At 37.5% G+C, this 60,948-nt stretch overlaps 1 long non-coding RNA gene across 1 annotated transcript; it reads right to left on the bottom strand.

The window, feature by feature from the left end:
* Positions 1–2,530: 2,530 nt before the first annotated feature.
* On the bottom strand, positions 2,531–8,395 carry LOC309847668. The gene is made up of 3 exons (XR_014302551.1): positions 7,915–8,395; positions 4,675–4,858; positions 2,531–3,840 (listed from the first exon to the last, which is right to left on the bottom strand). It is a non-coding gene; the product is annotated as an uncharacterized lncRNA (long non-coding RNA).
* Positions 8,396–60,948: the final 52,553 nt, after the last annotated feature.

The raw sequence follows: 60,948 nt of genomic DNA, 5'->3' as shown, positions 1-60,948 counted from the left end.
ACATGGCTGCCCAGTTGTTGCTGGTGGTAGGCGGGAAGCCTCGGTTCCTTTCTGCACGATCCCAGGCTGTTTGACGTCCTCACAACATGACCTCTGGCTTCTTTCAGAATGGGTGAGAATTTACTTTTTGTGACCACCACGTGGAAACCACACAGTGTCATTTCTGCAGTGAGAGCTGGCTGCACTTACTGTGGCAGGGAACACACAGTGGGGAGCGGATGCCAGATAGCAAAACTGGGGTTGGGGGGTGGGGTGGGGAGCCATCTTGGAGGCTGGCTATCCCCTGAGATATGTGAATAGAAGAATGTACAGAAATACATGCATGTATTCACGTGGAGAAAAAAGCCACTCCCAAACGCGCACACACACAAATGTGTCTAGAATAAAAGAATAATAAAATGAGAAATAGGTACTCTCAGACAAGTCTGAGAAGGAGAACATTACCAATAACTTTAACTTTCAAGCCTTTGTTCCCCACATCTCGTTCCTTTCGCCAAATGGGAAGGAATTGGGTTTGTGGTTATGTGACCTCTGCTTTCTTCACTGGAGGGGTAACATTCAAAATATTTAACAACCGGTGTGATGTGGGCATGGGCAGCTGAGATGAGGCCATGGTGCTCAGCACGGCTACGCCAGGGAGTACTGGCTAACACTGTGCTTGGTGGTGGTGTCTCTACCCAACATGTTTCATTTTGAATGTTTTTTTAGAGTTTGCCTTTTTTGTTTGCTGTTTTATTTCTGAGGTTCGTTCATGGGGAAACGTGTAGCATTTTCACTGCTGCGTAGTGTTCTACCGTGTGACCATACCTTATTGTATTTAGTCTCTCTCCTGACAATGGCCATTTTGTTCTTCCCAGTTCTGTTTTCTATCCTGCTGCTAAGACCCTGCTGGTATGAGATCACCTACACATTTCTTCTGATGCACTTGTGTAAGAATTGCTCTAGGTACGAGCTAGCAGAGCAGTTCCTGGGTCTCAGAATATATATGTGTTCAACTTTACAAGGTAATGTCAGACTGTTTTTCCAAGTGGATATAAGAATGTATATTCTGATTACCATTTGAAAGAATTCCCTTTGCTCGACACTTGGGTATCGTTAACTTCACAATTATTATTTTTTGATCTCATGGATGTTAAATGGTGAGTTAGGTTTCCTTGAATTTCTGTTTTCTTAATTAGTAATGAGGATATGAACCTTTTGTATTCTGGGTTTTGAATCATTGCTGTTTCTTTTTTGAGTGTCAATTCCAGTCTTCTGTCTACTTTTCTCTGGGGTTGATTCTCACCCCTCCCCCCACCCAACTTTAATTGTTTTATTGAGTCAGATAATTGATATGCAAATTCAGTGAACTTAGTGTTGTCCTTAAAGACAGCAAGGGCTGTTTTGGTCTGTCCTGCCGCTTTCTGGGCCTCCGGTAGGGTGCCTGTGTGCTTGCCATTGCCACGTTTCTGAGCCTCAAATTCTCTGCCCTGCACCCCCAGAGGCAGCAACATATAGTTCACCTTGGGCATGTCAGAGATCCCAGGGATTGAGGCCAGGGATTAGGCCCCATCTTGTCACCCTATATTTCACCTTCTCCATGCATTATGGGCACCCATGTAGTGTATGTTGCAGGAATGAGCAGAAATAGCTTTCTTCCGAGGAGACCCTGCCAAACTTGGCCACCTGCCTCACTGATCATGAGTGCGGCCTTGAGCCTCTTCCTGAGCAGTCACGTGGCCAGAAAACACCTTGTGTGGACAAGTGCGGGCTTGATGAGTTGGGTGAATGTAATTTTGCCTTAGAGCTCTTGGGATTTTCCGTCTCCAGACTTCATAAAAGGAGGACAAATGGATCACTGTGGAATAGGCTCCAGGGAGAGGGCCATAATGTCCCCTAGGAGGAATCTTGCATTCCATTTAGAACAAGGAAATCACAGCGAGAACTTCTCCAAGGGGATCCCCACCTACCCCCGTCTTCTCCTCTTTGTACTGATGGGTCCACAGCTCTCTGGCTGTTGGTAGGAGGCAATGCTGATGCTGGATGAGGTCGAAGGCAGCAGAGCAGAAGGAGGATGGAACAGTGGGCAGTTTTGCTTACTAACCCTGCACAGCTCTCTGGACTGATCAGTGTTTTCAGCAGAAAGTTTTCCTGCTGTCTCCAGTAGTTTCCATGTTTCAGCTCTTGTGAGGATCCACTTCCTCTCCAGGTGTGGGAGTCAAATCTCTTTTCACCAGATCCACAGCTTGCCTCAATCCTTTCCACCAGAGAGGATCTGCAGGCTCAAGAGTGTCTGGAGGAGCAGGTCCTTGCCAGATATGGGATGGATTTCAGAGCCAAGACAAAGGAAGTTCCTGTCTTCCATAAAAGAGATCCTTCAAGTGTACATGTAGGGTAGTGTCTATTTTTGACTTTTGTCACTTCTGAAGGTGGATAGCAATTTTATTGAAAAACATGGAGAATGGATTGGAACAAGGAAGGTGTTCCCTGAAGGAAATGTTAGGGTACGGAGTCGACCACCCATCAATTAGACAGAGAACACTCTCAATAATGCAAATCACACAGCGAGGTTTATTTCCAGCTAGCCGGGGTCTGAGTATCTGCCTGACGCAGTGGGTTTCTACAAGGACCGGGAGCACTCAAAGCCAAGGGTTTATATAGCATTTTTTTAGAACATCCAACTCAGTAATTTTCCGTACATACTTTTGGCTTGCGCCCCCTGGCGGTTTAGTAAGATAAGCTCTTTTCAACATCTGGTCCCCGTGGTGCAACCACTTGCTTAGCTGCCCTGGTGGTTTAAGCTGATTAGCTGCTGCTGGGGTGTTGTAGGGTGGGGTATTTTCTTGGAACTAAAGCAGGGTGAAGGTCCCTAGAACTAAAATAGGGGAAAGTTCAGCCCTTGGGCCTGAGATGGCTGCCCAAGCTAAGATGGCTGTATTTATGCTAACCCACTCTTTAGTAGTTCATAATGAACAACTTTTAGTTGTTCCCCCCTTTTAGTTCTTCATAATGAGGAATCTTGGTCATTTGTAGGGCAGTCGTGGGGGCCCTCAGGAGTGGGCAACTTTTCATATTGTTGTCTTAAGACCAGGAGTTGGATGGTATTAACATGGTCCTTTACAAAATTAATAAGTTTGTTTAGAATGCAGGGGCCAAAAGTTAAAATGAGTACAAGTAGAATAAATGGCCCAACTAAGGTAGAAACTAGGGTGGAGGGAGAGCCAGGGAAACTTAATTAAACCAAGCCTCAAAGCAGTTCTCCTGTGCCTCTTTGTCTTTTTCTCTTAGCTAATCCTTCTCTTACTTGGCCATGGATTCCTTTACTACTCCTGAATGGTCAGCGTAAAAACAGCATTCTTCTCCTAGTGCAGCACATAGTCCCCCAGTTTGTCCATCCGTTAGGATCCATGTCTGCTTCTAAGGTTGATGAGGGTTGGTTCCCATGTGGGTCTCTCTCCAGCTGTTGAACAGGGTCAGGATCAATTGCCATTTCATCATCGGGCTGGGCAGAAGATTTGGTATGCTCCTGAGGTCTAGAGATCCTCCGTTTCAGGGGATTATCAAGGTGCTGCCACGCGGCCCACTCTGTGGCTTGTCTCTGTTCTGGTGGGGTAGGCTGGCACACGTGAGAGTGGTGGACCCAAGGCCCAATGCCGTCAACCTACATTGAGAGGGGTGGGAGGGGTCAGGATCACGCTGTAGGGTCCCTTCCAGCCAGGCTCCAAGTTTCCACTTGGTGGCAGTGCATCCAAACTAAGTCCCCGGGTTGGTAAGGATGTGGTTCCAGCTCCGTCTCCATCTCCGTGTGGGCAGTTAGGATCCCTGTGTGGGCTAGACACACTGTAATGATGCCTGCAGTGACTGGAGTAGAGACTGATCAGTCATTGTTAAAGAGGAGGACCTGATACCCTGTCACTCCAGCGTTTGTCGTCCACCGGTCTGGTGGAGTCTGGAGAAGGCCCTTGAGAGCGTGAGTGGTGATCAAGATGAGATTTTGGCCCAAAGTCAATTTACTTGCATCCTTGACCAGGAAGGTCATGGCAGCAATTATGCAGAGGCAGGGGGGAACCCAGCCGCTACTCGATCTAGTTAATTGCTAATATAGGCTACTGGCCTTTGCCAAGGCCCCAGAGTCTAAGTCAAAACTCCTTTGGCCACCCCTGCCTTTTCATCCACATACAAGTTAAAGGGCTTGGTAACATCTGGGAAGGCCAATACTGGGGCTGACTGACTGGCAAAAGCAAGATCGTTTAAATGAGCTATCGTGCAACTTCTCTGAAGCTTACCTCAAGTTGTCTAGCTTAGGTAAACATTTTAAAACAGTCAAATTTAGAATTTAAAACCCATAAAGGTGTGTTATTAAAACATAATTTTTCCTCTCTAAAATAACCCTCATTTCCAGAGATAGCCAAATCAGGACTAATTCATTTGAAAAACAAGTCCAGTTTTAACAAGGTTGGCCTAATTGTTTACATAAGCTCAGCAAGAACAGTGAAAAATCATATAGTCTTTTAAAATCTGCTTTGTTGGAACTTCTTATAAGGAATCTCTAGGTTGAACTTTCAGTAGCCTTTCCAGGCCAGAAGCCAAGCCATGCAGTTGCCATCAGACAAGCCTGCAATACCTGTCGGCTCCTGAGGTTCTCAAAGTATCCTGAGGCTCTGCACCTACCAGGAAGTGATGTTCTTTACTCACCTGGTGAGGCTGCTGGGAACTCTGTAAGCGAGGTATCAGGCCAACAGTTCCAAGGGACTTTATGGCTCCAGGTTTTATAAAGCCAATCTTAGTTCCTTTAAGCTGTCTGGTCATATCTGAGTATTTTCAAATATGACATTCCAGTCAAAGCCTTGGTAAAATAACCCATGTTTCCAATAGTGTCCTGTTACAAGGAGAATAGATTCTTACTGAATTTATGAAAATGACTGATTGCCAAGGAAGAAAGAATACTTATTGAGACCTTTTGGTTTTAGAGGGTTCAAATAAGAGAGAAAAGGTGAACGCCTGGATTCATTTACAAATGAATACTTTTACAGCTCTGTAAATTACAGATAATTTAAGAAAAAGTTTGGAGAACCAGCAATGTTTAAAACAAGAGACATAACACTATAATCTTTTCATTTAATCCCATGTTGCTAAATTTGGTTTAGTCTGAATGTAGCCCTTACTTCTGTAATTTTTACCCATTTCAGTTCCCAGGATTTTAACATATCAAAGACCTGTATTTGTCTTGAAATTCTTCCCATGTGAATTTCCTTTAAGGCGCAATTTATCTTACAAGAGAATTAAAACGATTACAAATGACAAAAACTCTGAATAGATATGTGATATCTATATCAAGTGATGACCCTTATCAAAACATAAAGCTGTAATGTATAGAACCTCTGGAGTAGCTACAGCATTTACCCAAATGTAACCCAAGGTTTAGCATTGGTTTACCAGTACTCCCTGAGTAACTTAGCATATCAAGGAAGCCTTATGAGCCACGGAGATCTCATTTACAACTCTGGGCAGGCAAAGAGAAAACCATTTACATTTCAATTAACCAAAGAAAACTTTGCCCTTTTAAACAGAAAACCAGCTTATCTATACCCCTGCCTTTCCTTTTTTTTCTTAAGCGTGCAATCTTGAGAGTTTTCTGGGTTTCCCTCCCATCGTGAATGACGTCGCAAACAAAGGGAGGGGGATCCTTCAGATGCCCTCCTGCTCGGGTCCCTCGCGGGAGTGTCTTAGCTAAGGTCTGTCCATATAAACCCTGGACCAGCCTACTCCGTGGAGAAGATGACCATTCTGCCATATGACGCCCTGCGAGACTCAGGGTGCAGCCCACTCAGACTCCGTAGCCGAAGCGGTGGAGCCATACGCATTCACACAGCCAGGCACTCTTCAGATTCAAACAAGTTGGACATTTCCTCCCATCCGGTCTCCCCGTCCATTCTTTAGGAATGGATCTAGCTCAGACAGAGCCTCCAGGCCTGTTTTTCTTTCTTACTCAAACAGGATCAGGCATCGGGTATTTTTCTCTCCTTTTTACATATTTCCTACTTTTCTACAGAGTCGTTTCCCTTCTTTCCATCAGTCTTAATTACACTTAGCAGAATTTTGTACTCTTAGAAATACCTTAACCTCTACTGAAGATTAAATATAAACCTATTGTGAACTGTTACAACAGAATTCTTTAGAGGGCAAATTGATCAATCAGTTAAGCACAAAACAGGTTTACCAACAGATTTCAAAAGCACAAACATAGTTCTAGCAATTAGCATCTAGCATTTTATCCCATTTGGTTTAAAGTTTTGGGTTAGCAAAGATTTTGAAAGCTACTTTAACAATTACCCAATAAAACTTTGAGACAATTAAGCATCAGTTTAGTCCTCTCTTTGCTAACAGATTTCAACAGATTTTAACAAATAACACGAGGTTATTTGACCTGAAGTAAAAATTCTGAAGTTTCACATTTACTACTGTTAACTCAAAAGACACGTTTATCCTAATTAACAAACTTATTTCAAATACTGATTTACGTTCCACCTGGGCCCACTCCACTTTGAATGTAGGATCTGGAGTGGGGAGTGTTAGGTCCAGGGGCTGCTTATCTTGCTCCTCCTTGACAGTGAAGAGAGAAGGAGCCATGGTGCATGATCTAGAGGCTCGTCGTGCAGACTGCACGCATGTTGGTGCAGGAACATGAGAAGGGGGAGACAGAAGAAAGAAGGTGCTGCCAGGAGGCAGAGAAAGGATTCCCAGTTTTAGAGCTTCTCAACTCCCAACAGAGGAGCAGACGCTATGCTTTCCCACCAGCAAGGGGGAGGGGCTAGGCAGTCCATGTCAGGCCAGAGCAGGCAAGGAACTTGCCTGAAATAAAGGGAGTTTCAGCAGCTGCTTGGAAATATTCCTTAAAGTCTCTGTCTCAAGTTAGACCAACCCCAGCTGGCTCCAGTTATAGCCATTAACACAGGAAATGAATGAGGGAGAAGCCCCCACATCTATTAGGAGGAACATAGATAAAGTCAGAATCCCCTTTGCTAGGGATGACCCAGCAACCTGGGTATACTAGGCTTATTCTGCAAAAGGCCCTTAGATCGGGGTCCTGGTGTAGAGCAGTGAAGGTTTAGGTATGAGGAATGAAGGTATAGCTTTAAGTAGTAGAAGATGACAAGAAACAGTAAAGACTGAAATCCATCATGGTCTGTGCGACATTCCAACACATGTGGTCCTTATAGTCAACTTCTCTAGGAAACGGTCCCCAGTTGCGTTTTAATTCAGTCGGGTACTGGTTTCGGCTGGCTCCCAATGGAGGTCCTGCAGCCAGAAGTGGCTAGACCAGGGATGTGGAGGGGATCACATTAGATCAGTCAGGAGGAAACCTCACACGGGAGTCCTAAGATTGGCAACCGTCCTGGTGACTTAGGTGGCTGTCCGGTGCCCAAGAGAGCCAGCTTTACATAAGAACAGGAACATAGAGAGGGCATCAAGTTTCTGGGTCTTATTACCATTCTTGGCCCCCTAGAGACACTCATCAGTGGGGATTTTCTTGGTCCCCTAGGGATGAGCAACACAATAGGCAAAAAAGACAAAGACAACCAATGACAAAAAGAACACACTCACACAGCCTCAGTCCGCACTAAGACAAAGCCCCATACACTTAACAAACAGCGCAACAGACAAAATCCCCATGCATTTAACAAACAGCACAACTGACAATAAAAACAAGATGCCTGACCGCCTAGGGGACTCGAACCCCCTGGCTGCCTTGGGGGACCACGAACACCCTGGTGACCACCTAGGGGGACTCTCACTCCTCCTGAAACAGCGGGGGACTCTAACCTAAGCCAACAAACACACAAATTCGAACCGAGTTTTCTAATACCTGCTAGCCCATCAGCCACACCACATCCACAGGCTCCGTCCCACTCACACAACACTCAGGATCCTTACCTAGCCATCGAAATGGTGTCCATTTGGATGTCATTCTGGCACCCTTTCGTCGGGGACGTTTCCCGCGACTTCCAGTAATGGAGCCTCCAGGGTCACAACCCACTCCTTCCTTCCCGTGAGAATTCTCAATTGGGGCCGGGCAGAGACCTGTTTCAGTCTCTCTGGTGGAGGACTTGGTTTAGTCCTCCCCTCTTGGCGGTGGCCAAACCTCCTGCTGCGGCTTCTATGTAAACCTTGGTGTCGGGGGTCATCGGTCTCCCTGAGGAGGGGTCTTAAGATCTCGGTGGGACCTCCAAATGTTAGGGTATGGAGTCAACCACCCCTCAATTAGAGAACACTCTCGATAATGCAAATCACACAGGTTTATTTCCAGCTAGCTGGGGTCCCAGTATCTGTCTGATGCAGCGGGTTTCTACAAGGACCCTGAGCACTCAAAGCCAAGGGTTTATATAGCATTTTTTTAGAACATCCAACTCACAGTAATTTTCCATCACTTCAGAGACCATACATACTTTTGGCTTGCGCCCCCCTGGTGGTTTAGTAAGATAAGCTCTTTTCAACAGCTGGTCCCCGTGGTGCAACCGCCTAGCTGCCCTGGTGGTTTAAGCTGACTAACTGCTGCCGGGGTGCTGCAGGGTGGGGTGCTTTCTTGGAACTAATGCAGGGTGTGGGGGGGGGGTCCCTGGAACTAAAGTAAAGTAGGGGAAAGTTCAGCCCTTGGGCCTGAGATGGCTGCCCAAGCTAAGATGGCTGTACTTATGCTAACCCACTCTTACAGGAAACACATTTCTTCTGAGTGTGATCTGACATGATCAAGGAAATAGGTTATGGTTATGGTACACCTACTTAAGAGGACCTATAGTCTTTTTTTGCCCATTTTCCCCAGTTTTACTGAAGTGTGGTTACATGAAATAAATGGCACCTACCTTAAGTGTATAATTTTACGAGTTTTAACATACCACGATACCATTGCCACAATCAGAATAAGGAACATATTTGTGACCACCAAGGGTTTCTTCACATTTCTTTGTAATCCATTCTCGGTAACCACTAAACTGGTTTCTGTCACCATAGATTACTTTGTATTGTCCAGAATTTTCTATAAATGGGACTGTACAGTAGGACTCTGTTTTTGTCTTCCCGCTTTCACTCAGTGTAATTATTTCTAGGTTCATCCCCCATTGTATGTATCAATAGTTCATTTTTTTAAATCACCAAGTAGCACTCCATCCGATGAATATACCATCATTTACTGATTTCCTGGTAGTGGACATTTTGTGATTTTCCAGACTTTGGCAATTACAAATAAAGCTGCCATTCATGTCCTAGGCTTTATCTGGATACACACTGGTTTTTTCTTGGTTTAGTGCTTGGGAGTAGGGTAGATGGGTCATAGGGTAGATGTTATGCATAACCTTTTAAGAAACTGCCCAACTGTTTTCCAGACTGGTTGTGTCATTTGCTTTCCCACAAGCAGTATAAGAGAGTTAGTTACAACTGATCCAAATTTTTGCCATCGTTTAACGTACTCAGTCTTCTTAATTTTAGCCATTCTGGTGGGTATGCCATGGTATCTCATTGGAGTTTGTATTTCTTCAGTGACTAATGATGTTGAGAGTGTTCTCATGTGCTGTTACATTACTCATATATTTTCTTCGGGAAAGTGTCTGTTGAAATATTTTCGCAATTTAGAAAATTAAGCTATTTGTCTTTGTAAGATCTGTATTCTAGATACAAGTCCTTTTTTAGTTATTTGACAGATCAGAAGTAGGCAGAAAGGTAGGCAGAGAGAGGAGGAAACAACTGGTTCCCTGATGAGTAGGGAGCTGGATGTGGGGCTAGATCCCAGGACCCTGAGATCATGATCTGAGCTGAAGGCCGATGCTTAACCCACTGAGCCACCCAGACTCCCTGCATATATGTTTTTGGAAATATTTTCTCCCAGTCCTTGTCTTGTCTTTTTGTTTTCTTAACATTGTATTTTGAAGGTCAAAAGGTTGGAATTCTGATGAAGTCCATTTTATACATTTTCTTGTGTTCTAGTTCCTGCTTATAATGCTCTGCTTAAGAAATCTGTGTTAAGTACAGTAAACTAGGTATCTCTTTTCTGTTTTCTCCTGGAAGTTCTTACTTTTATATTTAGGTCTTTGATCTATTTTGAGTTGAATTTTGTGTGTGGTGTTAAGTGTAAGGGTCAAGATTCATTTAACTTATTTTTGTATATGGCTTTCCTGTCAGTCCAGTATTGGTAGAAAGATTGTTGTTTCTGCCATTGCCATGTCCCACATTTCTGTTTTTGGAGTCTTCATTATGTATGACTGATCTACATGTTTGTCTTCAAGCCAATAGGACTGTATCTTTTCACAGATTTCTGCTCTTTATTATTTTTTTCTTGATTATTTGGATTTAATTTGCTCTTATTTCTTCTGATGGATGCTTAGCCCATTGACTTGATATCCTTATTTTTTTCCCTAATAGAACTGTTTAGTGCTCTTCATTTCCCACTGAGCCCCGCTTTAGCTAAATTACAAAATTTTTTCACATGTTGCATTTTTGTTTTCATGCAGCTCAGAATACTTTAAAAATTTCCTTTTGATTTCTTCTTTGATCCATGTGTTATATACAGTATGTTTATTTTTTCTAGTATTTGGGGATTTTCCACATACCTTTCTTTTACAGATTTTCAAGTGAATTTCACTGTGGTTAGAAATCATTCTTTGCTTGATTTGATTTCTTCAAAATTGACACTATTACATGGCCCAAAATTTGATTCCTCTTGGTAAATCTTCCCTACACTCTTGAAAAAAAGACATTTCTTTTTCTATAGTCTCCATTATGTCTAATCGATCTTTGTTTATCTTCATGCCAATAATATGTTGCCTTTTCATTGATTTCCACTTTGTCTTTATTCCTGGTTTTCTTTTTATGTTTGGATATAATCTGCTCTTGATTCTTCTGATTTAGTTTCCTCTTATTTCTACAGTTGTTTGATGGATTGTTCTACAAATGTCAATTAGTTCAAGTTGTGGAGAGTGTTGTTTAAGTCTTTATATTTTTATTTTCTTCTCACTTGTTCTTTCAGTTACCAAGAATGGAATGATAAGTCTCCAACTTTAATAGTGGATTTGTATATTTTTGTCTCTTCAGTTTTATAAAGTTCTCGCTCCATGAATTTAGAGACGGTTATTGCATTTAGAATTACTATGTCCTTCTGATGAATGGATATAATTGTCATAATGAAACATAGCTCTTTATCCTTGGTAATATTCTCTGATACAAAATCTACTTGTCTGATAGTAATATAGCCATTCCAGCTTTCTTTTTATTAACATAAGCAGAGTAGTATATATTTTTTATCCTTTCACTTTTAACCTATTTATGTTTTATATTTAAATTGAGTTCCTTGTAAATAGCACATAGTTAGATCATGCTCCCCTCCCCCATTCTGACAATATGTGAATTTAATTGGGGTGTTGAGATCCATCTACATTTAATGTGACGAATGACTTGATTGTGTTTAAATCTTTTATACCTTGTTTTTGATTTTTTGTTTGTCCCATCTATTCATCATTTCCTTTCTCCTCATTTCTTGCCTTCTTTTGGTTTACCTGAGTAGTTTTTTTGTGATTCTGTTTTATTTCCAGTATTGTCTTAAAAATACCCTGTATAATGTTTGCTTTAGGGTTTAAAGTGTACATCTTTGAAATAGTCTATCTTCAAATAATATAAAAACAGTTATTATGTATGGAATATTTGAGCACCCCCCATTCATATGTTGAAGCCCTGATCCCCAGTGTAATGGGAGGTAACCAGGGTTAGATGATGACATTAGTGCCCTTACAAAAGAGGCACCAGGAGCTCTCTACATGCACACACAAGGACATGCACACACAAGTACACGCACCAAGGAAAGCCATATGAGCACATAGTGAGAGGTGGCCATCTGTAAGCCAGATAGAGAGCCTCACCAGAACTCAACTACTCTGGCACCCTGATATCAGACTTCCAGTCTCCAAAACTGTGAGAAAATAACATAATAGTTTTGTTTAAGCCACCTAGTATGAATATTTCGTTATGGCAGCCCAAGCAGATTAAGACAATGATCTTACAGTTGTATCTCTTCACTTCCCCTCTCCTAGTCTTTGTCCTAGTGTATACATTTTACTTTCAGGTATGTTGTTGTAAGCTCCACAATGCGTTATTATTTTTTTCCTTTGAACAGTCAATTATTTAAGGAAATTTAAAAACCTAAGAAATGACATCATATTTGCTCACATTTTTATAAGGTAGCGTGGTCTTCATTCTCTGTGTAGATTCAAGTTTCCATCTGGAAACTTTTGCCTTTATTCCCTTTTGCCTGAGGACTTCTTCCTATAATGTTTTAGTGACAGTAAGTTGTTTTAGTTTTTAAATGTATGAAAATATATTAATTTTGCCTTTGCTTTTGAAAGACTTTTTCCTTAGAGTGGAATTCTGTGTTAACAATTTTGTCCCTATCATATTTTAAGGATGTTGCTCTGCTACATTCTGGCTTACATAGTTTCTGTTGAGGAATCTTCTGCCATTCAAAATTTTATTCTCCTGTACACTTTTTGGTCTGGCTGCTTTTAGTATTTTCTCTTTACTGTTGATTTTAAACGATTTGATTGTGATATGCTGTGGTGCATGGGGAAGTGAGGGTTCATGGAGCTTGTTGGAACTAGGGGCTAATAGTTTTCATTAAATTTGGAATATTTATAGCCACTAGTTCCTAACGTACTGTTTTCTGTCCTAATTTCTGCTCTTATCTGGGGACTACAGTTATGTTCCTTAAATTTGATTTACAGTTAACTGGCCCCCTTTTTTATTTCTGTGTTCCATTTTGGGTAGTTTCTAGTTGTTGGCATATTTAGATTCACTAAACTTATTTTCTGTAGTGCTTTATCTGCTGTTATTTTCATCTAGTGTATATTTTTTGTTAAATTTTATTGAAATAATTGTTGATTCATATGCAGTTGTAGATTTTCCTACTTTTTGCCAAAGTTAACACTTTGCAAAATTGCAGTATAATATTACAACTGGGATATTGACATTGATGCAATCTACCAATATTATTTAGATCTCCCCAGTGTTAACTGATACTTGTATGTGTATCAATGTGTAATGTCTTTCAATAAAGCTTTAAAATTGTCCCCATAAAGTGATTGCATGTTTTTATTAGATTTATTTGTAATTACCTTACTCTTTTGGTTGTTAATATAAAACTATGTTTTCTAATTGTTTCTTTCACATAGTAATTTTTAATTGAGTTTTAATCTGCTCACTTACAGATAAAAGCTATTGTAATAATTACTTTGTAGACTTTTTGATATTATATGTAGATAATCTTCTCACTCAGAAATGATTTTGTTCCTTCATTTCTAGTTCATTGTAGATTTATTTCATTTTAATTTATTTTCCTGGCTTTATTATTTTGTCTAGGACTCCCAGTAAAGGGATGTGGTGATAGCAGGCATCCTTATGTTATCGCTAATCTTTAAAAACAACTTTATTGAGGCATATTTTACATACCATAATATTGACCTATTGTGAATTTGGTGACTTCCATACATCTATAAGATTGTGCTGATTTGTAGTTAATCCTTACTTTCACCCTCAGTCTTAGGCAATCACTGGTCTATTTCTCTCTATAAATAGAGAGATGCACAAAATCAATGGTTATAAGAGAAATTCAAATTAAGAGAAAATCACTATTCACCCATTAGATTGACAAAAGCTAAGGAACTGTGCAAATGCTAAGAATTGGTGGGAATATGTAGACAGAGGAGTCCTTGCAGGCTGCTAGACAGACTTTTGATTGATGTAGTAATTTTATTTTTTTTTAAGATTTTATTTATTTATTTGACAGAGATCACAAGTAGGCAGAGAGGCAGGAAGAGAGAGAGAGTGGGGGGAAGCAGGCTCCCTGCTGAGTAGAGAACCTGATGCGGGGCTCAATCCTGGGACCCCGAGATCATGACCTGAGCTGAAGGCAGAGGTTTAACCTACTGAGCCACCCAGGCACCCCTGATGTAATCATTTTAGAAAGCAATCTGCCAGTACTGGTGTCAAGTACTCATGTACTCTCTGACTTGATTCAACTGCTCCTGGTATTTATCCCAGGGTAATTTCTTCACAGATCTATAAGAAGTCATTCTTGAGAATGTTTATTGCAGCATTTTTGTGGGAGCAGGGAGTTGAAGGATACTTCAGTGTCTCTTCTAACAAAATGGACATGTCATGTGTGGTATTTGTATTAGACACAATTTAGAGATAAAAGTAATATAGGTGTATCTTAAAATATTATAACTTAGAGGAAAAAGAAGGAAAAAATGAGATGCAATGCAACAATACAATATAATACATTTTATGTAAATAAAGATATATGTCCTTATGATAACAAAGCCATTACAAAAAGAACAAACAAAAAGAATTTGATCAGAACCATCTGAGGGAGTGTGGCAATGGCATCACATTATGGTTTTGTTTGTACAAACAAAAAGAATAATGTGCTATTAATGAAGGAGTACAGCTGACTCAACCTGTTGAAGTACTTGAGATATGAAACAAAGCCCAGAAACCTAGCTTGTTAGTGAGTGTTATAGGGATAGCTGGGTCACTGACTCAGGTGGGCCAGGAGGGTGCAATCCAGAAAGTCTGAAGTGGCCTGTCCTCAGAAGGCTTCACCATAATTCTTTATGCCCTGGTCATGTGATCTGAAAACTTTCACCCTCCTCTCTTCATCTGTTCCTAATGCTTTTTAAAAAAATAATTTCTGCTTGTAGATGGTCTTCTCTGTCTTCCTTGAGAGTACTGAGGTGAGAAAATTCTGTTTGACTTACTAAAATGGTGTCTGCTACTGTGCTTTCTGACAATCTAATCCTGTTATTCACAATTGTCAAAGTAATGATTGTGCACTAGTGTCCTCTTTCTCAGTTTACTTTTTCATTGTTCTGATGCATATCCTCTAGTAGTCCTCTCAAAGAAAGGTACACGGAAAGTGAATTGAGATTCTACATAGCTGAATTAATTCATATTCTGGAGTTTATAATTCTAAGAAGTCACTTTCCAACAGAATTTTGAAAGCGGCATGGAGTTCTAGTTGCCTGTGTTGTTTTTGAGAAGTTGGATACCATTCTAGTTCCCTTGTGTGTGTGTTAAACCCTTTCTCTGAGATCATTTTAGACTTAAACATAGAACTTGCAATGATAATATAGTTTCAGTATATCCTCTACCCAGTTTTCCCCATCGTTAACACTTTCCATTACTGTGACACATTTTCCAAAAGGAAGAAGCTGATATTAGTCCTATTACCTCCAAGTTTTATTCAGATCTCATTTTTCTATTAATGTCCTTTTTCTGTTCTAGGATCCAATCCATGGTACCACATTTAGTTGTCTGGACTTTGGCAGTTGCTCACGACATTGAGAATCTTGAGGAGTATTGGCTGGGTATCCTGAACATGGTTCCCCAGTCTAGGTCTTTCTCATGATTAAAATGCTGTTGTGGATTTTTGGAAAGAATACAATGTTACATAGTAACAGAAGTACGTGCTGTTTATATGCCAGCACTGGATATATTAACCCTGACTTGGTTAAGGATTTATTTATCAAGTTTTTCTTGTCCATCAGATGGTGGACATTTGGGTTGTTTCTGGTTCTGGCTATTGTGAATAATGCTGCTATTTGTATACAAGTTGTCATGTAGAGAGATTTTTTTCCCTTGGGTCTACACTTAAGAATGGAACTGCTGAGTCATATAGTAGCTCTGGCATTTTTTTAAAAAAAGCTTTTATTTATTTGACAGAGAGAGACACAGCAAGACAGGGAACACAAGTAGAGGGAGTGGGAAAGGGAGAAGCAGGCATCTTGCCAGTTGAGCAGGAAGCCCAAGGCGGGGCTCCCTGAGCCAAAGGCAGACGCTTAATGACTGAGCCACCCAGGTGCCCCGTAACTCTGGCATTTTGAGGAATTGCCAAACCGTTTGCTGCAGTGCTGCTACCACTTTACATTCCCACCCTTTAATGTACAATTTTTCCGATTTCTCCACATTCTTGATAGCACTTGTGTTTTCCTCTATTATTTTGATCAGAACTATCTGAGTGGGTATGACAATGGTATCACATTATGGTTTTGATTTGTATTTCCCTGATTGCTAATGACCTTGAGCATCCCATTGTGTGCTTATTGACTAATTACCTTATTTGACCATATCCTCTTTGGGGAAATGAAATGTCTATTCAGATCTTTTGCCATTTTCAAACTGGGCTATTTGTCTTTTGGGGGGGGTTATTTGTCTTTTTGTTACCAAGTTGTATAAATTCTTTATGTATTCTGCACACAAGTACCTTATTAGACCTACATTGCTCCCCTTATTTTCTGGGTTATCTTTTCAGTTTCTTGAAGGTGTCCTTTTATGCACAATGGTTTTAAAGTTTTGATGAAATCCAATTTATCTTTTTTCTTCTGTCACTTGTGCTTTGGATGTTGTATCCAATAAGGCTTTGTTTAACCCAGTTTCACAAATCTTTCCTCCTGTGTTTTCTTTGGAGGCTTTTAAACTTTTGATTGTTACAGTTAGGTGGAATTTTTTTTTTTTTTTTTTTTGGTTATGTGTCCATTTTATGTTAATTTTCTGTGCATTGTGTGAAGTAGGGGCTCAAATAATTTTTTTAGTGTGTATGTGGGTACATAATTTTCTCAGTACAGTTTGTTGAAGTTTATTTCTTTTTCATTGGGTTTTCTAGATGTCTTTGTCAAAAATCAATTGACTATAAATATAAGACTTTATTTCTGGACTCTGGATTCCTTTCCATTGATTTATATGTTTTACCCTTATGCCAGTACCACACTGTCTTGGTTCCTATGGCTATGTAATTAGTGTTGAACTCAGAAGTGTGAATTTTTCAATTTTGTCCTTAATTTTCAAGATTGTTTTGTCTGTGTTGGGCCCTTTGAAGTTCTATGCAGATTTTAGAATCAGGTTGTCCAAAAAGTATGCTGGGATTTTGATGGGTTTTGAATCTATAAATTCACTTGGGAGAGATTGTCTTCCAAACAATATTCAGTCTTGCAATCTATTAATATAGATGTCTTTTCAGTTCTTTAGATCTTTTACTTATTCAGCAGTGTTTTATAGTTTTCAGTGTACTTATCTTATACTTCTTTTGTTAAATTCTGTCACAAATGTCATTGTTAGTAATTTTCTTGCTTTGTCTAGCTAGAACTTCAAGGACAATATTCAGTAGAAGTGGTAAGAATGGGCTTCTTAGACTTGTTTCTGATTTTAGGGGGAAGGCCCTCAGTCTTTCACTCCCAAATATGACATTAGTTGTGAATTTTTAGTTAATGTCTTTTATCAGGTTGAAGAAGTTCCTTTTTTGTCCTAGTTTGTTGACTGTTCTAATCATGAAAGGGTGTTTTGGATTTTTTTGAATGGCTTTTCTGTACCTAATGAGGTAATCAGGAGTTTTTTGCTTATGTTAATATGGTGTATGACATTGATTTTTGTGTATTGAACCAACTTTACATTACTAGGATAAGTACCACTTGTTCAGGGTGTATAATCTTTTTTATATGTGGCTGGATTTGGTTTGATAATAATATTTAGCTGAGTATTTTTATATCTGTATTCATAAGGAACATTTGTCTATAGTTTTTTTCTTTTATCTTTTTTTTAAGCTTTATTTACTTAATTTAGAGAGAGGGGAGAGGGGAAGATGGAGAGGGATGGAGAGTCCCAAGCACACTGCATGCTGAGCACAGAGCCTGACCAGTAGCTTGATCCCATGACCCTGAGATCATGACCTGAACTCAAATAAGGAGTTGGCCATCTAATCAACTGAATCACCCAGGCAACTTTTTAAAAATTTTATTTATTTATTTGACAGACAAGAGATCACAAGTAGGCAGAGAGGCAGGCTGAGAGAGAGGGGGAAGCAGGCTCCCTGCTGAGCAGAGAGCCCGATTCGGGGCTCGATCCCAGGACCCTGGGATCATGATCTGAGCCGAAGGTAGAGGCTTTAACCCACTGAGCCACCCAGGCGCCCCTCTTATGAAACTTATATCAGGTCTTTTTTCAGGATGATACTGGCATTATCTAGGTCATGCAATTTGTTAGCATTCACTTATAATCCTCTTTATTTCTGTAAGGACTATGGTAATGTCTCCTCTTTTGTTGTTGGGTTTAGTAACTTTTTTTTTTCTAACTTATTTGACAGAGATCACAAGTAGGCAGAGAGGCAGGCAGGGTGTGTGTAGGGGGGAAGCAGGCTCCCCTGCTGAGCAGAAAGCCCAATGCAGGGCTTGATCTCAGGACCCTGGGATTATGACTTGAGCTGAAGGCAGAGGTTTTAACCCACTGAGCCATCCCGGTGCCCAGGGTTTAGTAATTTGAGGGTTTTTTTTTCCCATTCATTCTAGCTAAAAATTTGTTAATTTGTTGATCATTTCAAAGAAACTACTTTAGATTCCATAGATTTTTCTCTGTTGTTTTTCTATTTTCCATTTCATTTATTTCTCCTCTAGTTTTTTAAAATATTTTCTTCCTTCTTTTTGCTTGGGTTTAGTTTGGCTTTTAGTTTCTTTTTCTACTTTCAAGGTGACAGATCAAGGTACTGATTTGGGTCCTTTCTTCTTTTTTACTATAGGCATTTACATTTATACATTTATATTTTACAATTTACATTTACAATTATACATTTACAATTTACAATTATACATTTACATTTATAATTTACAGTTATACCTTTTTCTCTGAGCCCTACTTTTATTGCCTCCCACAAGTTTTGGTATGTTCTGTTTTCCTTTCACTCATATCAAACAGTTTCTAATTTCTTTTGTAATTTTTTTGGACTCATTGGTTAGAGTGCTAAATTTCCACATATCTATGAAGTCCCCAATTTCCTTCTATCATTGATTTTTTATTTCATTATACTGTTGTCAGAGAATATACTCTGAATGATTTTGATTTTTAAAAAAATTTTTTTTTTGTGATTTTGATTTTTAAAGAATTTTGGAGATTTGTAGATAACCTGGCATATAGTTTATTCTTCAGAATGTTCCATGTGAACTTGAGAAAAATGCTTATTTTGCTGTTGATGGGTGGAATGCTTTGTAGATGTCTGTTAAGTTTGGTTGGTTGGTTGTGTTGTTCATGTCTTTTATTTCTTCTCTTTTTTTTTTTTTTTTTTTGTCAGAGAGAGAGAGGGAGAGAGAGCAAACACAGGCAGACAGAATGGCAGGCAGAGGCAGAGGGAGAAGCAGACTCCCTGTCGAGCAAGGAGCCCGATGTGGGACTTGATCCCAGGACGCTGGGATCATGACCTGAGCCAAAGGCAGCTGCTTAACCAACTGAGCCACCCAGGCGTCCCAGATGTCTTTTATTTCTTTACTAACCTTCTGACTAGTTGTTCTACCCATTACAGAAAGTGGAATATGGAAGTCTCCCAACTACTGTTGAATCATTAATTTCTCCCTCTATTCTGTCAGTTTTGCCTAAATATATATTTTGGGCTCTGCTGTTAGCTGCATATATGTTTATAATCATCATATCTTCCTAGTGAATTGACCCTTTATCATAAAACATTTTTCTTAGTTTTCTGGTAACTTTTTTTTTTTTACTTAGTCTATTTTTCCTTGATATTAATTTAGCCACTCTGTCCTTTGGTTGATATTTGCATAGTATATCTTTACCCATTCTTCTACTTTCCCCATGCCTTTTGATTCAAAGTGAATCTCTTATAGACAGTATATAGTTGGATAATTTAAAAAGATACCCATTCTACCAATCTCTACCTTTTAATTGGAGAGTTTAATACATTTATACTTAATGCAATAAGTACTAAAGTAGGATTTTTGTGACCATTTTGCTATTTACTTTCTATATTTTTTTCCCTCAGTTCTTCCACTATTGCCTTCTTTCGTATCAAATAGAAATTTCCCACTGTATCTTTTAAACTCATTTTAAAATTTCTTTTAAAATAATTTTTTTTTTTTGTAATTTTCTTATTGATTGACCTGGGAGGGTACCATTAGTTCTTAATTTATAACAATACAGTTTAGATTAATACCAACTGAATTTCAATAGTATGCAAAAACTGCTTTAATATAGCTCCATTCCTCCCTCTTTTATGCTATTATTGTCACAAATTACATTGTTAAACATAGTTTTTTCATTAACATAAATTTATAATTACTGGTTTTTGCAACTGTCTTTTTGAAATCAAACAAGAAGGAAAGGAGCTGCATTTAATAGTTACATTTATACTATTCTAAAATGTTATATTTACCTTTACTGGTGCTCTTTATTTCTTTGCATGATTTTTGTGTTGCTATCCAGTGTCTGTTTTTTTTTCAGTCTGAAGTATTTTCTTTAGTATTGTTGGACAGATTGCTAGTAATGAATAACTCTCCCAGGTTTTTGTTTATGGAAGAACGTTTTAATTTTATCTTCACTTTTGAATAAGAGCTTTGCTGGATATAGAATTCTTAGTTGGCAGTCTTTTTCTCAGCACTTAGAGATCCTCATGTTAATTGATTTTTAATTTGCTTCCATGGTAGTCAGAGAATGCATTTTGTATGACTTGGGTACTTTTAAAATTATGTAGACTTGTTTTATAGTCTTGAATATGGTCCATCTTAGCACATGTTCTGTATGCATTTGAATGAAAAGTTTATTCTGCTCTTGTTGGGTGGATTATCTTATAAAGTCAGTTAAGTCTTATGTTGGTACATAGTGTTATTCAACTCTTCTGTATATCTTTACTTACTTTTTGTCCCCTTGTTTTTTCAATTACTGAGGGTTGTTGAAAACTCTGACTATAATCATGGATTTACATATTTCACCTTATTTTTAAAAAGTTTTGCTGCTGCTATTTTGAAACTCTGTTATTAGTTACATAAACCTTTGGGATTTGTACATCTTCTCGAAGAATTGATTCATTATTATGAAGTGTTCTTCTTTATCCTTGATAGTACTGTTTCCTCTAAAATCTGTCCTGTCTGAAATTAGTATAACTACTTCACCTTTCTTATAGTCTGTAGGAGATTGACATATCTTTTTTCATTCTTTCATTTCAATTTAATTGTCTATAAATTCAAAGTGGTTCTTTCATAAGCCTCATGCACTTGTGTCTTGTTATGTTTAAATCCCACTTGACATCCTCTGCCTTTTCTTTTGTATAAACAGTTTACATTTCAGTATACTTTACATATTAAATTGTGAATATTATTATGATTAAATTTAAATCTATTGTCTTGCTATTTATATCATCTTGGTATTTGTGTCATCCACTTCCTTCTTTTAGACAAATTTTTATATTTATTTTATGATTCCATTTTATCTTTTCTCTTTGCATATTAGCTATAACATTGTTTTGTTATTTTAATGGTTGCTTTAGGATTTGTAGTATATATCCTTATCAAAATCTTTCAAACAATCTGTCATTCACATATAGTATAAGAATCTTACAATATTATAATTTTATTTTTCCACTCTCATGCTTTGTGCTATTGTCACATTTTACTTCTCTAGATATTATGAAACCTCATTATGCACTGTTTTTATTATTACTTTAATGAGTCAATCATTTTATTTTTTTTAATGAGTCAATTATTTTTAAGGAGATCTTAAAAAGAAGATAATAGTCTTTTCCATTTCTTATATTTACTATTCCTAGGGCTCTTAATTTCTCTGTATAGACTTGGATTTGTATCTGATATCATTTTAAAACCTGCAATATATTTTCAATTGGTATAGATTCTAGGTTGGCATTTTTTCCTTTAATGATATTTCTCCAATCTACTCTATTTATATTACTTGTCATGAGACACATATTTATTCTGATTTTTGTTTCTTTGTAATTTTTGTTCTGGCTCTTTTTAGATTTTTCCTTTGGTTATGAGCATGAATGAAATTATGATTTGCCTTGGTGTGCTTTTCTTCATTTTTCTGCTGTTTGGATATTTTTGAGATTATTAGATTTGTGGGTTTATAACTATCACAATATTTGGAATAATAACATCACTGCTGTTCAACTAGTTTTTCTGCTTTTCTTCCCCCCTTTGTGTTTCATTTTGCATTATTTCTACTGCCAGGCATTCAAGCTTATAAATCTTTCATTTGCAGTGTCAATTTTACTTTTAAACCATCCAGTATAATTTTCATCTCAGATATTGAAGTTTTCATCACTAACATTTTGATTTGACCTTTATTATATCTTCTGTATCTTAATATATTTGATTTCCCCTTTACTTCTTCATCTAATGGAATATAGTTGTCATAAATCTTTTAAAGATTTCTTGCCCATTTATCCTATATTCTGTTTCATTTCTGGGTCTGTTTCTATTGATTTCCTCCTCATGAACCACGATTTCCTGCTTATTTACATGTCTGATATATTTTGGTTGGGTGCCAGACATAGTGAAATTTATCTTGTTGATTGCTGGAAACTTTTTTTTTTGTGGCTTCAGCAAATGTTTTGTTATTTTCGCCCTATTTAAAAAAAAAATTAAGTTCAGTTAATTAACACATAATGTATTATTGGTTTCAGATGTAGAGGTCAGTGATTCATTAGTCTAATATAAGATCCAGTTCTCATTACATCACAAGTTCTCCTTGATGTCTATCACCTATGATTAAAAGTCTCTTATGGTTTGTCTTCCTCTCTGGTTTTATCTCTTTTATTTTTTCCTCTCTTCCTCTATGATACATTGTTTTTTTCTTAAATTCTACATATCAGTGAGATCATATAATAGTTGTGTTTCTCAGATTGACTTATTTCACTTAACACAATACCCTCTAGTTCTATCTGCGTCATTACAAATGGTAATATTTAATTTTTTTGATGGCTGAGTAGTATTCCATTATATATATACCACATCTTTTTTATCCATTCATCTGTCAACGGACATCTGGGCTCTTTCCATAGTTTGGTTATTGTGGACATTTCTGCTATAAACATTGGGGTGTAGGTGCCCCTTCAGATCACTGTATTTGTAGCTTTGTGGGTAAATACCCAGTAGTGCAATTGCTGGGTTGAAGGGTAGCTCTATTTTCAAGTTTTTGAGGAACCTCCATACTGTTTTCCAGAGTGGTTGTACCAGATTGCATTCCCACCAACAGGGTAAGAGGGTTTCCATTTCTCTGCATCCTCACCCACATCTGTCAAATCTTGACTTGTTAATTTTAGCCTTTCTGACTGGTTTGAAGTGGTTTCTTGTTATGGTTTTGATTTGCATTTCCCTGATGCCAAGTGATGTTGAACATTTTTTTCCTGTATTTATTGGTCATTTGTGTGTCTTCTTTGGAGAAATGTCTGTTCATATCTTCTGCCCATTTCTTGATTGGATTACTTGTTTTTTCAATGTTGAATTTAATAAGTTCTTTATAGATTTTAGATACTAGCCCTTCATCTGATATGTCTTTTGCAAATATCTTCTCTCATTCTGCTGGTTGTCTTTTGGTTTTGTTGACTGTTTCCTTTGGTGGAATACAGCAAATAGAATTCATGGCCTTTTCCCCATGATTCTTTAGTCTTTCAATTTGAATTTTTTAAAAAAAATTTTCCTCTTTCCTTTTCAGCCAATTTCTTATTTTATCAACTCTTTTTAAAAAATATTTTTTAATGTTCATTTTTATAGTTATATTCTATCCTTTCATTGTGTTTAATTTTATTTTTACATGTATAGAAGTTTTTCTTTCTTTACAATTTTTAGATGTAGCTTCTAACAAACTGACAAAAATACACTCAGAAGATAGTGTATTGCTCTGTTCTGTTCACTTGTCTGTTTATATCCCTCCCTTTTTTGTTGTTGTTTTTCTTTTAATTTTCTTTTTTAGTTATGTTCTACCCTTTATTTGTATTTAATTTTATTTCTGTACACATGTGAATTTTTCTTTCTATAAAATTCTGGGATCTAGTTTTCTAACAAACAGACTGAAATACACAGGATCCAGAATATTGCTCTATTCTGTTCACCTGTCTCACATTCTCTCTTATAAAATTTTTTTTTTTTCTGTTTTGGGTCTCTTCTGATTTGTTTAGTGGCTATTTCTCTGTGGTTGTTGTTGCCATTTTAGTATTTTGTTCTCTTGTTCATAGATTCTTCTATGGACAGAATGATAAGAGAGAAAACTCACCTGGAAAAAGAAAACCAGTGGCAGTATTGACTGCCAGGGATCTAATTAGTATGGAATAAATAAGATGTCAGAAGTAGAGCTCAGAATAATGATTATAAAGATAGTAACTGAGCTTGAAAAAAGCATAGAAGACACTAGAGAATCCCTTTATGGAGAAATAAAAGAACTAAAATCTAAACAAGTCAAAATAAAAAAGGCTACTAGTGAGATGCAATAAAAAAATGGAAGCTCTACCTGCTAGGATAAATGAAGCAGAAGAGAGAATTAGTGATATAGAGGACTAAATAATGGAGAATAAAGAAGCTTAGAAAAGAAGAGATAAACAACTACTGGATCATGAGGGGAGAATTTGAGAGATAAGTGTCATCATAAAGTGAAACAATATTAGAATAAATGGGATCCCAGAACAAGAGGAAGAGAGAGGGGAAGAAGGTATATTGGAGCAAATTATAGTGGAGAACTTCCCTAGACTGGGGAAGGAAACAGGCATCCAAGTCCAGGAGACACAGAGAACCCCCTAAAATCAGTGAAAATAGGTCAACACCCCAACATATAATAGTGAAACTTACATATCTCAGAGACAAAGAGAAAATCCTGAAAGCAGCTTGGGACAAGAGGTCTATAACCTACAAGGGTAGAAACATTAGATTGGCAAAAGACCTATCCACAGAGACCTGGCAGGTTAGGAAGGACTGGCATGATATATTCAGGGTGCTAAATGAGAAAAAAAAAATATGCAGCCAAGAATACTTTATCCAGGAGGATGTCATGCAAAACCAGAGTGATGAAAAGCTTCCAGGACAAACAGAAACTAAAAGAATTTGTGATCACCAAACCAGCCCCACAAGAAATATTCATAGGGATTCTCTAAGCAAAGAGAGAATCCAAAAGTATCATTGACCCCAAAGGAACAGAGACAATATACAGAAACAGTCTCTTTACAGGTAATATACATAGACACTAAATTCATATCTTCAAATAGTTACTCTTAATGCTGGAAACTTTTGTATTTTTTTTCCTATATATATATATATATTTTTTTTAAAGATTTTATTTATTTGACAGACAGAGATCACAAGTAGGCAGAGAGGCAGGCAGAGAGAGAGAGAGAGAGAGAGGGAAGCAGGCTTCCTGTGGAGCAGGGAGCCCGATGCGGGGCTCGATCCCAGGACCCTGAGATCATGACCCGAGGCGAAGGCAGCAGCCCAAACCACTGAGCCACCCAGGCGCCCCTCCTATATATATTCTTGAGCTTTACTTTGGGACACAATTATTTGGAAACTGCTTGTTTCAAGGTTGTATTTTAGCTTTATTAGATACAATGAAGCAATATTGAAGTAATAGCCTTCTGAGTGTCCCATCAGTCTTGTCATTGTCGTATCAATTATGATATTTTACACTCTGACAGTTGTAAAATATACTTCCAAGCCCCATGTGAGATTCTTCCAAACCCATGTGAGGTTTTTTCCCTCTACTTACATTATGGTGGTCTTTTCTAAGTTTTGGGTAGTTTCTTCATACACAGGTGTTGGTTAGTACTGTGATGAAGACTCAAAGAAGCTCTCTTCAGATCTCCAGAGCTTGCCCTTAGTGAAGCATCCTCATCTCTGATAATCTTCCCCATGAGCTTAGCTAGCCTCTTCCAACTCCTTGCTTTTCAACTCAGGGCGATCATCGTTTGTGCCTTGATTCCACCTTTTTTAGGTGTTGCCTGGAAACTATCTCAAGGTAGTAAGCTCAGCAACTCTAGGGCTCACCATTTTTATTTCCACCCTTTTTTGAATCCCTGTACAACACTTTCTGACTTCCACTGTGTAACAGTCATTATTTTATAAATGGCTGAATTTTTAGCTGTTTCAGGATGAAAAGTAATTGGCTCTTGTTCTTCCCTCCTGAGCAGAAAAGTAAATCCTTTTTCTTGATTTTTGAGGGGTATTTTTCTTGGATATATAATTCTGAATTGAGAGTTTTAATTTTTTTCCCAGTGTACCTTATATTGTTGATCCATTTAATTGTTTCCTAATGGATATTGTGATTTATATAATTTCCTCCTGTATATAAGGTCTCTTATTCCCTGGATTCCTTTATGATTTTGTCCTTATCTTTGTTTACTTGCAATTTGACCACAGTTTGATAGGTGTGGGTTTCCTTGTATTTTGGGGGTGGGGGTGCATTAATTAAGTTTATTGTATTTTCAGTTAATATTTTTCTTCAAATTAGGGAAAATTCTAGCCACTATTTCTTCAAAACATTTTAGAAATGATTTTTATTTATTTATCAGAAAGAGTGCACAAGCAGAAGAGAGAAGCAGAGGGAGAAGTAGACTCCCCACTGAGCAGAGAGACCAATGCAGGGCTTGATAGCAGGACCCTGGGATCATGACCTGAGCTGAAGGCAGACAACCATCTGAGCCACCCAGGTGCTCTCTTCAAAACACTTTTTAAAAACCCTATTTCCTGCTCTCCTTTTGGGACTCAATTTACACATACACTAATCCTCTTGATGTTATTCCAAAAGTTACTGAGGTTCTGTTGATTTTTTTCCCACATTTCCCCCCCTCCAAGTTTTCCCTTTAGAGCAGATATTTTCTATTATTCTATCTTCAAGTTTAATGACTCTTTCTTCTGCCTTCTATAATTTGCTAATAAGCTCATCTAGTTAATTTTTCATGTCAGATATTGTACTTTCCCATTCTGGAAAGTTCATTTAAAAATTTCCATTTCTCGATTTATATTTTCCCTTTGTTTTCTCATTATGACCATCTTTTCTAGTTGCCCTTGGACATTTTTATTATAATTGCTTTGAAGTTCTTGTCTGTTAATTTCAATACCTGTATCATCTCAGGATCTGTTTTGATTTGATGATTTTTCTATTGACTATGGGTCATGTTTTTTCATCTTCATTTGATTGTATACTGGACATCATGGGTTACAAGATGAAGATTCTGAATTTTAGAACCTGAAGAATGTTATTTTTTTCTCTCATGCATTTCAATTATTGGCACTTCACCTTAAAAGTTGTAGATGTTTGATTGTACATTACCTTAGATTGTATCTGATTCAGTTTTGCTCTTAGTCTTAGGGAAAATCATAATCATGGGACATAGTTTCCTTTTCTAAGACATTGCCCTTCTGAGGATTCTGTTGATGAGATTCAGTCTCCAAATATTGATTAATTTGTGGTGAACAATAGCTGAAATCTCTCCTCACTTTCCCCAACTCCTTAGATATTGCTTTTGCAAGGCTCTAGTGTTCTCTTCTGTGCATGTTCTGTTCATTTGGCTCAACAAGAAATTAAGAGAGTTTATATGACTGTTTGGAGTCTTTCTCCTCTTTGTCTCCCATTCTCCTGGTGTATACTTCCTCAATTTCTCACTAATATAGCAATATTAATCTTCACTCACTGACACTTCAAGCTGACAATACTGTGGTTTTCTGCTTGAGTTTAAGTTTTGTGCTGAAGAGATTGGATCGTGCTCTCAGATAATAAACCACTTAAACACAGATCTCATTTTATGTGGCTCACTTCTTTTAGAAGGCATTAAAGAAAAAAATCAAATAACCTCTTCTTTTTTGTTTGTTTATGCTCACTTTTTATTTCCACCAAATAGTTGTTTTGAAAAAATAATATGGAGTCTATGTTATTAACTGGAAGGTTGGTAGGATACATGCTATTAAACCATTAGTGGCACTGTTACTTCTCATGCAATATTATCTCATGTACTATTTATTTTCCTAGGGTTAATTACCTCAATATTTCTTTGCTTTTTTAATGTATGTGTTATAAATTCTTCCTCTAAACATTGATACAGGATTACAAAATTCCTCTCAATTGAGGAAAAATACATTTGATCATCTTTTAGGCATATATTTTTTCTCTTTATGTCACCTATTCTGGAACCCTTTATCTTTCTTTTCTAGTATAGGCCTATATCTCTTTAGGCCAGCTAGCCATTTTTCATCATTATCTTCAGAATTTTGACTAATTTTTTCCAGTGTCAGATTTCTTGTTCTGGTATTCTTGCCTTCCTCCCTCAGTTTTGTAAAACAAACCTTCTCTAGTAGTTTCATGAGAATGTAAGAATAATAGGAAAAATATTTGAAAACTTGTGCGTCTGAAATGTATTCTTCCTTTCTTAGAATTGATAGCTTGAAGATAGTAAAAAATGTAATTTGGGAAAATGCTTTCCTCAGATTTTTCATTGCTGCATTTTTTTCCAAAAGTTTTTGCTCAGAAGTTGGATAAATACTTATTTTTGATCACTTATCCCTTAAGAATGCTTTTAGGGGGCGCCTGGGTGGCTCAGTGGGTTAAGCTGCTGCCTTCAGCTCAGGTCATGATCTCAGGGTCCTGGGATCGAGTCCCACATTGGGCCCTTTGCTCAGCAGGGAGCCTGCTTCCTCCTCTCTCTCTGCCTGCCTCTCTGCCTACTTGTGATCTCTGTTTGTCAAATAAATAAATAAAATCTTAAAAAAAAAAAAAAAGAATGCTTTTAGAATATTCCCCCTAAGATTCTGAAGTTTTGTGGTCATGTGATTTTGCATGGTTTATTTATTATTATTATTATTTATTTATTGCTGTGTACTTTCACCACTCAAAGTGGAGTACATAACAATAGGTCATGGTGTATAATTCTTTTTATACATTGTTGGATGATTTGCTAATTTCTTTTCTCTTTTCACAACTTGAGATTTTATTTTTAATCATCACTATCGGTGTACTCATAGGTGTAAGATTTGGTCTTTAAGAGGTTGGCCATTTTTTTAGGCTCCTCTGATGATGCAAGAGTTAGTTCTAGTTTTCTGGACTTACTATGCACAAGGTATTACTTGGATTGGGAGCTTCTCAGGGTCCCTTGTTTCTGAATCTGTTTCCTTTTTAGCATATGAAAAAAAATTAGTAATGTTGGCCTTATTTCTGTCTTATGCTTTCTTGAATGGTTGGTAAATGTTAGGAATTTTTTGCCTACATATGCTTAACAGGGTATTTTTACCCTCTTGGCTGTTTTCAGCATCCAGTCATGGTCTCTAGATGGGCATTGACAGGGTGTCACTCTCCTTCCTTTTTTGTGTGCTTCTGGCTGTTTGTTCTACGGCTAATATTTTGTCAAAGATTTATTTTTTCTCTTTTTCTGCTTACTTTGGTTTAATTTGCTCTTATTTTTCTAGTTTTCTGAGGTGGAGTGTAGATTATTGATTTTAGGTTTTTCTTCTTCTCTAAGATACGCATTCAATGCTACAACTTGCTCTCTACTGCTTTTGCTACATACAACCAATTTTCACAAATTGTATTTTCATTTAGTCCTAAATGAAAAATTTCATTAATATTTCCTGCAAGGCAGATCTACTGGCAATAAATTCCTCAACTTCTGCTTGTCTGAGAAAGTATTTTTCCTTAACTTTTGAATGGAATTTTGGATTTAAAAAATTCAAGGTTGGTGGGTTTTTCTTTTCAGCATTTTAAATATTTTACTCCACTCTTCTTGCTTCTGTGGTTTCTGAAGAGAAGTCCATTATATATTCTTATCCTTGTTCTTCCATAGTTAGTGGTTTTTCCCCTCTGGCTTCTTTTAAGATTTCCTCTGTGCTTGAGTTTCTGCAATTTAATATGGTATACCTAATTTTTTTTTTTTTTTTTCCTGTTGGGGACAGATTTTTATCCTGCTTAGGGCTCTCTAAGCTTCCTGGATTTGTGGTTTGGTGTCTGTCATTAATTTGGAAAATTCTCAGTCATTTTTACTTTAAATTCTTTGGTTCTTTTTTCTCTTCTTTCTCCTTCTGGCATTCCTACTGATGTGTATGTTACAGAATATCCAAGAATGATGGAACGATGTAACAATGTCTTTTTCATACTTTTTCTTTTGCACTTAAGTTTTGGAAGCTTTTATTGACATTTCTTCAAGCTTAGTGATTCTTTCCTTGTTTTGTCCAAACTACTGATGAGCCCATCAAAGGCATTCTTCATTTTTATTTCAATATTTTTGATTCTAGCCTTTTCTTTTTATTCTTTCACGGAGTTTCTATCTCTTCATTTATATTATCTACCTGTCCTGGCATGTTTTCTACTTTTTAAATTAGAGTTCTCATGATATCATTCAGAGTTTTAAATTCTTGATATGATAGTTCCAAAATCTTTACCATGCATGAGTTTGGCTCTGATGGTCTGTATCTTCAAATTGTGTTTTTTATCTTCTAGTATGCCTTATAATTTTTTCTTTTTGTTGGGTAAAAGGAGCTGGGGTAAATAGGTCTTCAGTGTGAGGTTTTATGTTTATCTGTTTGGCTAGAAGTTCGGCTATCTTTACTGTTTGCTGTAGCTGTAGGTGTCAGAGGCTAAGATTTATTCTGATGTTTTTATTCCTATCTCTCCTTTTGTCTTTGGGTTTTCCTTAGATACTTTTTTAAAAATATGGTCTGAGACATGCAGTGCTTTTAGTTTAATCCTCTGTTATTATACAAGAGCCTTACTGATGTGTTGGCAAAGTGTGTATGTTGGGTGAAGGGGGAAAAGAAGCAGTCTATAATCCTATGACTGGGTCTCAGTCATTTAATGACCATGTGTCACTGGGTTGTGACCTGCAAAAGTGCTTCTCAATTTTCCCTTTCCCCCTTAGTCAAGATAAGGTTAGAAGAAATTGAAATTGGGTATTTCCCTTTCCCCTGGACAGTGAGGCCTCCCCAGTTAGTCAGGCTCTGATAAAATAGTGTCTCTTGAGTGTGTACTTCGAAATGGCTACTTTTCCTTTCTCCCTGCAAGAAGCATGAGGAGATTTAATCTGACCTCTGCCATGAGAACCTGGTTTGGCTGATGGAAGTAAAATTTATTAGAGTATGGGGCCCCCTCTGAGCATGGCCTCCTCTGGAGGTTTTAACTCTTCAGCTTGTCCAGACTGAGCAGTTAATCAATTAGACAGCTGCACGTTAGATTTTCCTGCCCCAGTGCTGGTTCCAGTGGTAGGCTTTTCCTCTTGAGCTTCTGTTCCTGATAGGGTGTGATTTTCTGCACCTGCCTGCTTGTTTGAGTAGTGTTTGTCTGTGACCTCAATTCTCCGATGGAGCCAGAAAGGTTGTTAATTTTCAGTTTGTTCAGCTTTTATCTCTTTGCTTCAGTTGTTCCAATAATCAGAGTGAGGACATCTGCACTCTTTATATGCTGGACCAGAAAGAGGAAGTCCTTATTTATTTATTTATTTATTTATTTATTTATTTTTGTGAACCATTTTGATTTTTTGTGTTTTTTACTACAGCATAACTGAGTAAATAGGGACTGAGAAAATTGTTTCCTAATACACATCTGTGCATTCATATTAAAGAGCATGAGGGTAAAAAAGCTGATTGGAAGCTACATGTGTGTGTGGTTTGTTAGTGGAATTCTTGTGTGATTGTTGATTGGAGACTAAACTATTTCATTGAGAGACTTGAAACACCAGTATCTGTTAGTCTTTTGTGATTTTTAGATTCCCTGAGGAATTTACAGTCCTCTGACTGTGGGTTGTAAGATGGCCCCCAGCCTTTTGAGTTGAGCAGGAGTAGCGGCCTGTAGGACTCAATTTGTACTGAAGCTTCTAATTTTTTATTGGCTTATAGCAGTTTTCCTTGCCTGTTTCTTCTTCTGTACCTGATGTTCTGAGGTCCAGAGTCACTGTGCTTCATTTATCTTCAGAGAGTAAATCTCTCATCTTCTGAAGGAAGTACATTTGGTGAATGAACAACCCTCTGTACATACCTTAACTACTTTTGTTGTTTTCAGTCTACTCCTCCATTATATCTTCAAAGATGCCTGTTGCCTTTAATTTCCAAGACTTTCTGTGATGTGATTTTACTTGCTTTTTTCTAGTTTTCCTTCTCTAGATAGTTTGGTTTCAGCTTTATTTTGCTAAATCACTTACAACTGTCCATTTGCTTTCCATATTTCAACCACATATATATTTAAATATAAATGACACATTATATTAGTTTTAGTGTAGAGATTTGATATTTGTGTATATTGTTAAATGTTCAACACCATAAGTCTAGATACACCACAATAAGTCTAGTTAACATCCATCATCTTATTTAGTTACAAATATTTTCTTCTTGTGATGAGAACTTTTAAGATTTACTCTCTTAGCAATTTTCAAATATACAATAGAGTATTGTTAAATTTTTAAAAAAATATTTTATTTATTTATTTGACAGGCAGAGATCACAAGTAGGCAGAGAGGCAAGCAGAGAGAGATAGAGGAGGAAGCAGGCTCCCTGCTGAGCAGAGAGCCTGATGAGGGGCTCGATCCCAGGACCCTGGGATCATGACCTGAGCAGACGGCAGAGGCTTTAACCCACTGAGCCACCCAGGTGCCCCTAGAGTATTGTTAAATGTATATTGTTAAATGCTCACTACCATAAGTCTGGATATACCACAATAAGGCTAGTTAACATCCATCATCTCATTTGGTTACAAATATTTTTTTCTTGTGATGAGAATTTTTAAGATTTACTCTCTTAGCGATTTTCAAATATACAATAGAGTATTGTTGACTTTAGTCACCATGCTGTATATTACATCCTCAGGACTTATTTATTTTATAGTTAGAAGTTTGTACCTTTTGACTCCTTCACCCCATGTGTCTGGTAATAGCAAAACTGTTCTTTATTCTCTGTGTTCAGTGTTTTGTTTTTGGTTTGTGTTGGTTTAGTTTCCACATATATAAAATGAGATCATACAGTATTTGTCTTTCTCTGTTTGACTTACTTACTTAATCTAATGCCCTCAAGATCCATCCATGTTGTTGCAAAAGGCAGGATTTCCTTCTTTATTTTTGTGGATAAATAGTATTCCATTGTGTTTGTGTGTGTTTGTGTGTGTGTGTGTGTGTATCACATTTTCTTTATCCATTCAACATTTTATTTTATCTTTATCAGGTGTCATCCTCTCTCATTCCCTCCATTCTTGTGTTTTGTTTTTTAAAAGCCATTTTAAGTGTTATTTTAATGAAAAAGAGATAACCAAATTTTCAATATGATATATTTAAGCAAAGTTACCTTTTTCTTTATTCTTCCCAAGGTCTTTCTGATTTGTAATCCCTGAACTATTTTTTTGAAAAATCCTAGATTTTGGTGATAATTTTCCACAAAATGATGCTACTTTTTCTCTCTTATTCTAGATGTTAAAATTTATTGAAAACTTACTATGTGCTAGGTGTTGGGCTAAACCATTACTATCCCATTTAAAACCATCAAAACCTTATGGAATGGAACTATTCTTTTTTTTTTTTTTAATAGATTTATTTATTTATTTGACAGACAGAGGTCACAAGTAGGCAGAGAGGCAGGCAGAGAGAGAGGAGGAAGTGGGCTCTCTGCTGAGCAGAGAGCCCGATGCGGGGCTCGATCCCAGGACCCCGGGATCATGACCTGAGCCGAAGGCAGAGGCTTTAACCCACTGAGCCACCCAGGCGCCCCAAGGAATGGAACTATTCTTATGCTGATTTCACTTATAAGGAAAATAAAGTTTAGAGAGGTTAAGCAAAACACTCAAAGTCACAAAGCTAGTAAGCAGAAGAGCCTTGAGGGAACCAGGCTACCAAGCTCCAGAGCTCAATATGAATGGGATAAAAATCTCTAATTCTGCAAGGTAACTAATATTCATATTCAAGCTTAATATAAAATAAAAATTAGAGTGAAGAGGAAAACTTTTGAATTTTATGCTCTTCTTATCTTTATTAAAGTTATGCCATTCTTTTCCGGAAGTCAGAATATTTCGTGTCTGTACAATGGGTCTCCTGTCAATAAAAACATTTTAGAAATAGATTATGGAGCTTTCAATACTGATAATGGCAGACAATGTAAAATGAAACAATTCTACCAATGAAGAAATGCAACATATCTGCTTGAAGGAATCAGTTTATAGAGTAGTAAAATGTTTAACCCAAATATACACAGTAAGTCAAAGGATCAAGAGATCAACCTGCAAAGTCAGATTCCAGAACTCATACTGCACTTCTTTTAGATGGCAACTAATGTCTTTAGAATATATCAGCCTCCTGTTTAAGGACTTAGAAAATGAGGGGAAGGCTTATTTTTTATCAGTCATATGCATGGTTCATAACATAATTTTTGATATATGGCCTTGGGTTTTGAAGAGGCTGCCATACCTACACATCCATTGATGAATCACAGATGATCTATAAAAGGTTGAGAAAAAATTCTTGGTTAAGAATCAGAGGAAACTTCTGCTGTTGACCTTTTGTAAAGGGGACTGGTTGATGATGGAAGGGCACATAAATTGAAATTTATGTCAAATGGAAAGGGTGGCATAATGTTTTGGTTTAAACTGCAAAGTCCTTCCCTCTGAATTAAGCATGAGTGATGGCTTTTCTGGAAGCCCATAGCCTAGAAGCCTCCATCTGGAAAATGAAATCTTGCAAATACCTGTAAGGCAGGTGTATTTTCACCTCTATTTGGTGACTTCAGGGCCACAGTTTTTGGATAGATTATCCCTATTCCCGTATGAAAATCGAGCTTGAGACTGTCCAAGTGCACTTTTTTGAGGAAATCACAAATGTTTTTTCTCCCAAAGGATAAATTTTAGTGTGTTCAAATGTTTTGTTACATCAGTAAGAATGCAGCAGCTGGTGAACCACTGGGGTGGGAGCTATAATTCTTAAAGATCCTTGATGTGAGAAAATAGATCAGTAGATCTGTTCAGTTTTCCTTGTTTAGTCATATGACTAAAGTAAAGAAAATTGAATCCCTTGACTAGGCTTCAGAATCTTCCATATATTCCCCAACCCAGCAAGAGTGAAGGAGTCAGCTTCCTCCATTACATCATTCCGTAGAATTGACTTACAGACTTCATAACACAAACTTATAATAAATGATGCAATGGAACCCTAAGGATGTTATGACCCCTGACACATTTCCCTTCATTCACAGAGGGTTCTAGTTTTCCTTGCTGATTAATTCAGTTCTTCCATGTTTTGAGTAAACGTCTCAAATTCTGAGAATTTGAATTCTGAGAGCTCATGAGTGCAGGTTAATTAGGTGAAAACATTCTTGCTAAAATGGCAGGTGGTGTGCAACCCAAGAATAGGCAGGCTACCACAGACCTGTAGATCACCTACTGGATGCTTGTTGGCCTTTTGACCTTTAGAGCATCCCTCAATGGTTCCTTTTAAACTACTTTCTAGTGCACTTGGGGAGAAGGAAAGAAGGCTTTCTACCATCCTTGAAGTAGTAAGGAGTACTTTTAGTTAAAAGACCAAACCCCCTAAATCAGAGAAGCCAAGAAGAAATAAGGGATGGACTGATGTAGCTAGAAAACACTGAGGAAAGACTGCCTGAAAGATGGACATACAAACCCCAGCTTTATCATCAAGCAAGTAAATGTGAGTTCCATTGAAGAAAGTGTAGGAAAGGAGACAAGAGAACAGAAAATAAAGACAGGGTTTGAGTAATGTAAGAAAAGGCATTTGCTTGGTTCATGTTTCAGCAAAAGAATAGGTACGATTAATTTAGAAATGTGTTCATATTAGGGTAGTAACTTACTGCCTCCTCATCTTGGGCAACTGTCTTATTCAGGCATTGTCTTTTAAGTTTTTCCATCAATCTCACCCTCCCTCCACTAACGCTTCCATATGGAAGAACATTCTAAAATGTTCTTTCCCACATTCTTTTCATTGTTTGCCTCATTCTCAACTTTTTGATAGCAAATAAGAGTGGTTTCAATGGCGTAGACAAAATTCTTTCAGACAATAATGCAGTGGTGATCAGAGCCCTGGCTGAAACTTTCTCTGAGCTATCACTCTGCTGCTAATGAGAGGTCAGTTTGCATTATTCATCTGTATGTACACCGAACATCTACCTTTGCTCTATCTTTTGACTTTCCCCTCACTTCTGGCCTGCTGGTGTCTGTCTTACAGCATCTTCTGTAGATCATAGTAGTTTGTTTCTCCATTGTGTCTTGGCTTGCCCTGGGAACTGATGAGGAGGCCAGGTTTCCTCCAGAGGACAATGAGATGGGCCCTGAGTGTGATGAAGCAGAAAAAGGGCCTTCCAGAGCCTGGCCTCTATCCATAGAGGTCTTTGATTAGTAGAAGTAATATTAGCCCTTTATTTAAAAATATGAAGAATGTTCTTGAACTCCCAACTCATTGAACTTCTAGCACAAACATATTCAGTGGCTCTGCTCCAAATATTTTCATTCAGTATGGCTTTCATTCAGTATAAATTGGGCATATTTTCATGCACTTGAAGTTTTTGCTTTTCAGTAATTTCTTGAGATTAAATAGGCAACTGCAAATATGCATGTTAACCTCAGTAAAATCTCTTTACTTAATGTTGGTGGCTTATTTTTATCCATTTAACAGATGTTGTGTGCCTATCAGGTGCCAGACATTCTTGTCTTGGCAAGAAGAACATGCAGGTGAACTTCATGGAGTTGCTGTCCATCATCTCCTGGACGTGGGAGAATGGGTCTTTATATAAGTTCATCCAGGTGGTTTCAGTCAAAGGTCCCATAAAAGTGGTTGGAGAAATTAGTTATGTCTAGAAAACAAGAGGAATTCATTAGAAACTTGTCAAGGGAGAAAGCCTTCACCAAATGAATTTAGTAGCTTGAGCACTTGGGTTTTTTGGAGAGGAGTTTGACATAAAGTAGTTTTAGGTAGGAGGTAGTGAGTAGGGCTTGTCGGTGATTGGTTAGAAAGTTAGAAACCAGGGAATAGCTTATTCGGTGGGTATGTGGAGCAAGGTTATTGTTGAAACTTTGGTTTTATTTTTCTAGCATATAGCTGGGAGGCAACTATTGCTAATGCACATAGAGCTTAAAGGATTTGTGTTTTTATATTAACATAATGTATTGTTTGCTTTAGGGGTACAGGTGTGTGATTCACCAGTCTTACACAACTCACAGCACTCAACATAGCACATATCCTTTCCATTGTCCATCCCCCGGCCACCCCACCCCTCCCATCCACCACCCTCCAGCAACCCTCAGTCTGTTTCCTCAGAATGAGAATCTCTTATGGTTTGTCTTTCTCTGTTTTTTTTTTTTTTTTTTTTGCTTTTTTTTTTTTTTTTAAGATTTTATTTGACAGAAATCACAAGTAGGCAAAGAAGCAGGCAGTTGAGGGGGGCGGGGAAGATGGCTCCCTGCCGAGCAGAGAGCCTGATGTGGGGCTCGATCTCAGGACCCTGAGATCATGACCTGAGCTGAAGGCAGAAGCTTTAACCCACTGAGCCACCCAGGTGCCCCTTCCTCTCTGGTTTTGTCTTGTCTCATTTTTTCCCTACCTTCCCCTATGTTCCACTGTCTTCTTTCTCAAATTCCTCATATCAGTGAGATCATATGATAATTGTCTTTCTCTGATTGACTTTTTGTGCTTAGCATAATACCCTCTAGTTCCAGCCATGTCATTGCAAATGGCAAGTTTTCATTTTTGATGGCTGCATAGTATTCCATTATACATATATCTCACATCTTCCTTATCCATTCATTTGTTGATGGATATCTAGGCTCTTTCCATAGTTTGGCTATTGTAGACATTGCTGCTATAAACATTCGGGTGCATGTGCCCCTTTGGATTAAAGCGTTTGTGTTTTAAATGTGATTCCTATACAGTTTCTCTGTTTTGTGAATTATGGTTTCTTTACAATTTGTGTAATTTGCATGTTGTGGTTTTTGAAATTTCATTCCTCAGTCCTGCCTTCTGCTATACTTAAGCCAATAAATTCTATAAGATAGACTATATTCTCAGGGTGATCATTCTATGTGTACACTGCTGATCACCGTATCTGTGGCTATGTTGGAGGTCACTTGACTTTCAATACACTTTGTAAAGTTTTATTTCTGTTGAGCAGTCATTGATGAGACAGTAACTGAATAACAGCACTTTAGACACGGGGAACCACACATTTGAATGTTGCAAAAATATAAATACTAAGAAAAGGATTGTGATCAGAGGATGTAGTCCACTTTGACTCTAGGAGTCATGAATAGTCAAATTAAACCAGAGAACATATCCTGTCCTCAATCTGTAGAACCTGTAGTAGCAGACCTAGGGATATCAGACAGATTACCTAATGTTATAATCTCTTCGTGTGCTTTTCGGGTATTTATAGAACAAGAAAGAGTCTGCAAAAGTTTGTGAGCATTATTATTCCCACTAAATGGCACACATTCTGCCTTGAAGGCTGCATTTGACTAGGGCTGCTCATTTTTTAATCACTTTGTCTATTTTGTGAAATTTTTTGGTGGAAGATCTATAGCCCTAAAGGCATTGTCAAGTTCTTCTGTAGTTCTGGAATTGTTATGTGCAGAATGTCTCCACATTTCGGGTGGACTTTGAAATTGGAAATGAGGAGTTATGAGGAAAGGAAAAAGTGGTCCAGAATAGTTAAGTTCACAAACTTGAGGATCAATTTTTCTTCTTTATAAATGGACTAAAGAGTTTTTTTTTTTTTTTTTTTTTCCCCTGAGAAAGAAAGCTGATGGGCCAAAATGGACCTTGAGTGACATGAGGGACTTTCTTATATGTAGGTATTAATTTACCAGCAAAGTAAAGCCCTATTTAACTTATAGTATTAGGTAAGAGGTTTTTGTGCTGAAAATCTCATACCAGTTATTGCGGAACACCTAGTGAAGTAATTTTGACCTAAATACTTCTAAGAGGTTGTCTAGAGGTATGCCATGCAATTCTGATTTGAGCATGACGAGTCATCAGGTGATGAAAATTAAAGAAGATCAGCAGGCATATTTGTAGTAGAAGGGAATGATTTTGTGTTTAAGTTCTAGATCTTCTTTATAAGGCTTATAAAAATGAAGCATTTTCAATTTGTAATCCAGTTCTTACTTCCTTACTAAGTTCCATTTCTATGAAAATTTGGTTTAAAAGCTAGCTCCTATAAAAAGTAAAAACCTCTGATGTGATAAGAGGGTCTTAGGCTTTCAACTGTCTGGTCTGTTGTGGTATTTGCCATGTAGAGTGTCATGTAGTGGTTGAGTCTATGGAAGAAACTGATTACTTTTAATGACTAACAGAGTGTCATGTGGCACTCAAAAGCATATTGGTACTAATCAAAAGAAAGTGGCTTACTGCCCCAGTGAAAGTGATCAATAGATGGTTCAGTGGTATGTTTTAGATAAATCACAAGTGAGTTGTAGCAAAGTATGGTACTCACATTAAGGAGTAACTAGTGGTGCATATGGCAGTATTAAGAATAGAGGCATTCTTCTATGTCCTACTGCTAAATAACACATACCTGTTAGAAAATCAGGCCCTTAAAACTACAGAGGAAAGACAATAGGTAGGGCAATAAGAAAGCATGCAATCAAGTGCATGTCAATCAAAGGTTGTAGGCATTTGAGATCTTATTCTGATATTTTTAGGTGGAAGCAGTATATTTCAAGTCACTATGTCTGCTGTATCCAGGGGTTTTGGTTCAGCAGTTGTCTTCAAAAGAGAATATGCATCTGGAGGATTCTTAAAAATCTGGAGGCTTCTTCTGGGATCTCTTTCCAGTTGTCCAAGAAAAGCTGGCTTCTATTTAATTGGGAGACACACACCTAAGGATCAATATCTTGACATTAATCTAGGGAGCTGTTGTTAAGTAGGACTCAAAAAAGTCATTTTCATCTGGATTCAAGAACTATCCCCCACACTGATGTCTTCTCTAGAAGATCAGTCTCTGGGTATTTAGCCATGCAGGGATTGGTTAGGAAGATGCTGAGGAAAAGACACCAGTAAGATAGTAAGAGAAAGTATGCCCTAGTTCCTTTAAATATTTAGCCATGCGAGTTTTTAACAGGTTGGAAAATAAGATCTGGATGATATTGCTGATGTATAAGGCTGCCAGCCATCAACTCATGAAGGGAGAGTCAATGAGCTTCAGGTGGGATTTGTCCATGGTTATTAAGGTCATGACCAAAGCAACAATTTTGGAAGCTCAAGGGTTTCTGAGAGTTTTGCTAATTAAAAAAAAATTGTCCTATAGATATCTCCTGAAGATTTAAAAAAATGGACAAAATGGAGTTTTTGGGTGAGTGGTAAGATTTCTCATTTTCATAATGACAGTTTCACTGACATGGGTTCCTCTAATACTGGACACCTATGGGATTTGACTTTTCTAGGTAGGATGATGATAACTGTATGAAATCTGTTCAGAAATGTCTAAGGGGGACTTGAGAACTGGTCTCGTAGCCATGTCTTACTTTTATACTTCTCCGAGGTGATGTTGGTGACAGATGACATATGCACCATGTACTTGCCCAGCAATTTTAGTAAAGTTTGTCCACCAGAATTAAGTGAATTTTATTCTGTTGGAAGTTCCCTGGCGTCCCTGGAAGGCTGATGTAAGAGTGGGAAAGATTATACTCTCATGCAACATATAGCCAGATTATTACCAACATCTTTTTATCTGATTCTGGAGCCACATTTTGACATCATAGAATAGCCTCTTTGAATTTGTCCAAGAATTTGTCCTTGTATAGTATCGGAAGACCTTGACTATAGTTAGGGCTGCTCATGTGACAAATTGATTAGCTACAGCATTAAAAAAAAAAAAACAACAACCACCTAAATTATGCTCTTTTGTGTTTGCGTCTACTTTTATAATAACATCCCCTTTTGGGACCATGAAGGTATTAGGAGTTCCTTAACCTGAGGACCATTGTATTTACTTATTTTTTCCCCTATTTTTAAAAATAATTTATTTAAATTCAAGTTAGTGAGCATGTAGTGTATTATTAGCTCAGGGGTAGAATTTAGTGATTCATCAGTTGCTTATAACACCCAGGGCTTATTACATCAAGTTCCCTCCTTAAAGACCTTCACCCAGTTGCCCTATCCCCCCATTCACCTCCCCTCCAGCAAAACCCTCAGTTTGTTTCCTAGAGTTAAGAGTCTCTTACTTAGGGTTTGTCTCCCTCTCGGTTTTCACCTTATTTTTCCTTCCTTTCCCCTATGTTCCTCCATTTTGTTTCTTAAATTCCACATATGATTTCACCTGAGTGAAATCATGTGATATTTGTCTTTCTCTGACTGACTTATTTCACTTAGCATAATACCCTCTAGTTCCATCCACATTGCTGCAAATGGCAAGATTTCATTCCGTTTGATGGCTGAGTAGTATTCCATTATACATAAATGGTAATACTGGTTTTAGGTGTAGAATTTAGTGATTCATCACTTACATACAACACCTAGAACTCATCACAACAGGTACCCTCCCCAATACCCATCATACACTGTTTGTTCCATCAACCCTGTTTGTTCTCTATAATTGAGTCTCTTATGGTTTGCTTCTCTCTCTTTCTCTTTTCCCCTTTGTCCTATGTTCATCTGTTTTGTTTCTTAAATTCCACATATGAGTGAAATCATAAAGTATTTGTCTTTCGCTGATGGATTTATTTTCCTTAACATAATACATTCTAGTTCCATCCACATTGTTTAAATGGGAAGATTTCATTCTTTTTGATGGTAACATTCCACTCTCTCTCTCTCTATATATATATATAAAATCACTTCTCCTTAATCCATCCATCAGTTGATTATCTCTTACCCTTTCAAAATATTCTTTCAGATGCCAGAGTTGAAACAAAGAAGTTATTTACCATTCTAACTTGTTTAATTAAATCTCCAATTTCAAAGTTTTAATTTGTCTACTTTACAGACAGCCAAGTCTGAGAGGTGGTCACTTTGGCATTGAAATGTGTGCTCAGTGCTTTAGAAATATGCGGAACAATCTGTTTTTTAATTGTTCAGTGGCTTCATCGGTTCCCTTTCTTACAAGAATAAAGACCTTAGTCAATCTCTACAGGTTTATAATCCTATGTTACCCATAAGGAAGCCAGTCTATTTTGACAATCTTATTGAACTGATTAGCCACTCCATGGAACCACTGTCCTTGATCGCTTCGACAGCATGATCACAGTGAAACTTTCCCATCCAGAATTTCACCCCTGGGGAGGGGGCTGCCAGCATGAGACTACTTGATGTATTTGGCAATCAGGATTTTAACTCAAGGACTATTCTGGATTTCTCAGTACATTTTTTGTTTTACCTTCTTTACACTTAGAAAAGTCCTAGATGATGCCTCTTAATTTTGACCTAGCCCATGGGTTAAAGTCTACTTGTATGGGCTCCCTGTCAAGTTGTTTGGCTTTAAGGGACAGTCAAAGTGACTCAAGAGACTTAAGAGATGTTGAGATAGAACTGAATTAGAAAGGGGAGACAGAGCTGAAGATAGGGGGAAGGTACAGAGGAGAGAAATGGCTTTGGGAAGACAAAATGAACAAGGTTGGTGCCTGACCTAGTCAAGGAATCTCTTAAAGATACAGGTAATTTTCTTTTTGCTTTTGTTTTTTTAAAGTAATCTCCATGCCCAGTATGGAGCCCAATGTGAAGCTTGAACTCACAATCCCAAGATCAAGACCTGAGCTGAGATCAAGAGCTGGAGCTACCCAGGTGCTGCAAAGATTGTTTTTGATTTAAGGGGATACATGTGAGCACCGTTATGTTTATAGAAGCTTTGTCTACAGCAGTCAAGTTATGGAAGCTGCACAAGTGTCCATTAATGGATGAGGGATAAAGAAGAGGTGGTATATATATCTATAATGGAATATTACTCAGCCATCAAAAGAATGAAATCTTGTCCTTTGCAAGGACATGGATGAAGTTAAGAGAGTATTATGCTAAGAGAAACAAGTCAGAGAAAGATAAATACCATATGATTTCACTCCTATGCAGAATTTAAGAAATAAAACAAATGAGCAAAGGAGAAAAAAGAGAAAGAGATAAACCAAGAAATAGACTCTAAACTATAGAGAACAAACTGATGGTTACCACAGGGGGGATGGGTAAAACAGGTGACCAAGCTTAAGGAAGGCGCTTGCCATGATGATCACTGGGTATTGTATGGAAGTGTTGATTCACTATGTTGTCCCCCTTAAACTAATATTACTGTATGCCAACTCTACTGGAACTAAAATTTTAAAAAAGATAGTTTATGACTCTAAATTTGTTTTTGAAGCTTCTTCCTGTCAATGAAAGCACGGTAACTCTTGGATGTTAAGAGAGCCCATTCCACTTCTGTTATTAAGTGTCTCTTACATGATTTTCAAATTTTTTCTCAAGTAGTTACTAAAATCCCAACATATCCTTGGTGAAACTATGTTGTTCACAAAGATAAACACGAGAAGCTGGATGTTAATGGGAAATGTGTCTGAACAGGGGCAAGGAAACTGGTGCAGCCACTCTGAAGAATAGTATGAAAGTTCCTCACAAGGTTAAAATAGAACTACCCTAAAATCCAGTAATGGCACTATTAGGTATTTACCCAAAGGATACAAAAACAGATTCGGAAGGATACATGCACTCTGAAGTTTACAGCAGCATTATCAGTAATAGCCAACTTATGGAAAGAGCCCATATGTCCATTGATTGGTGAATGGATAAAGAAGACAGATTTTATACACACACACACATATGTATATATATATGTATATATATATATAAAATAGTGAAATCTTGCTATTTGCCATGACATGGATGGAGCTAAAATTTTGCTGACTAAGTCAGAGACAAATACCATACGATTCCTCTCATATGTGGAATTAAGAAACAAATGAGCATGGGGGGTGGGGAAGATAGGCAAATCAAGAAACAGACTCTTAACTATAGAGAACAAAGTAACCATCCCCAGAGGGGAGAGGGCTTGGGGGATGAGTTAAACAGGTGATGGGGATTAAGGAGGGCACTTGTCATGTTGAGCTCTCAGTGTCGTATGGAAGTGCTGAATCGCTAAATTCTATACCTTAAAAATAATACACTATATGTTTACTAACTGGAATTTAAACAAAAACTTGAAGAAAAAGGATAGTGGAAAACACCTACTCATGATGAACAAGTTATGGGCAGGCCAAAGATGAGATGCTGCCCATATCACCTGGGCCTCAGGCCCCTCCCTGAAGGGTCTGGCTTTCCCCTGTCACTAACCTGACTGCCAGTGACTCAAGGAAGGTGTACTTCTGGTGAGCAGCTCTCTCCCAGGGCCAATGCCTCCTTCATGACATAAAATGGAAGCCCATCGCTGACATTTGGTTGGGGGACTTGAGTTTATCTTTGGAAGGGCATCCGTCTCCAGAGGCTCCTGAGTCCTCAGGCCAACTTGGACCTATGTCTGCCTCTCACTTCGAGCCTCTGTTGTAAGCAGACGCCATCTTTGCTGCACGCAGGTAGGCAGGAAAATTAGAAGAAAAAATGGCATAATTTCACCAAGGGATACAAACACAATCTCGATCAAATTAACATTTAGGAGGTTGAAAACAATTCCCTAAAAGGATCTAAATGTCCGGAATCAAAATAAGCTCACTGAGGGAGGGAGCTCAGGAAAGTGGGATTAGAGCTGAGGCACAGTGCAAAGCCTGAGTCACTGTGACTGGTGAGGGCCTCCTGCCCAGACACTTGAGAGGCCTCTGTCCACGCTGCTCCCGAGGCTGCTACTTATGACTCCTGACCTGAGGACACTTACAGCACTCAAATCGTCCTGTAGCAAAAACAACCATTATCTGTTGAGAGAATCACAGGGGCTATGCACTGGGTGTAGTTCTCAAACTTCAAGACTAAACATAATCATCAGGAATGCTTATTAGAGCACTCCTCTCCCTGCCTCACCCCCACAGCTTCTGATTCCATAAGTCTGGGGGATGGGCCTGAGAACTTCCCTTTTTACAATCTTGCAGGTGATGCTGATGCTGTTGGTGTGGGGCCCCCACTTTGAGGATCACTGCAATGGAAAATAAAATACTCACCAGAGACCGGTCAGGACTGACATGGAGAGATGTTTCTTAGCTACATTACGGCTTGTGGAAATTCCCTGCTGAAGATCCTGGCCACTCTGGCAGGGCCTGGGAAGTTTTATCTTGGGCCAGAAATTGGGCTAAATTAGCGATGGAAATGCAGCAATTCCAAGGTGGGCTTCGCCTTAACTCTGCCTCCTAAATTTTCCCCAAAGTAGCTTCAGAGTCTGTGTTGGATACTCCCTACGTTCCTGGAGTTGGTATTACTTTTAATCTCTTTCTCGGAGGTGAAAATAGCTTGGTTTTGGAGTCATGCTGTCCTGAGTTTGAATTCTGGCTTTTCCCCCGTCACCGTCTGCATGACCTTCAAGAGAACAAACTACTTAAATCCTCATCTGAATAGTAAGAATAATCGCCCCTGCCTCATAAAGTTGTTGTGAGAATTAAATTAGCTAAGGCTGGACTAGCCAACAATGTATCTACTTTTCTATTGTCTTCTGGGTCTTTTTGGAGACCTGATTCTGAATGGCAAATGATTTTCTTTTTTTACCTCCATTCTGAATCAAGACATACTATTATCTTTTCTTTTTTCTTTTTTTTCCTATTTTCAAAATCAGATTTATTTTTCTCATTCTGAAAACCAAATTTTAAAATTCAGTATATGATAGAAGAGAAAGGCTTTTTTTTTTTTTTTTAGGCAAATGTGAATGTGAATGGTTTTCATTTGGGTTCACTTCTGCTTTCAGAAACCTGTAACACCTGTAGCATATTATCTACAGGAGGAAATCCTGGGGCTAGCAGAAGATATTTGGGGAGTATCTTTACACAAACAACTGCAATGTCATATCCGGGCCTGCCACTCCAAGATTCTTGTCTATAATGTTATGAGATAGTAAAATCTTAGCATGGGACACTGTGGAGCCTCAGGAGGTTCCAAGAATCAGCAGATCACGGATAACTGAAGCGCTCCCAGGCTCGTGGCCTGCTGGCGGGCCAGGGGCGCTAAATAGTCCTTTAAACTTCTTCCCTGCCTCTCTTCACGTGTAGGCTGTTCCCCCGGGCCAGTCTACAGGGACGGTTCCTGACATTTCATTATTTTTCATCTGTTCATAAACCGAATAACCACATCCTCCAAAGGACACCATAAAGAACTTCCTTATCTTTCATTCTGATCCTAAAAGCAGAAATTGGCCTTTGGGTATTAGTTCCTGCTAGATGGCTTAGGACATAAAAGTACACTGAAGTAAGAGGACAAGAAGACAAGCATTTCTCAGGCGCATGGCCTTGCCATCTGGTCGAAATCCCCCTCAGCAACCCTGTATCCACCTTCACTGTCCTCCCGATCCCTTTTTAACTTCCAGCAGGTTTTGCTATTATTAAACCCTGGGAGATGGACCAGTGACTCATCACTCTAAACTGTCCTTTCCAGATAATAAATACTAAAGAGATTTAAAAAATATTACCAGGTGCTCCAAGGGATGTGTGTGTGTGTGTGTGTGTGTGTGTGTATTTGTGTTGGAGGGATGTTCTGAAACTTCTTCGACTCTATGAGGGAAAATTGGATATTTTCCTTCGTTAGTTTTGTTCTAAAAAATGAAAATGTTTACTATTTCTAGGAGCCGTTGAACAGCGTGGGTAATGTCAGAGACAAAAGGCCCAGGAGTCTGACAGAACCAGGTTTGAGTTCTGTGTCCCTGTCCTACTTGGGTCTCTTGTTATTTACCTTTGCGAGCTGGAAAAACCTTTCGAGGTTAAATTGTAGGTGTTAACTTTTGTGAGTTACATTTGTAGAATGGGAACATCTCCTGTTATCGTTTAAAGGGTTTAGGAGGAATGGATGCAAAATACCAAGCAGAATGCCCAGTACCTAACTTATTGTCATGGATGCCCTAGAGCCCTTACCCTGGTGGGGGACAGGGCCTGTCTGCGATCTAGGACTCCATCAGCTGGCTGAGGACACAGCCTGAAGAGATGGGTGAGGCTGGGGACCCCAAACATTTTAGAGGATTAGTCCATTATCCACCTCTTGGTTGAGTGATGACCTATCAAGAGATAGAGTTTACCCCGCTTGTCGCCACATCGCTCCCTCCCAACCAATTTGGGGTTGGCTTTGTTGCCGATCGCATCCAATGGAGGTAATGTTATAGCAGTTTTATGTTATACAAGTTAGAAACCAGGCCTCAAAGATCTCATAGTCTTGCTTCTTTGGGAACGGTTGTTATGTAAAGAGCTCTGGCTATCCTGCTGGATGGTGATAGACAAGGGTCCAGTCCTCCTGGGCACTCCCACCACCAGCCAGACACAGGAGAGAGGCCCAAGCCCAGCCAGCCCCACCTACACTTCCCCTGCGGCCAATGAGCAAGAGCAGCAGGTCAGCCCTGGCCAGATCATTGTTCCAGTAGGACTGTGAGCCCAAGAACCTGTTGTTTTAATCTAGTAAAAATGTAGCAAGCATGCAGGTGTATCCTCGGCAAAGCTATCAATTTTTCCAAAAATTAGAACATTTCCAAATAAAATAGGAGGGGAGAAAAGACCACGGAACTACTCCACTGAAGATCATCTGCTCTTAGGGAACACAGTTAACGAGTTGATGGGTATTGTTTTTAGTGTCTAAATATCTGCCTTCATAGTCTGTTATCTTTTGACAAAAATCTTACTTTGAACATGAAAAGACAACTATAAAATATATTTAAAAAAAAAAAACCCTACTTGTGGGGCACCTGGGTGGCTCAGTGGGTTAAAGCCTCTGCCTTCAGCTCAGGTCATGTTCCCAGGTTCCTGGGATCGAGCCCCACATCGGCCTCTCTGCTCAACGGGGAGCCTGCTTCCTCCTCTCTCTCTTTGCCTGCCTCTCCGTCTACTTGTGATCTCTATCTGTCAAATAAATAAATAAATAAATAAACAAACAAACAACAATAACAACAACAAAGCAACCCTAGTTGTTTTAAGTCTGTCATTTTTGGGGTGGTTTGTTATGCATCACAAGTGCATTGATAAATGAATACTCCCTGTTCCCCTTCCTGATTGCCAAGGAGAGAGGGTGGAAAAAAGCAACAGAGAAGAAAAATCTCATACAAGTCCATGCTTTTATTTACTGATGTTTAACTTGCATTTTATTTACTCATTCATTTATTTATTTGTTTATGTATATTTGACACACCATGTTAGTTTCAGGTGTATACCTTAGGGGTGTGACCAGTTTATACATTTTGCTTGGCTCACAAGTGTGACTACCCTCATCGCATTATGTAGCTATTACCACGTCACTGCCCATATGGCTATGGTTTTACTGAGGTGTGTTGAGCAGTGTGCCATTTGATGAATTTCGACAATTGTTCATACCCGTGAAGCCACTACCCCTAACACGAAGAGAACCTTTCAGTCACTGCAAATGATGCCCATCTGTAGTCTGCCATCTCTATGTCTTCAGCCCCAGGCAGTCCCTGATCTAGTTTCTGGCACAACCCGTTAGTTTGCACTTTCTAGAATACATCACATAGCCTGTACTTTTCCACGTCTGGTTTCTTTCACTCAGGGTAACGATTTCGAGATTCACCCATACTGTGGCACTGCATTTTCCTCCTTCTGTGTAGGAGCCCACTGTTTGGATATTTTTGCCACAGCTTGTTGGCCCAGCCACCCGCATTTGGGTTGTTTCCACTCACGGGCTATCACAAATAATGCCGTTATGAAGGTTAGTGTACAAGTACTTGTTTCATGTATTATCAGTTCTGTTTGGTAAACATGCAGGTATATGTTCAATATAGTATGGTAGGTATATGTTTACTTGTTTGTTTTTTTTAAAGATTTTATTTATTTGTCAGAGAGAGGGAGAACAAGCACAAGTGGGGGGAGCAGCAGGCAGAGGGAAAAGCAGGCTTTCCGCTGAGCAGGGAATCCGATGTGGGGTTTGATCCCCCCTGGGATCATGACCTGAGTCAAAGGCAAATGCTTAACCGACTGAGCCACCCAGGTGCCCCTATGTTTAAGTTTTAAAGAAACTGCCCAACAGTTTCCCAAGGTACCCATTTATTTTTCTACCACGAGTGTCCAATTGTTCTGCATTCTCCCCAGCACTTACTATGGCCAGTCTTTTTGACTTTTTAATGGATTTGTAGTAATATTTCATTGTGAACTGAATTTTCATTTCCCTTGATGACAAATTACATGGAGAATCGTTCATGAGCTTACCGATCATTTATATATAATTTTTTGGTTAAATGACTGATTCTTTTGTTCACACCTGAGTTGTTTGAATTCTTCTTATTGAATTATAAGGGATCTTTATGTGTTCTGGATACAAGGCCATTGTCAGATACCTTGGCTTGTGAATGTTTTCTCTCATTCTGTGGCTTGCTTTTTAGTTTTCTTGATGGTGTGTTTCAAAGACCAGAAGTTTTAAATTTTGATAAATTCCCATTAACCTTTGCTTTTTTCTTTTATGTTTTTTGTGTGTTTTTGAAAATTTCCTAATAAATCTTTGTCTATCAGCATGTCACAGAGATTTTTCTCCTGTTTCTAATTTTTGCTTTGAGGCTTAGATTTATGATCCATTTCTAATAAAGGTATGTATGACTGTTAATTTTGTGCCAATTTGGCTAGGCCAGATACCCAGTATGTGCCAAACACCTGTATGGGTGTTTCTGTGAGCCTATTTTTTAGGTGAGATGGACATTTAAATAAGTAGACTTTGAGTAAAGTAGATTACTCTCCACTGGGGGTGGGTTTCGTGCAATCAGTTGAAGGTCTTAAAAGAAAATGACTGGCCCCCTCCAACACCCCAAAGAAGAGGAAATTCTCAGAGAAAACTGGTTTTGGCTTTAGGCTGCAACAGCAACTCTTGCCTGGGGCTCCAGCCTGCTGGTCTGCCCTGCAGATTTCAGACTTGCCAGCCCCAGCAATTTAGGAAGAACAAGCATCGTAAAAATATCGATTCTTCTATCTCATAAACACCATATAGCCCTTGATTTATTTAGGTCGTTTTCAGTGAAGGCATCTTAGATCATTTTTGTTAAATCCATTCCTGCTTCCATTTCTTAGAGATTATGTTTTCCTACAGATATATATTTAAAAATTCCATTTCCAATTCTCTGCTGCTGTTCTATGAAAACACAGTTGGTTTTTGTCTATAAACCTTGTAGTCCAAAACCTTCCTTAATTCACTTATTAGTTGTTTTGTAGATTTCTCAGAATTTTTCTATGTAAAAAAATCCCTGAAGAGGAATAATCTTGCTGCTTTTTCTCCTTCTCCTTCTCCTTCTTCTTCTTCTTCTTTTTCCCCTCCAAACTCACTTCCTTATTTCTAAGCTTCATGCTTTTTATTTTCCTTTTCTTTGTCAGTTGAAGTTGGCTAGGACCTATAGGACAGCACTGAATAGATGAATGGTGAGAGTGGAAAGTCTTGACTCGTCTCAGCCTTAGGTGAAAGTGTTCAAAATGTCACTATCAACTAGGTTAGTGGTAGATTTCTTTTTTTAGCTATCCTTAATCAATCAAAGTAGTTCCCTTTTATTCTTAGTTTGGTGAATATCATAAATGAATGTTGAATTTTGGCAAATGTCTTTACTGTTTCTTAGAGAATCTTACCTTTTCTTTATTCTGTAAAGACCAGGGCGCCTGGGTGGCTCAGTGGCTTAAGCCGCTGCCTTCGGCTCAGGTCATGATCCCAGAGTCCGGGGATGGAGCCCCACATCTTCTGCTCAGCAGAGAGCCTGCTTCCCCCACCCCCTTCTGCCTGCCTCTCTACCTACTAGTGATTTCTGTCAAATAAATAAATAAAATCTTTAATAAAAGAAATTGTAAATTACCTTGATCAATTTTAAAGAGTTAAACCTCCCTTGCTTTCCTGGGAAAAGCTCCATGTGGTCATTAATATACTTTTTTTATAATTTGTTTGATTGCTTTGCTAACATTTTGTTAAGAAAATTTGTTGTCTGTTTAAGAGATATGTTAGTCTAGAATTTTTTTCCTGAAATATCTGTTTTTTTTTTAAGATTTTATTTATTTATTTGACAGAGAGCGATCACAAGTAGGCAGAGAGGCAGACAGAGAGAGAGGAGGAAGCAGGCTCCCTGCTGAGCAGAGAGCCCGATGTGGGACTTGATCCCAGGACCCCCAGATCACAACCCGAGCCGAAGGCAGTGGCTTAACCCACTGAGCCACTCAGGCGCCTGTTTTTTTTTTTTTTGTTTTTGTTTGTTTGTTTGTTTTTTTGAATTAGTGATATGCTGGTAATAAAACACAGTTGGAAGTGTTTCCTTCTCCATCTTCTGGAAAAGTTCATGTATCATTTTTGTTTTTTGAAAGTTTGACAGAATTCACTGATTAAACTTTCTGGAGCTCGAGTTTTCATGGTGAGAAGGTTTTAGATAACACATTTAGTCCTTATAGGGATGTTGTAAGTACAACTGACAATTTTATGTTTCTGTCAAGCTGTATTTTTCAGAGAATTTGTTCATTCTAACTATGGTAGGTCAGCAATTTTTTTTTGACATTAAGTTGTTCAATATTCTCTTTATCATTCCTTTAATTTATATAGGATCTGCAGTGATAATAACTTTTTTGTGTTCTCTCCCTTTTTTCTTGATTAATATAGCCAGGAGTTTAACATTTTATTGATTTTTATATAGAAGATAAACAATGGAGATAATTGACAAAACCAAAAACTCATTCTATTTTGTTAACTTCTACTATTATCTTTAATATTTAATTCCTTTTATTTCCTTGGGGGCACTTTGTTCTTCTTTTTATAGCTTCTTGAAGTGGAACCTCAAATTATCGATTTTTGACATTTCTTCTTTTCTAATATTAGAATTTAAAGCTATCCACTTTCCTCTAAGAATGCTGTAGCTGCATCAGACACATGGTTATATGTTGTGTTTCATTATTATTCATTTTGAAATATTTAAAACTTAACAGTTTCTTTTTTAGCACATTGATAATTTAGAAGTGTGTTGTTTAATTTCCAAGTATTGGGGGCTTTCCTAGATATCTTGTTTCTATTGATTTCTAATTTAGTTCTATTGTGGTTAGATAATATACTTTGTGTAAGTTCGGAACTTCTAAATTTATTGAGACTTGTTTTATGACCCACTACATGTTCTCGTTGGTAAACATACAATTTGTACTTAAAGTTTTGGGGTTTAATGCCCTGAAATATAAATTAGGTTAAGGTAGTTGGCAATGTTTCTTAGATTCTCCATCTTTATCTACCTTTCATGTCCTTTTTCTATGAATTGCTTAGAGAAAGTTTTGAAACTCCTTATTAGAGTTGTGGAATTGTCTCTTTGAATCTGTTAATTTTTGCTTCATATATCTTAAGGCATATTGACATTTATAATTGTTATATTCCTGATGAATTGACTCTGTTTGTTTTCAGATATACCTTTTTGAATTACATTTTCAAAAAAGGCTTGTTGTGGGAATTACAATATGCAGCCTTATTTACAGTCTTAGAGTTAATATTGTATCATTGCACAAGAAAACAAATACTTTGGTGCTCTACAGGTTCATACACTACTCTATTCCCTTAATGCTATACTTGTTATATACAGTTCCCTTTGCCTCAAAGAACTTTCTTTAGCTTTTCTTGTAATGCATCTGAGTGGTTACAAATTTCCTTATGCTTTCTTTGATTTTATTCTTGAAGGATATTTTTCTGGGTTGAGAGTCCCCCCCACCCCCCTCCTTTATTAACTTTACAGATGTTTCACTGTCTGTTGGCCTCCATGGTTTCTGATGGGAAGATTATAGTCAGTTAAATTATTGTTACCCAATCCCCCCCCACCCCCATTTTTTATTGTGGTGAAATACACATAAAACTTGTATCATAACCATTTTTTAAAAAAGATTTTATTTATTTATTAGGGAGAGAAAGCAAGACAGTGAGAGAGCATGAACTGGGGACAGAGGGAGAGGGAGGAGCAAACTCCCCACTGATCAGGGAGCCAGACATGGGGCTCAATCCCAGGACCCTGGGATCATGGCCTGAACAGAAGGCAGACGCTTAACTGACTGAGTGCCCATTTTTTGTTTTTGAATGATGTTGAGTTTTGTTTTGAAATACTTTATCAGATATGTGATTTGTAAATATTTCCCCCTGTTCTGTGACTTGCCTTTTTACTCTGTCAACAGCATCTTTTGATACACAAATTTTTTTAAAATTTTATTTTATTTTTTCAGTGATCTAAGATTCATTGTTATTGCACCACACCCAGTGCTCCATGCAATACGTGCCCTCCTTAATACCCATCACCTGGCTCACCCATTCCCCTACCCTGCTGCCCTCCAAAACCCTTAGTTTGTTTTTCAGAGTCCACAGTCTCTCATGGTTCATCTTCCCCTCAAATTTCTCCCAAGTCACTTTTCCTTTCCTTCTTCTAATGTCCTCCATGTTATTTCTTATGCTCCACAAGTAAGTGAAACCATATGATAATTGACTCTCTCTGCTTGATGTATTTCACTCAGCATAATCTCCTCCAGTTCACTCCATGTTGATACAAAAGTTAGGTTTTCATCCTTTCTGCTGGAGGCATAATATTCCATTGCATATGGACCACATCTTCTTTATCCATTCATCTGTTGGCTATTGTAGACATTGCTTCTATGAACCTTGGGGTACACATGGCCCTTGTTTTCACTACATCTGTATCTTTGGGGTAAATACCCAGTAGTACAATTGCAGGGTCATAGGATATGCACAAAAAATTATAATTTTCATGAAATCTAATTTGTCTATATTTTTCTGGTTGCTTGTACTTTTTGTGTCATCTCCAAGAGATCATTGCCAGATCCCATATTTTTTTTTAGAGAGTTTTATAGTTTTAGATCTTCCATTTAGGGCTATGGATTAATTATGAGTTAATTTTTCTTTGTGTTAATAGTCCAACTTTATTCTTTCTTATGTGAATAGCCAGTTTCCCCAGCACCATTCACTGAAAAGTATTTTCCTTATTGAATAGTCTTAGCACCCTTGTTGGATATCATTTTACCATATATTTGAAGGTTTATTTCTGGATTCTTTATTCTCTTTCATTGATCTGTTTGTCTAAAATATGCCAGCACCACATTGTTTTGATTATTGTAGCTTTATAGTTAGTTTCAAAATCAGGAAATAAGTCCTCCAGCTTTGTTATTTTTTAGAATTGTTTGGGGCTCCTTGAAATTCCGTATGTATTTTAGGATACGTTTTTCTATTTCTGCAAAAAAATTCCCTTCATTGGGATTTTGATTGAAATTACATTAAATATGTAGATCACCTTGGGTAGTACTGACATCTTAACAATGTTGTCTTCTACTCCATAAACCTGGGAAATTGTTCTGTTTTTTTATGTCTTTATTTTCTTTCAGAAACATTTTACAGTTTTTATTGTATAAGTTTCCCACCTGCTTGATTAAGTCAATTCCTAAGATTTTACTTTTTATGCTATTTTAAATTGAATTATTTTCTTAATTTCCTTTTCAGATTGTTCTTTGTTCGTGTATAGAAGTGTACCTGAGTTTGTGTGTTGACTTTGTATTTTGCCATGTTTATTATGTGTTTATTAGTTCGAAGAGATCTTTGTGAAATCTTTAGGACCCTTTATACACAAGATAATATCATCTGTGAATGGAGACAATTTTACTTCTTCCTTTATAATTTGCATGCCCTTTATTTCTTTTCTAATGTCTATTGGCTCTGACTAGGACTTCCAGGACTGTATTGAATACAAGTGGTGAAAGTGAATATCCTTGTCCTATTCCTGATCTTAGGTGAAAAGCTTGCAATCCTTCACTATTAAGTGTGATATTCACTGTGGTTTTTTTTTTTTTCAAAATGGGTCTTGTTATGTTAGGGTAATTATCTTCTATTCCTAGGTTATGAGTGTTTTTTATCATAAGAGGATTCAATTTGGTCAAATGCGTCTCCTGCTTGATTGAGATGATTATGTATCTTCTCCCCTTCATTCTGTTGATGTGGCATATTACACTGATCAATCTTCATATATGGAAACAATCTTGTAATCGAGTAATAAATCCTACTTGGTAATGATGTGTCATCTTGTTAATATGTTGCTGAATTTGATTTTCTAGTATTTTGTGGAGGATTTTTGCATCAGTGTTCATAAGGGATAATGGTCTGTAGGTATTGCTCCCATATATTTAATATGTCATTTATTTTATTTTCTGGCTGCTTTCAAGATTTTCTGTATATTTTTTATTTTAACAGTTTAACCTTGATGTGTCTAGACCCTATTTTATTCCTTTAAAAATTTATTTATTTATTTGCAGACAAAGATCATAGGTGGGCAGAGAGGCAGGCAGAGAGAGAGAGAGGGAGAAGCAGGCTCCCTCCTGAGCAGGGACCCAGAGTGGGGCTCGATCCCAGGACCCTGAGATCATGACCTGAGCTGAAGGCAGAGGCTTTAACCACTGAGCCACCCAGGTGCCCCTATTTTATTCATTTTTTATGTGTTTGGAGTTTCCTGAGATTTTGAATCTGTAAATTTATTCTACCAAATTTAGGAAGTTTTCAGTCATTATATCCTAAACTACTTTTTCTATCCATTCTCTCTCTCATATCCTTCTATGACTCCAGTGATTCCACATGTCCCTAAGACTCTTTCATCCTTTCTTTCCAAATTTTTCCCCCTTTTTTTCAGATTGAAAAAGTTCTACTGATGTATCTTCAAGTCCACTGATATTTTTCCTCTATTTTTTCCATTCTAATATTAAGCCAATCAAATTATTTTTAAAATTCCTGTGTTATATATTTCTGTACTAAATTTTTTGTTAATGGTTTCTTTTTTTATAGTTCTTATTTCTGCTGATATTCATTCTTTATTGTTTATTTTTTTCCTCACTAAGCATAGTTATAGTAGCAGTTTTAAGCCATTTTCTGATAATTCCAAATCATCTCTCATCTTGGTGTGGTTCTTTTTTCATTCATTTATTTATATGATAATAGGTTGGTCATACTGTACTAACTCTAAATACATATTCTTCTGTATTTTGGGTCATTTTGGAATGTGTTCTAGACTTTGTGACCATTATATTGTAGAGACTCTGGATTCTGTTATATTGTTCCAAAGGGTGTTAATGTTTGGGCTCAGCTCAGACTCAAACTGTTGTCTCTTGTCTTGGCTGCAGTGAGTGGCAGCTCAGGTCTCAGTTTGGGTTACTCTCGGTATACTGTGAACATATGTGATTCAAGGGCCAGGCAGAGACTTGAGCAGAGTCTAGACACAGAATTAGGTGTAATACTTCTTTGCCTGTCTTCTTTTTTAGCAATTTCTCTCTCACTCTGACTTCTCTGGGCTCTTTATCCTGTCCCTAATTCCAGAAACATGGTAAGCTTTTTATCAGACTTATCTTATTCCATACCTCCACAACTACAACTGCCCACAGAGCAAAGCCACAAAAATGGGAAACTCACCCTATGTTAGCCACTTCTTCTGAGTCTCTACTTTCCCTCAAAATCTGTCTGCTTTTGGGACACCTGGGTTGTTCAGTTGGTTAAGCGTCTGCCTTCAGTTCAGGTAGTAATACCAAAGTCTTGGGATAGAGTCCTGAATCAGGCTTCTTGTCAGTGGGGAGCCTGCCTCTCCCTCTGCCTTCTGCTTCCCCTGCTTGTGCTCTCTCTTTCTGTCTCTGACAAATAAATAAATAAAATCTTTTTAAAAACCTGCCTGAAAAAAAAAATCTGCCTGCTTTTGTTCATTTTCTTGTTACCTTATAACACTGTTTTTGTATTTCTTTCAGAGTGTCATTGTCAGAGGATCTGCTTGTTAGTTGCATCCAAATAATAATGTTTTAAATTGAGAAGTTATTACTTCCTAAAAGTTTACTGTATGGAGAAGGAAAATATAGAGTAGTTTCCAGGTGAAGTGTGGAAGTGTGTGTGTGTGTGTGTGTGTGTGTGACATAAAGGTGGGGAGGAGAGAATGAAACGGGAGATGTACATTGCTTGCTCACAAGCAAGTATAATAAGTAAAACATTTACTTACTGAGTAAGAGTTAGTGCATTTTCTGTTATAAAACAAAACAAAACTAAAAACAAACAAAAGACTACGCTTCTTAAAAAGTCCTAAAAAAACCCCCTATAATTCCTAACCCATTTTTCAATACACTAACTATGGGGGCTTATTTGAATTTACTGGAAAACCAGATTTTATAGCTTTCTCTGAAAGTTTGTAATCTTATCATGATCTGCTTCTCTCTCTGATTCTCTATGATTCAAACCAATGAATGGGATGTCATAGTACAAACTCTTTGATTTTGTTCACTTAACTGTGTATTTTAGAGAATTTTTTTATCTTAGTATGTTTAGATCAGCGGTATAGCCAACATTGCATTCCATAACCTATGTGCCCTTGAATTTATTGAGTTTTGTCCTTTTGATAGATATTCAAATTGTTCTTAAGTATTATATTTCAAATATCTTTGTGCATAGTTCTCTCTCTATATGTTGATTTTGGATATGTAAATTGATAGAGATTGGGATGATGCTTCTAAGAGTATGTGTGTTTAAATTTTTGATAGATGTTCTTAAAGTTCCTTCTTCCAATAGGCTATACAAATTTATGGTCCTATCAACAATAAATGAGAGTGTCCATTTTTACCCACTACAACAGTGGATGCTGTTAATTTTTTAAAAAGATTTATTTATTTTAGAGAGAGAGAGAGAGAGAGAGAGAGAGCACCAGAGCAAGAAAGCTCATGTGGGGGAAGGCGCAGAGGGAGAGAATCCTCAAGGAGACTTCCTGCTGAGTGCAGAACCCCACCCTGTATGAATAGTCTATTCATGGCCTGTAATAACTTTTCCATTGGGTTATTTGTGTTTTCCTAGTTGGTTTTAAGGAACTCCTTATTTATAAATTATAGCCCTTCAATTATTATATGTGTTGCAGATATTTTCTGTCTTTAAACTTTTTAATAGAGTTTTTAATACAGAATTAAAAAAAATTAACGTAGTTAAAGTTCAGTTTCAAAATGGATTTTTTTGTTGCTTAAATAATATTCACATATATAATATAAAATTATTATATTGAGTCCGTAGTTCCATCTTGAATTTACTTTTGAGGATGGTAGGAGGAAAGAATTGAGCTTTTTGTCAAAACAGCTCTATTTAGGCATAACTGATGTTTAAAGAATTGTGTATATTTAATGTGCACAATTTGATGAGTTCAGACATATGAAAGACCCATGGTACCATTACTATTACCACGGACACAGTAATAGATATATATAATACCTTCCAAAGGTTTCCTGTACTTTCTCTCTATTTTGTGTGTGTGTGTGTGTGTGTGTGTGTGTGTGTGTATGTGTGTGAAGGGTACCTGGGTGGCTCAGTTGGTTAAGTGTCTGACTTTGGTTTGGGTCATGATCCTGGGGTTTTGCGATCAAGCCCCACGTGTGGCTCCCTGCTCGGCAGGGAACCTCTTTCTCCCTCTCCCTTTGCCTTTACCCCCTTGTGCACTCTCTCTTTATCTTTCTGTAACAAATTAAAAAAAAAAATCTTAAACAAAACAAAACAAAACAAAACAAAACAAAAAAACACATAAGATCCACATTCTTAGCAAATTTTAAGTGATAATACCATATTGTTAACTATAGGACTGTGCTATACAACAGACCTTTCCAATGTATTAGTCTAGCATAATTAAAACTATACTCACTGAATCACTCCCCATTTCCTCCATCCCCCAGCCTTTGGCAACCACTATTATCTTTTCTGCTTCTTTGAGCTTGACTATTTTAGATGCTTCAAACAAGTGGAGTCATACAGTATTTGTTCTTCAATAACTGACATAGTTCACTTCACAAAATATCTTCCAGATACATTCATTTTGTTTCAAATGGCAGGATTTTCTTCTTTTTAAAGCCCGAGTAATAATCCAGTATATGCATATACCACATTTTCTTTATTTGTTCATCTAATGGGTACTTGAGTTGCTTGCATATCTTAGCTATTGTGAATAATAATACAGTGAACGTGGGAGTGCAGATATCAGGAATTTAATTTTATTTTTTTCCCAGAGAGAGAGAGATAATGGTCCTAATTCTATCCTATTTCTTCCCCACTGATTCGAAAGGCCACCTTACCATATTATAAATTCTGACATATAAACATGTCTCTTTCAGAATTCTCTTTTTTATTCCATGGGTCTACTTGTCTTTTTAAATGCAAACATATACATCCAATTATCATGGATTTAATGGTTTATATCATGTTTAAGTTCTACTAGGTATCTTCACTGCTTTTTAAATTTTTAAAAATTTGCATGCAGTTTTTCTCTTCCAGATGATTTTTAGAATAGATTTATCAAGTTCCATAAAAGTGAATTGCTTTTGGAATTTCATTAAAACTGATATTTATTGGGCAATTATTTTGATAGGATGAACATTTTTTACAATACAGTACCTTTCTAGGGACATGGTACATTTCTCCATTTACTCAGGCTGTTTAAGAGAACTTCAAGAAACTCTATAGTTTCCTTCATGTAGTTCTGTACATTTCTTATTTTTAAAAAGATTTTATTTATTTATTTGAGAGGGAGAATGATTGAGAGAGAGAGGGAGAGAAAGGGAGAGGACGAGTGGGGCAGGGGAGAGAGAAGATTCTCTGTTGTTTAGGGAACCAAGCATGGGGCTTGATCCCAGGATCCTAGGATCATGACCTAAGCCAAAGGCAGATGCTTAACCGACTGAGCCACCCCAGCGCTCTTATACATTTATTTAGTCTCAGATATTTTTAAACTTTTTTTGGTGCTATTAAAAATTGATCTTTTAACCCATTACAATTCTCCTTTAGTTCTTGACATATATGAAAACTATCACCTTTTACATTTTTATCTTATTATCTAGTAATGATCCTAAATTATCTTATTGGTCCCAAGAGCTTTTTAGTTGATTGTCTTGGATTTTCACAAAAATTACATGAACTAAAAATAATCAGTTTCTCATTAACTTTCTAATATTTATACCTCTTACTTTTTATCTTGTCTTATTTAACTGGCTAGGTTTACCAGTAAAGTGTTGACTGGTAACAAAGGAAGAAACTCCTGTCTTCCTCCAGATTTTAAAGCAATGTTTTTTGCTATTTCAACATTGAGGATTTTTGGTATTCTCTTTATCAGGATGACAAAGTTTCTTTCCAATTTTAGCTTTCCAAGAGTTTTTTTTTTTAAATTATGAATTTTTTAAACTTCATTATTTTCCTCAACTTTATTGAGATGACCAGATTGTCTCCTTGTCCCGCCTTTGTCTTGAGTATTTATTTTAGTTTCAGAAGCTAATTAGGGAATTTTCTCTTTCTATTACCCGAAAGGTTTTGTTTCTTACACGTTTGATAAATCTCCTCTCTTTGAACCCGGGGTTTTCTTTGTGAGCAGATTTTTAACTACTCAGTTTGGAAATAGTGATTTACATAGCATTTCTTACTTGAAAGGAAAATGCCGATCATGATGAGTTTTCCTTCAAACTGAAATTTAGAAGAATTCCTCTCTTGGGATTTATAGGGGACACTGAGACCACATATGTAGCAAACCATAACCTTAACATTTAACAGCAATGAAGCTTTGAATTTCTTGTGCTTTTTTTCCCCCTCCTTGAAATGATCTTTTATAAATGTCAAGGACATGGTATAAAAATATACCTCTTGAAGGTAATACTACTATGGGAACCTAAGTTAAAAAGATTCATGTGTGTATTTAGAGATCCAGTTTTCTGACAATTCAAACTGGAATGTATGGAATTCTTGGGGGAGGGGATAGATTTTACAGCCTTCAAATAGAGCCTTCAAACTCACTGTGAGTTTTCTCTAATTTGGATTTTCGGCAGGAGTTAGATAAAGGATGGTTTGAGATTCTGTTTTTATAGTGGGATCCCAGAGAACTCGTATTCTGCAATAAACATTAGGAAGACTTCCAGGTGATGGAAGTTTTGCAACCAGCCTGAGTAAGGCCAAGTAGAGAAAAAAGAGAAAGTGGAGCATATTTAGAATAAGAGTCATGGGGTTTCTATTTCATAATTGCCCAATACTTGGGTTCCCAGGAATTTTACTCTGGCTTTATTTTTTAGACTAAAAAGTTGTCATCTGGAAACATTATCATTAAATACCAC

The sequence above is a fragment of the Mustela nivalis genome (genome assembly GCF_964662115.1).
Source record: "Mustela nivalis genome assembly, chromosome: 14".
Lineage (NCBI taxonomy): Eukaryota > Metazoa > Chordata > Mammalia > Carnivora > Mustelidae > Mustela > Mustela nivalis.
This window is presented reverse-complemented; position numbering and strand designations above follow the sequence as displayed.